Source organism: Magnolia sinica, chromosome 12 (assembly GCF_029962835.1).
Source record: "Magnolia sinica isolate HGM2019 chromosome 12, MsV1, whole genome shotgun sequence".
Lineage (NCBI taxonomy): Eukaryota > Viridiplantae > Streptophyta > Magnoliopsida > Magnoliales > Magnoliaceae > Magnolia > Magnolia sinica.
In genome coordinates, this window is record NC_080584.1 from 20,462,932 (window position 1) to 20,535,020 (window position 72,089).

Sequence of the window (72,089 nt, forward strand, 5' to 3'; positions counted from 1 at the left end):
TATCAGATGTCGAGGGTACAATGCAATATGTAAATCATGCTGAGTCCGTCTAGGCCATATAAGTACAAAAACATAACAAATCTCAAATTGTCATATGCGTGCGGATGTATGCAATATGCGATGCGAATGAAATGACCAAGCGGGAGTGTGACGTCGGGATGATAGTACGTAGTATCGCAGGCTAAGGAGTCCACCACAATGGACTTCTATCCAAACCAGTCCCATACCTAAATTTGGATAGTCAGACTTAATGTGGTAAACTCCTGATCTCAAGTTAGTCGCGTGCCCAACTGAAATTCTGGCCTTGCGAAGATACACAAAAAGTAGTTGCGCACCACCAACCCGAGTGGATAATGAATGAAATGAATAAATGAGCATGCAACTCCTACTCAGTAAGTCCACATATCAGTACGGTTCCTCTCTGGGAAATCACCGGGGTCTATTACACTCCAAACTAGATTGCCGTCCCATCGCGCGTAACAAGGTGAGTGAAAGAGACCTCACTATCCACCTGCTAATATCGGGCTCGGCTCGTTAATAGCGGACCCATTCCTCGAACTGGTCAGACTCAGCCTAGCATTGCCCCCTCCTCTTGAGCAGGTAAAGCCGTACCCCCTTCCAACCGACCACGACACAGTGGGAGACGCGACTTAACAGTATACGGCCCTCATGCGCTCATGCATCCACTCGGTCTAGACGTTGGAGCAACCTTTGGAACCAAGAGGGTTTAGGGACTTTCACCCAGGGATATCTATAACACCCCATGTAGAATAGATTTTCGGTGTCCCATCTGGTCATCCACGAAATACCTGTGGAGGCTACGACCCTGATGTCACTAGGGCGTACAATAATCACAACACACAATGTAAGATGCATAAGTCATACAATCCAGTCATGCATCAATCCTGCGCATACCGTGTACTCATGTGAGACAATCTCCGCCTATCCGGGAGTCTCATAACAACCTGCCCAATGTCATATGCAATGGTCAACCACATCTCATAACAAACATGCAGATGATGTGTATGGGTATGTATCGTGATGCTATGCTGTTACATACTCATAATCGGTATCAATAACATGCACCGACAATCGGCATCGACAATGTGGACATTTAACCAACATTACCCCCAAGGAATGGCCCACATAGAGCCTCACATATAGTGGACCCATGCCTCATAAAGGGCCTGATATACAACGCCATAGGCCTCACTCAAGAGCTTAATACACATCACAATTGGCCTTTCACATAGGCCTAACATACATCACAATGGGCTCCATTGCATGACCCTCAAATGCATCACAATGGGCCTCATCACATAGGTCTCGACGATCGGCCTCGGCAATCAAAATTGGCCTCGACAAACGAAATCGACACTCGAAATCGGCCTCGACACTCGATCTCAACAATCGAAATCGGCATATACAATCAGCCTCGACCAATCAAAATCGGCCTCTATACTCAGCCTTGATAAATTGGAATCGAGATGCTCATAATCGGTCTCGTCAATCGAAATCGGCAATAAATCGCGACAATCGAAATCAATCGATAATTGGAATCGACAAATCGGTCACACGATAATCAAATTGGCAAATTGGTCACGACAATGGAATCAATCGATAATCGAATTGACAAATCGATCACTTCATAATCAGAATCGGAAATTGGTCACGACAATCAGGATCGATCGATAATCAGGTAAATTGGTCACGACAATCGAATTGATTGATAATCAGAATCGGCAAATTGGTCACGACAATCGAAATTGATCGATAATCAGAGTCGAAATCGGTCACGACAATCGAGAATCGGCAAATCGGTCACGACAATGGATCGATCGATAATCAGAGTCAGCAAATCGGTCACGACAATCAGAATCGGCAATCGGTCACGACAATAGGGATCAATCGATAATCAGAATCGACAAATCGGTCATGTCTATCGGAATCGGCAATTCGATCACGATAATAGGAATCAATCGATAATCAGAATCGGCAAATCGGTTACGACAATCGGATCATTCGATAATCAGAATCGGTAAATCGGTCACGACAATCGGGATCGATCGATAGTCAGAGTCGGCAAATCGGTCACGACAATCGGAATCGGCAATCGGTCACGACAATATGGATCAATTGATAATCAGAATCGGCAAATCAGTCACATCAATCGGAATCGGCAAATCGGTCACAACAATAGGAATCAATGATAATCGAATCAAAAAATCGATCACGACAATCGAATCGGTCGATAATCAGAATCTGTAAATCGGTCACGACAATCGGGATCGATCGATAATCAGAATCGGTAAATCGGTCACGACAATCGGGATTGATCGATAATCAGAGTCGGCAAATCGGTCACGACAATCAGAATCGATCGATAATCAGAGTCGGCAAATCGGTCACGACAATCGGGATTAATCGATAATCAGGGTCGGCAAATCGGTCACGACAATCGGTATCGATAATCAGCAGATAAACAAAGCGGGGTCCATAGATGATCAGCCGATCAACCATAGTATAAGGATTGACACCTGACCATGGTTATATCAAATCCGATATCACGGAGTTATCCGTCTACGGTGAATGGAGCCCACTTATTTGGGTTAATCCATGAAGAGAATGGGCCTAACAAGGCCTAAGGAAAGGTCACAATGAGGACATCTAACCATCATTGCCCATCAATGTGGACGTCAAACCAACATTGCTCCCAAGGGGTGACCTACATATGGCTAAACATATAGTGGGCCCATGGCCTTACGTACAATCATGATGGGCCTCATTTACGTCATATAGGCCTCCTCATATGGACCAACATACATCTCATCGGGCCTCGAATACACAACAGGTGGGCCTCGCACCAGGGCCTCAAACATATCACAATGGGCCTCGCACCTGGGCCTCAAACATATCACAATGGGCCTCTTATTTCAAGCGGACCACATCACATAGGCCACACTATATGAGCCACACCAACGGGCTTCATTTACCTCAAATAGGCCGCACCGATGGGCCCATGTGTATCCAATCGGGCCCTCCCTTATGTATATTTGAGAGCCGACCTATTCACAAGTTAACATAGAGATGAAGTTGAAACATTATTGGGGTCTAAGGTGGCCCTTAGAAGTTTTGAACGGTGGATGTCACTGTCCACTATTTAAATGGTGGGGCCCACTTGAACATTAGATCAGACTCACTCAATTTCCCATGCTATAAAATGACCTCACAAATGGTTGGACGGCATGGATACAACACAGGCATCATGGTGGGCCCCACCGTCCACACAATAGATGGTGTGGATAAAGCACATACATCATGAGGGCCCACACCATGGGCATGAAGTACATACGTATGGAGTGAGTCCCACCATCAGATGGACGGGGTGGGATACAAAATATACATCAAATATGGCCTGTGGGCTGCTGACGTCCAGAGGGCAGCTGTATATCTACAGCACGTGCAGCATTGCCTAAAATAGAGGAGAGGTGGGTCCCACTGACCCCACCATAATGTAATATATAAGATATATATATATATATATATATATATATATATATATATATAATATTAAAGGCCAGCTGCTGCCATGCAGCTTTTCTGCATTTAAAAGAGAGGTGGGTCCCACAACAAGTATATAAAATATATATAATATATATATTGTATAATATAATATATAATATATATAATATAATATACTATAACATAACTAACGTCCAGGCCATGGCCTGGACGGTCACATACATCAAGGATGGGTCCCACACATGGGGTGTGCCCCACCGTCAGATGGACGGTGGACACAATACATGCATCACGGTGGGGCCATTTTAAACGGATGGACGACGTGGATGGGTCTCCGGATACAACCGTCAGTCTACACTTCCCTGTTAGCCACCGCACTAGGGATAGATGCTAAGACCTCAACGCGAAACGAGGTATCTTTCACTCGGTTTGCCAGTGAGCTATGGATGTGAGTATCTCACCGTTGAAACGATGTATCCCCACTCAGTCTGCCAGTGTGCTATGGATTTGGGGCGTGGAAGTGGGCCCCACACGGACATGGTCCACCATCCAGAACGGTGGACGGTATGGATAAAGCAATACATCATGATGTGGCCCATTTAGAAGGGTGGAGGGCGGGGGTGGTTCCCATGGACCCCAGCGTTAGCTGACACTCTGTCAGTACACTGCTGTTCACACTTTACTGTCACACACGTCCAGCGTCCCTGGACGCTGGACAGTATGGATATAACACAAGTCTCATGGTGGGTCCCACATGGACGTGGCCCACCTGCTTTTGGATCAAGCTGTTATGTGTTTTTCATCATCCAGGCCCACTGGATGGCCTGGATAAAATAGATGGATGGCGCCGATTAAAAGGGGCAAGATCAAGGTGGGTCACACCGTTTTGGATGGGTGGACGGGGTGGATGACAACATGCATCAAGGTGGGCCACAAGTCATCATACACAAGAGAGAGAGAGAGATCGGAAAGGGTGGAGGGGCCCCGCCACTATGGGCCTCTCTTTGATACAAAGCATACATCAAGGTTGGTCCCACGACAAGTGGGTCCTTAACTCACAAAACAAACTAAATAAGTGGAGATCCAAGATCACCCACCTCAAGATCTCCTCTTCCTTTTTCCGCGTATAGCTTCTAGAGCTCCAAGGGAACGTTTTTAACGGTTGAGATGGACTTTGGATGGTGGGATTGGGTGGTAGGAAAGTGGGCCACACCAAGCTCTCTCATGGAGATTGGAGGAGCTTGGACGTTGGGTTGCTTGGGAGATAGATTTGAGAAATGAGAGAGAGATGTGTGAGTGATGGGTGAGGGATGGGTGAAAGGTGATGGAGTGATAGGTGTACTTAACATGTAAGGTTGCTTTGACTTTGGGGTTGCTTGGGGATAAGTGTTGTACTTGACATGTAAGGTGATTGATGGGATTGATTGATGGGATGAGATGTGATTGATTTGAAAGATTGTCTTGGGTTTGCAAATGCGCGGCGTTTTCCTTGAACTGAACACGAGCCCACATCTCCTGGCCTGGGTATCACCTCGGCGTGTAATACGCGGCGTTGGAACCGCGGCGACGACGCGGTCGTAATGATACAAGTCTCGCGTCGAGCCAACTCTGGAATATGGGATACGACTCAGGATCGCGCGCAAATGCCAATTATATATCGCGGGTCACCGGAATTCGACTGTGAGGACTGTGAAAGCCTATGGAACGGTACGGTCAAGGATACGGGACTTATATCATCTATATCACTTAACCAAGGCACAAGTGGACTACACAATGGAGATTAAACTCTTACAGTTGAAAACTTCTTGGGAGCCACAGAAGTTTTGGATAGAGATGATATTTGGGTTTTCTCTTCATAGAGGTCTATGTAACTTTATGAATAGTTTGGATGGCAAATAAACATCACGGTGGGCCCTAGAAAAGTTTCGGCTATGAGAATCATTATCACCACTGCTTCCTGTGGGGTGGTCCACTTGAGCCTTGGATCTGCCTCATTTTTGGGCCTATAACCTAAAATGATACAAAAATTTGAATGGGCAGTGTGGATAAGACCCATGCATCATGGTGGCCACTCAAAGCTCCTATCCATTCCCAGTTGGAGACGGGCGGGGTAGGACACAAATTGATCCTTAATTGTGGGGCCCACCTTGATTTATGTACCCTATATCCATGTCGTCCTTCTGTTTTCACAACTCATTTTATGTTATGATCCAAAATTTAAGCAGATCTAGATCTCAAGTAAACCACACCACAGGAAATAGTGGGGATTAACCATTAAAAACTTCTTGATTTTCACAGAAAGTTTTGGATCAAGCTCATATGTCCAAGTCTTTGGGACCTTATTAATAGGTTGGATGTCAAATAAACATTATATGGCGCTAATAAGCTGTTGGACACCACTAAGTCAATGTTTCTTTCTTATGTGGTCCACGTAAGATTTGGATCTACTTCATTTTTAGGATCATGCCCTAAAATGAGCTCTCAAAATGGATGGATAGAGTGGATTTAGGTCACATACATCACAGTGGGCCTCACAGTCAGGGATCCACCTACCTTAGTGGATGATCCACTGAAGCTGCTTCCTCTTGTGGTTGGAAATTTTTTTACACCCTCCACTAAAGTTGTACGGTAAAGCTTTGAAAGGTCTCTCCATTTTGATGCATATCATTTAGTCCCCATACTTGCCTACATTCACCTCGCCCGGGCCACCTAATATCATTACACCTTTCATTTGGCTCATAATACACTAAGGAATAATTTCACTACCTCACTAGAGAATTATACGTTCATAACTCTTCCAAAGCACCTGATTTTTTCTTTTCTTTTCTTTTCTTTTCTTTTCTTTGTCTCAGTGACCAACAAATAGACGGTTGAATGTAAAGTTTCGTAAGTACATATAGCCCACATCTTTCCAAACATCTATTTCAACAATCCTCTCCCTAAAACTGCTCATATAAAAACTTACCTGGCAAGTTAAAGACCCGAAAACTTAGAATTTAGCTACCTTTAGATTGCTCGTGGTGATCTCTTGGAATCTATGTTTGATTAGTGGCCTATAAAAGACTTTTATGAAAAAGGAAAAGAGAGAGAGAGAGAGAGAGAGAGAGAGAGAGAGAGAGAGAGAGACAAAAATACAAATTCCATGGTGGGGTTGATCGCATGGATGGCCTGGACCCATTTATGGATTACATCGAAGTTCAAATCTTGTGTTGTGGCTGAGCTTTCAGCCATTATCACATGTATGCTTTGTGGGTTTAGGATAGCCTTAAGGATAGCTTATCACCAAGTGGTTGTCGATGCTTACATGGTGGCGTGGCCAATTGTGCGAGATCTGTGACATTTATTAGGTGGGCCCAAATTTGAGGTGGGTCCATTTATCATCAGGCCACATGTTTAAGAAATAGACATTTAGAATAAGAAGATTGGTAGCTTTTATTCTACGTTCACGCAAGGCCCACTTTAAAGTAAACCAACTTGATCTGTTATGTTAACCATGGGTCCTGGTTAGTGAGTTACCTAGATCTTACACACATCACATTCGCGCATGTCGGTGAAGTGTCTCTTCCAAGACATCACCTCAGTTATTGTGGTGCTCATAGAGACACAACTCCTAATATATGTTTTTTATCCACTTCATCTATCCATTTTGCCATTATCCACTTCATCCATCCATTTTTCTACCTCATTGTAGGGCATAATCTAAAAAATGAGGCAGAAACTGCACCGCATGAAACATGGTTATTGATGTCCTGCTTGAATGTTTATTTGCCATCCAACCTGTGTTAATTCAAGCATTATCAACATAATTGTTGAATTAGTGCACTTTTGTGAAAAGGTTCATGTCTCTTTGTTGAAGAGTCACATGTTCCTTAGTTGAAAAGGTTCATGTTTCTTTGTTGAAGAGTCATGTCCCTTAGTTTTTTTTTTTTTATGCTATAAATATGTGTATGGATTTCATTTTCATAAATGAAGAAGTACTACAACAAAAATCAGCATTCTCCAATTCCCTTCTAAGTTATTTTTGTTTTTTTCTAAGTAAAAAGGCTACAATATCCTACAAAGTGGTATCAGAGCCACGTTTCGGTTCTTGACAGGGTGTTAGAAACTTTTAAAGAAGTAGAATCAATGGCAATGAATGGTGCAACCATTTATCCCGCAATTCCCATTTTTGGAGGGGAGAACTTTGATCATTGGAGCATCAAAATGAAGACCTTGTTCCAATCTCAAGGGCTATGGGAGTATGTTGAAACTGGATATCCAACTACAACCGATCTCACATCTCTCTCAGCCATACAACAAGAACAATTGAAGGAGAATAAGAAGAAAGATGTGAAGGCCCTCTTCTTCATCCAACAAAGTGTCTCTGATTCTATCTTCTCTAGAATCATTCCATCTCAAGCTTCAAAGCAAGCTTGGGACACTTTACAAGAGTTCAAAGGTACATTTAAAGTGATTGCCATCAAGTTACAAACTCTACGGAGGGAGTATGAAAATCTGAAAATGAAAGACTTAGAAAAGTTGAAAGATTATCTTTCATGAGTGATTGAAGTAGTGAATCAAATTAGGATCTATGGAGATTCTATTTCTGATGAAAAGGTGGTTCAGAAGCTTTTAATAAGCCTCTCTGCAAAATTTGTTGATGTTGTTGCCACAATAGAGGAATCTAAGGACCTTTCAACCTTATCATTGCTTGAGTTTTTTTTCTCAAATAAAAATAAAAAATTATTATGAATATTGTTTTTTTTTCGCAAAAGACTTTTTTCATTTCAAAAAAATCATCACCTATACATCTGAGGAACCCCTTTACATAAAACAGGGGGCCATCCATGATATGCACGTATTAATTACAAAAAGTTATCTGCAAGGGGATCAGATTATCCTAATAGAACCTAATCCAACCTTATCAAGAAAGAGCTTCTAACCTACTGAGGAAGCTCCACTTGACGTTCGAACCAAATATAAGATTGAGTAGCACTCCCTAACCTGGCCAAAAAATCTGCTAGAGTGTTCCCTTCCCGCATAACATGCACAAATCTAATTCGGACTCTTCGCTGCAACTGATGAATCTTATGAAACCACATCTTCCATTTCCAACCCGACGTTGCTTCACCATTGAGCAAATCAACCACCAGATTTGAATCAGATTCTTAAATAATTTGGCTGTAACCCCTGTGAATTTCGAGAGTAAGTCCGTCATGTACTGCCCGCAATTATGCAACTGTGTTAGTGCTGACCCCATAACCTGCAGAAAATTGAAAAGAAAATTGACCGCCTCCCTCTGCATATTCCCCCACCACCTGCACTACTCGGATTGCCTCTAAACGAGCCATCTACATTGATTTTCACCCATCCTGGCGATGGCCACTCCCATCTAATCAGATCTGCATGACTGATTGCTCATGAGACAGGAGGCGAGACAACATTTATCCTTGAATTATCAGTCTGCCCTAGTCCAGGCACGCCACCGCCAATGTGAGGGCTGGATAGAAGAGCGACCCACCACCTAATTTTGGCCAGAACTCGATCCGAGGAAACCTGCACCCCGTCATACACCGTACCATTTCGTGCTTTCCAGATCTCATAAATTACGATGCATGAAATAAGCATTTGACATACCGATTTGTTACACTTAGAAGAGACCGCCACCCTCCACTGAAAGAACCGAGCTTCAATCGATAATGCTGCCGTAACATTAATTCCTAACCATCTGCCCATAGTTCGCCACACAGTCTGTGCCACACAGCTGTTGATAAATAGATGAAGCGGAGTCTCAATGTCGTAGGGCTTGGAATCATGACTGGAACAACAAACACACCTGGAGGCAATCTGTACACCTCTGGATTGCACCGCACTATCCACCAGTACCGCGTTTTGGAGAACCTTTTAGACAAGAAAGGAGATTTTTGGTGGCAGAGTAGCATGCCAAACCCATCTAGTCCAGCTCCGACCCGGCCCTGGGTCCCTGCTCAGAGACCACGCTGATTTAACTGAGAATTCCCCAGAAGACGTGAATAGCCAGAAAGGGGTGTCAGCACCCTCAGAGGTACAATACCCTACTTGAAATATATGCTCAATTACTCTCTGAGGAAGAATAAGGAACACTGCTGACGAGGGGAGAGGACCACTTGGGCCGATGACTTGACGCACCTGGATATCCTACAAGCCTTCTGGCACCTCTACTTCGGCCAACTACGTAAGAGGTCCCAGGCCTATCCAATTCGTCTACCAGAAATTGCAGTTGCCAGCGCCAATATGCCATTGAACTCGAGATTCCACCAGAGGAATGAGTTCCCTGACTCTCTTCCACAGAGGAGAAGACATCCGGCTTATTCGATCTATTACCCCTGGCGACAAATCCTGATGATACTTGGCCACCATGTAAGATTTCCACACATTATCCTCCTGTCCAAATTTGATAGACCAAGCCATTTTGATTCGAAAAGCTTTCATAATATCTGCAAGTTTTCTAAAACCAATGTCCCCCTTAGTCTTTGGCATTGTTAGCGAGTGCCAATTTTTCCAGTGACACTTTATTTTTCCTTCTGACCAGCCCTAGAAAAAATTTACAATATGCCTCTCTATTAATTTCAGCACCTGAGAAGGAATATGGACCGCCACCATAGAGTGAACTGGAATACTTGATAGGACATTCTTCACCAGAACCACTCTCCCTGCCTAGGATAAAATACGGGCTTTCCACCCATTAATACGACCCACAACTCTATCTACCAACGACTTAAATGAACTTGCTTTGATTCTTCTGTCTACCAATGGGACTCCCAGATAAGTTAGCGTAGATGATGAATTACCGAAACCGAGGATAGCCTCAATCGTTCTAATTCTTGCATCGGGAAGCTTTTTTGAATAGAAGAAGGAACTTTTCTTGAGATTTATACTTTGGCCCGAGGATGCTTGAAAGGAGTCAAGGAATTTCTTTAGCTGAAGCGGCATTGATTTGCTCCCATTAGTGAAAATTAACGTATCATCAGCATATAGCAGATGGGAGATCAATGGGCATCCTCTGGATACGGCAAACAACCGACAAATCTCACTATTAAACAGGCTTTTGAGCCCTCTGCTAAGAGCCTCAGCTGAAAGAATAAACAAGCTTGGAGAAATCGGGTCTCCCTGCCTAAGTCCTCTTGAAGATTTGAAAAAACCTGCCATCTCTCCATTTATAAGAACAGAAAACCAATTATTCGCCCAACATTTTTCTACCATCTCTATCCAACACCTGCTAAAACCAAACTGATTCAGAACCTGCTTCAAAAAGTCCCAGTTTACCCTGTCATAAGCTTTGTCCATATCTAATTTCAAGACAATGTTTCCCCCACGTACCGGTCTGTTTAATTCCCTAAACAGCTATTGAGATAATGCAATATTTTTTGCTATCGAACGCCCCTGAACGAAGGCCCCCTGTTTCGGCGATATCAATAGAGGCAGAATCTGGCTAAGCTTGGAAGCTACAATCTTGGAAAAAAATTTATACAGATAAGTACAAAAACTGATAGGATGATATTCCGAGAACCGCTTAGGCGCAGTTGATTTCAGAATTAAGCAGATAATAGTAGCCGAAACTGACCTTGGGATATTCCCTCCTTGAAAGAAAAAGGAGATCGCCCTATGAATGTCATGACCCACCACGTCCCAACAGGCTTGAAAAAAACTAGTTGAAAAGCCATCTGGCCCAACCGTGCTGTCCTTTGGGATGAAGAAGACTGCTATTCAGACCTCCAACATCGATGGGATCTGTATCAACTGGTCATTATGGGCCTACTCAACCAACTGAGGAATACATTATAACAGATCTTGGTTAATCTGACAAGAATTGGCACTAAAAATTTGCTGAAAATTATCCACCGCAGCTGCCTTTATGTCTGCCTGGCCTTCCACAATTTGCCCCGAACCCAATTCCACCCGACTAATAAAATCTCTCCTTTGTCGTTCCATCACCGATGCATGAAAAAACCTCGTGTTCCTGTCTCCCTCCGACAACCAGTCCACCCTCGATTTCTGTTTCCAAAAGATTTCCTGCATGATCTCCAAAGATGCTAACCTGGCAGTATTTGCATTGATTTGTTGTTGCAAGGTGACTGAATGATCATTTGAAGCTGATGAAGATTGAAGCTGATCTTCCAGCTTGACTGGCAATTGCTTCGCTAGCTTTATCTGCTGAAAAATGTTACCAAATACCTCAATGTTCCAAATTTTCAGATCTTGTTTTACCTGTTTGAGTTTAGATAGCACATTATAGACTAGATGAGAAGATTCTACTTTGTTCCACACTGTCCTGACCACTTGCAAAAAATTAGCATGATGGGTCCACATCGTTGAAATCAGAATGGTTTAGGACCACCATTCAGCAGCCGAGGGAAAGTGAGGAGAAGCGGAGCATGGTCCGAATTAATGAGAGGCAAATGGGAAATAGAGAATTGGGGGAATAACGTGGACCAGGTAGCATTGAAAAGAACCTGGTCTAGCCTCGCCCATACCCGAGCATTGTCGGACTGATTATTACTCCAAGTGAATTGATTCCTTGAAAAAACCTGCGTCAAGAAAACCCGCTGAGTTGATTGCATCAGTAAATTTAAAAGAAGAAATCGAATCCGCAGCCCTTCTACTTCTTCTTTCCAAATCAACTGCTACGGCATTGAAATCACCACAAACAGCCCATGGGCCCTGCATCGAGGATGACAGGAGAGCCAGGTCCGACTAGAGAGCTCTCCTCAGAATCCGAGCACACCTAGCATAAACGAAAGTAATATTTAGCTGAGCATCACAATTTTGCACGGAAGCCACTATCGAAAGACATTGATCCAATTTAAAGACAATCGAACAAGAAATTTGGGACTTATAGAACAACCAAATCTTTCCACCCTCCTCACAATTAGAGCAAGAGGAGTGAAAACCCAATGACAGCCCAGTTCGCCCTCGTTTTTCATCACCAAGCATTAGTTCCAAAAACGCCACAATCCACGGATCATGGTTCTTAAGCATCCTTCTAGCAGTCCGCAACGTTCTATTATTGCCTATTCCACGCACATTCCATACAATGATTTTATCCATCTGTTACACAACCAGTATTTACGGCCCTCCTCTTTAACCATTGCAGTCTAGATTCCCAGTTTCCTTTAGCATAAAGGATTCTATGTCTTGTTGTCTTCTTCGGGAGTTTATCGACCTCAAACTCCTCCTGTCCCTCCTGAATCCAATGGTCCATTTCCTGATTCCGTATATCCCATTCCAAAACTCCCCTCTGTTCCATCAACTGTCCCTGTTCGTACTCCTCAAACCGGCAGTCCACCAGCCCCCCCACAGTCACCATCCAGATTTCTGTTAGATCTGCTAATTGTTTTGTCTGCCACTGAAAAATATGGAGATAGATCAACCTCCAAATTCGCTTTGTCTATTACCTTTTTCCTCCTTTCATATGGAACTAATTGGGCTAAATTTGTACACCATCTAGGCTCCGATCTGCACTTTCCTACTGCGCCCACCTCTCCCCTGTTCTCTACACCCCTAGTTACCTCAGTCCTATTTGTCATCGAAGTTTGTCTAAGATCAAGTGGGTGGTTCTCCTTTCCACCATCATTCCTTCTCTCAAGAATCTGTTCCTGGTCTTGCTGGTGAAAGCCTGTTGCACCCTCTTCAACATTCATACCCCCAGTTACATTCATTTCCTTCCTGTTTTCTACAGAATCATACGTGCTTACTATTGAATGTGTCTCCTTTCCACCAGCGGGTATCTCCTCGAAAAGATGCTCCTGGTATTGTAAATAATTACCTCTATCCTGTGGAAACAATCCAACATTCCTATCCTGATGTGGCAATGTGTCTATTGCATATGGTTGCAATCCACACAACATATCATCTTCACCATTGTAACCAGATCCCTGGGTAATATCAAACACCTGTTGATGCAATTTGAAATAGGTTTGAGTGCCGATTTGCTGATTCTCCTCTAGCCGAATAGAAAGAATTTGAGGACTGTCATCTGCTCTGTCTAGCAGTAAAAGAGGTTCATTAGGGCCAGGTATAGATATTTGCAGCTCACCATCCTTTTCACCGAGATTTGGCTGTGTTGAATTCTGCTGTGGTTGTTTGGAATTAAAACTGACTAGAGCTCTGTTTTGGTAATTCTCCTCTAGCCGAGAAGAAAGTATTCCTAGAATGTCCTCAGGTATGCCTACCAGTAGAAGAGGATTAGGCGGGTTGGACATAGCATGCAAGTCACCAACTCTTCCACGAAGAATTGGCTGTTGATCGACCTCTCCATCAATATGAATTCCTTCATTAACCCTTCGACTACCATGAGATGGACTTAGATTAATACTACTGATCGTTTCACCCATAAATACATTAGCATTTCTGCCCAAATTCTTGTTGACACTATCCCCCAGATTGACATTTAAACAAATATCTGCCCGCTGTCCTGACTTACCTATCTGAGAAACTTCCACTGCTTCAGTAGCCTTTTCACAAACAGGTGCTAGGGGCCTTGCCTAACCATGAAATCTCTGAATAACCCATGCCTTAGTGCTCTCATTAGTTGCGTGGTGGATGGACGTAGAGCATCCATAGTTGAACAGTGGTTCCATCTCCGCAAAAATGAGATAGGCCTTCCCCAAAACCTTCAACTCCAAGACTTGATTGAAGCTAACACTCGGTCAAGGAATCACCCTAATATGAGCGAATGCTTGGAAATAGCTGAATCTGGAGTTTGAATCAATCTGAACGATCTTCCCGAAGAAACTTGCCAGATCCAGGATGACTGATTCAATCCAAGCCTGGGCTGGAATGCCAAAAAGCCTAATCCAGACGCCACCACTTCCTATTACCTATATTGGAGACCACCTGTCTACCATCTATAGCCCCATTTCATGGTGCAACTTTGAATTTGTTCTGAATGTTTCGAACTCTTCCTCTGATTTCAACATTACAAGGAATTTCTGTGCTGAAATTCGCACTATTCCACCTCTGAGGACTTCAGGGGCGAAGCCTTCAGAGCATCTAACAGACGATCAATTCAGACATTTGAGTCAATCGCAGTCCCCACCAAAGCCAGATTCAACTTTCACAACCTGTTCTCCACTGCCCTAGAATCTACAATGGTGGTGAATCCCGAGCTCCCTGCCAACTGAATATTAGCACCAACCTTTGGCGCTCTTACTGTTGCCGCAAACGACCTATCCAGAGCCTACATTGTCGTCTGCATTGTCGCCTGATATTGGGGTTTTGATGTTTCTGGCTCTATTGTTCCCCTTCGAGGTTGCCCTTTTGCCCAATCGATATGCACAACCCTACCATCAATCCTCCGCCCGTGCAAACATTAAATCGCATTGAACACTTCCTGATCATAGCGGAATCAAATGAATGGTAACCCACAGGAGCGATTTAGATGTCGATTTCGAGGACTGAAGACATCCCACAGTTTCCCATAACGACTGAAGATGTGAAGAAGATCATCCTCCGACGTATCAAACGTGAGGTTTGCCGCAAAGAGAGAGAAACTAGAAGGAGACGATCGAGATTTCCTAATAGGGGCTCTTTCCCATTGACTTGTCCGTTCTCGCTCTTCCATGTTCTTGATGGGCTCTTTAGAATCACATGAACAAAGATTGTTGAGGCGTGAAGAAAAATCAGTTGAAAGTGCATTTCAAACAAAACTTTCAATTGGTTCACAAAGTTCTTCTGAGAAGACACAAGCTGGTCCTGGAAAGAATCAAGGCAATTGCAAGAAAGGTGGAAAATAGATGTAAGGGAAATGGAAAAATCGAAACAAAGGTAAAAATTCAAATCTTACCTGCGACTTTTGCAAAAAGTCTGGCCATATTGAAAGTGAGTGCTGGAATCGAGGCAAACCTCAGTATTTTAACTGTAAAAAGTTTGGACACGTAAAGAAGGATTGTCGTTTCAAGGACAATCAGCATGCTACAAACTTCTCTGAAGAAAATGTTGATGAAAACATGTTTTTTTGCATGTCAGTTGTAAGACCCGTGTCCTAATCCGTACCATTCTGTTAGCTTCCGCGGTCCTTCCGGTCAAATTCCGGCAACCTTCGCACCGTATTTGGTGTTTGCGCACGATCTTAAGCCAGGTCCCGCACACCGACGTCGGCTCGATCCGAAACTTATGTCTTGGTGATCGCGTCGTCGCTGCGGTTCCAACGCCGTGACTTGCGTACCGAACCGATACCCAGGTAAGAAGATGCCGATCAGCGTTTATTCCGAAGAAACACCGCGCGTTGCGGATTTCGAGGGAATCTCTACACAATTAGTCCCACTAATTAACCATAAATGCAACCATACCTCAAAGTACCTCACCCATTCCCTCTTTTTCCAAAAGTCCACCATCTTTCCACCTCACCATTCCTCTTTTCTCATTTTCAACCTCAACCATCCCTCTTCTCCACCAATTTCAAACTAAACCATACCTCTCATCACTCCTTTCTTACAACCACCACTCCACCCATCCCTCCATCCATTATTTCTATCTCTCCCTCTCATTCTCTAGCAAATTTTCCAAATCCCATGAGAAATTTCACTCATCCAACACTCCCTCTCAACTTCAAGTGTGGCCCACCCTCTCATCTCCAATCTCAACCATTCATCCTTCATCAATCTCCATTAAAAGTGAAGGTAAGGAGCTAAGGAGTCCAAGGGAGCTAGGAGAAGGAAGATAAGGTGGGTGTTTTTCCATTAATTTAAATTTTAGGGCCCACTTGTTGGTGGGACCCATTTGGATGTATGTGATTTAATCTAGAGGGCCCATAGTGGCGGGGTTCCTCTATCTCACCGTGTATCTCTCTTTATCTCTCTCATTCTTTCTTTGTAATGGTGTGGATCCCACCAATAGGTTACATCTCCTCCGTCCATCTACATCAAACGGTGTGGCCCACTCTATTATAGGTGATGATCCGCACCCTCTATTGTTGGGATGGGTCCGATGCATCTTTTATAGGTATATATATATATATATATGTATGTTATATTTTATATACTTATGTATATGATATATAATATAATAAGTACTTATATATATATACAATATTAGATAAATATTAAATATATCTGTATATATATATATTGGTGGGCCACATTCACGTGGGACCCACCACATTTTTATGAATATATACAGACCGTCCAGCGTCCCTGGACGCTGGACGCTGCAACAACGGACCTTTTAAAAAAAAAAAAAAAAAAAAAAGGAAAGGGAGTGGTGGGCCACTCATGCAGGCCCCACTTTGATGTATATGTAAGATCCAAACCGTCCATATTGTTCCTCAACTCATTTTAGGCGTTGAGCCGAAAAATGAAGTTGATCCCATTTTCTGGCGGGCCGTACCATAGGAAACAGTGTTCCTACCTTCGGTTTACTCCCTAAGGCTCCTGCATATCAAAAATAGCCCGATATTGGACTCTATGGGCTTGTATCAAGCCATAGGGACCCATGGCTGGAGTGGATTTTGCGGATGTGGGCCCCGTCTATGAAAATCTGTAAGAAATCAAATTTTCAAAAAAAAAAAAAAACCAAAAGAGGTGACGGAAGGGCGACAGGGCTGGGGCTCAAGGTCCCAGCTATGGGCCCCACGTGATGCGTTTCAGACATCAACACCGTGCATTTGATGGGTCCCCATATTTCAGCCGTCCACCCCAAAATTCAACTGTATATGGAACTCCGGTGGGCCATATCATTGAAAATCATGTGAAGACATACTAAAACATATAAAATCATTTGGCAGGGCCTACCTGAGTTTTGGATGTCGTTGAAACTTGGTTTGTACGGTTATTTAGATGGGACCCACATAATGGATGGGCTGGATTGTGAATCACATCTCGGTGGGCCCCAAAATAAAAAAAAAAATAAAAAAAAAAAAAAAATTTTAAAAGCAGCAGCAGCGCTGCTGCTGCTGCATTGACGGGCGGCCACGAGGCAGGGACCCACGGCTCCATCCGTGGGCCCCACCATGATGTATATTTTGTATCCACACCGTCCATTTGGTGGGCCACCATTTGACATGGACCCCCCTCAAATATCAGGTCAATCCAACTCTACCATTGAAACCCTTTCTGGGTCCACGTGTTCGTTCGCACGTGTGTATGCATGTGGGTGTGTGTGCACGTGTGTGAGTGTGTGTGTGTGGGCATACATATCTATATATGTATATACATATATATGTGTATATATATAATATTGTATTATATTATTATTATATATAATATTGTATATGTCTACATATAATAATATTATATATAATATATATATATATATATATATATATATATATATATATTTGATGGTGGGCCTATATGGGCCCCACCATGATGCAAGTGTTACATCCAAGTTGTTCAACCATATGGCCGTTGTTGAGGCCCACCTGGATGTGTATTTGTGGCCATTATTGAGGCCCACCTTGATATATATATATAAGGCCCATGAGGTCAGGCCCATTCGACGTATTGGTGGCCCGATGATGAGGCCCACTCTGATATATATAAGGGCCATGTTACGAGACCCATTGTGATGTTTTCAAAGGCTCATGGAGTATGACCCATTGCAATGTACATAAGGCCCACTAATGCGGCCCACTTGATTTATATAAGGCCCATAGGAGATGGCCCATTTAATGTATCTGAGAACTATGGGTCGAGGCCCAATGAGATGTATATTAGTCCATTGCAATGTGTGATTTCCTATGGTTGTGTAATGGTACTTTATGGCGGGCTATGCCTTGGGAACAATGTTGGTTTGACGTCCACATTGTAAGGACAATGTTGGTTAAATGTCCGCATTGTCACACTCCTTAAGGCCACTGATAGGTTCATACTTATACTCTGCAGGCCGTCTAGGCCCATTTCTGTGATACGCAGAGCCCATCCCTATATGCATGTTTAGTATAGATCCATGGTTCATGATCATTCGCATCATATGTATGCCTGACGTGAGGAGTGACCGATCATAGCATATGCCTTTGGGCAGACGGAGTTGCCCCATATAAGTGCATGGTACACGCAGGACTGTTGCATGACTGGTAGTATGACTCATGCACTTGCATTTGTGTGATTATAGTTACTATATGCCCTAGCGACATCGGGGCCATGGCCTCCACGGACACCTCGTGGCTGGCTGGATTGGATACCAAATTTGATTTTAGCATACGGGCACCATAGATGTCCCCGGGTGAAAATCCCTAAACCCGATGGTACCAGGATGACTCAATGTCGAGACCGAGTGGATATATGAGCGCATGAGGGCCGAATACCGAGGCCGTGTCTCCCACCGTGTCATGGTTTGGAAAGGAGTGTGGCCTTACTCGCCCGAGGGTAGGGGGCAATACTAGGCTGAGTTTGACCAGCTCGTGAATGGGTCCGCTATCGACGTGCCGGATAGGTATTGGCAGACTATTGGTCAGGCGGATAGTGAGGTTTCTTACGCTCATTTGGACTGTGCGGCTAGGAGAGCGACAGTGCCATTTGGAGTGTATTGAACCCCGGTGATTATCCAGAATGAGAACTGTACTGATACATGTTGAGGATTGGCATGCTTGAGTTGCATCTTGCATCGCATGGCCGTGTTATGGCCGATAGCATTCATATCTTGCACCGCATAGCCTTGTACGGCTGATTGCATTCATGTGCTCATCACCATGATTCCGCATCACTCTGACCTTGCATTTTGAGTACGTTTATATTGCGCACACACTTACACCACCCTCTAAGCTTTCCATAAGCTTATGCACGATTGATGCGTGCAGGTGACGCCAGGACGCAGTCGCAGCCATAGTCTCGCTGTAGTTGGAGCATGCAGCTGAGCTTCTGGAGTTTGCTTCTTTTGTTACATTGTATTTTTCCCTTTTGTCGCATTGTACTAAAAAGTTTTTGATCATAGTGGTTTTTATGGTGGTGTTCTTGTGGTTATTAGTTGTGGGTTATGCTTGTGTTATGCTCATTATGAATCAGACTGATGATTTGAAATCCTCCTTGTAGTATCCCAGGATCGGAACCTGGTGAATGGGTGCCGGGATCCGAAAATGGGGTTCTACGGAGGCTGTCGGCGCCGGATTCGGCGATCGGGAATTTTGTGAGCCCGGTTTCCGAGTTCGGGGCGTGACATCAGTACTCACTCACTCAAACTGAAGACATATGGTACTTGGACAGTGGATGCAACAATCATATGACAGGTGATAATCGGATATTCACAAATATCGACTCATCTGTCAGATCTCAAGTCCGTATGGGAAATGGTGCTATTGTGGAAGCAAGTGGAAAGGGGACAATTGCCATTGAAACCAAGAAAGGGGTCAAGTATATAAAAGATGTTTTACTTGTTCTTGACTTAGATCAAAACTTGCTAAGTGTTGGGCAACTTGTTCAAAATGGGCTCTCTATATTCTTCGAAAATGATTCTTGCATTATCTATGACAAGAATGGCACAAATCAAGTGATTGCTAAGGTGAATGTGGAGAAAAATCGTAATTTTCCTATTAAGTTGCGATATTCGATCGATTGTGCACGGAAAGTCGAGACACTTGATGAATCTTGGCTTTGGCATAAAAGACTGGGGTATTTGAGCTTTCATGGATTGAAATTGATGGATCAGAAGAATCTGGTAGATGGTTTACCATCTATCAAAATTAAAAATGACATTTGCTCGGGTTGTGCATTGGGAAAGCATCATCGTGCACCTTTCTCAAGAAGCACGTGGAGAGCAAAGTCACCCTTGGAGTTGATCCACACTGATATTTGTAGAAAAATGCAAACTCCATCACTTAGTAGAAGCTCGTATTTTATCATCTTTGTTGATGATTATACAAGAATGATGTGGGTGTACTTCATAAAGCAAAAGTCAGAAGCTCTTTCAATCTTCAAGGGATTCAAATCACAAGTTGAGAGACAAAGTGGTCTCAAAATCAAGATGTTGAGAAGTGATCGTGGCGGCGAGTATGTCTCTAAGGAATTTGAGACATATTGTGAAGAAAAATGAATCGAGAGGCAACTGACTATTGCTTACACACCTCAGCAAAACGGCGTTGCAGAATGGAAGAATAGAACAATTGTCGAAATGGCTCGTTCTATGTTGAAGGACAAAGGCATCCCAAATACTTTTTGGGCTGAAGCTGTGTCTACAGCTGTTTACTTGCTTAATCGGAGTCTTACAAAAGATGTGGATGGCAAAACACCAATTGAAGTAGGGTCAGGTCACAAGCCTTCTGTAAAACATCTCAAAATTTTTGGTTGCATTTGTTATGTTCATATTCCATCTCAAAAGCATCAAAAACTTGATGAAAAATCTAAAATTTGTATTTTCATTGGTTATAGTACTTCGTCGAAAGGTTATCGAGTATATAACCTTGAGACAGGGAAGCTAATGATTAGTCGAGATATTTTGTTCAGTGAAAATACAGGATGGGATTGAAAAAAGAAAAATATACAAGAACAAGCCGTTCTTATACAAGAAGATGAACCAAAAAGCACTCAAGATGTGGAAGAAGGAACAGAAGCAAAAAATGATGAAGAAGATTATGGACCCACAACTCCATTCTCTTCACTAGAAGCTACTCCATCCGCATCATCAAGTTCTCCATCAACAACTTCAAGTATTTCATCTAAATCGCCCCCGAGAAAAATGAAGAGTCTGAGAGACATCTACGAGCGTTGCAATTTTTCAGTTGTAGAACCGGAAAGCTTTGAAGTTGCAGCTTGAGAAGACAATTCAGGGAAAGCTATGGACGAGGAAATTTGCATGATCGAGAAGAACTCTACTTGGGAGTTAGTTGATTATCCAAGCGGCAAAGATGTTGTTGGAGTAAAATGGGTTTAGTCTAAACTCAATTCAGATGGCTCAATCCAAAAATATAAGGCAAGGCTCGTTGCAAAAGGTTTTACACAACAACCAGGCATCGATTATATTGAAACCTTTGCACTAGTTGCTCGATTGGAGACTATACGAACCCTCATTGCACTTGCAGCTCAAAGGAAGTGGTCCATTTTTCAGCTTGATATTAAATCAGCCTTCTTGAATGGTGTCCTCGATGAAGAAATTTATGTTGCTCAACCACAAGGATTTGTAGTGGAGGGCAAAGAAGATAAAGTCTATCGATTGAAGAAAGCGATGTATGGACTAAAGTAAGCATCGCGTGGTTGGTATAGCCAAATCGATGGTTATTTTGCCAAGAATAAGTTTCATCAGAGCAAGTGTGAGCCTACCTTATATGTCAAGAATGAAGGTACATCTATTCTCATCGTATCATTGTATGTTGATGATTTGATACTCATGGGAAATGATCATAGTATGCTCCATCAGTTCAAACTCGATATGATGAAGACATATAAGATGAATGATCTTGGCATGATGCATTATTTTTTGGGAATAGAAGTTTCTCAAGACGAAAATGGAATCTTCATTTCTCAAAAAAGGTATGCTGAATCTATTCTTGCAAAATTCAACATGGAAGGATGCAACCCAGTTACTACTCCTGTTGTAGTAAATGAGAAGCTGATAAAAGATGATGGTTCAAAAAAAGTGGATGAATCATTATACAGAAGTATCATTGGAAGCCTGTTGTATCTCACTACTACAAGGCCTGATATTATGTTTGCTGCGAGTTTATTCTCGAGATTCATGAATTGTCCAAAGTAAACTCACTTAGGAGTTGCAAAGAGGGTGTTACGATACATCCAAGGATCGTTGGATTATGGAATCATGTATACTCCTATTCCAAACTCAAAATTGGTAGGATATACAGATAGTGATTGGGCAGGATCCATAGATGATATGAAAAGCACATCAGCATACACTTTCTCTCTTGGATCCGGGATAATTTCTTGGGTGTCAAATAAACAGAGTATCGTTGCTCAATCTACAGCAGAAGCAGAGTATGTGGCGGCATCTCTTGCAGTTTCTCAAGCAATATGGTTACGAAGAATTCTTAAAGATATTGGCGAAAAGAAAAATGAAGGAACTACTATATATTGCGACAACATGTCAACCATTTCAATTGCAAAAAATCTAGTATATCATAACAAGACAAAGCATATTGTGATCAAGCATCACTTCATCTGCGAAGTTATTGAGAGTGGCGAGATTGAGTTGAAGTATTGCAAGACGAAAGAACAAATGGCTGACATGTTCACCAAGGCTATCCCGAAAGAAAGTTTTTGTCATCTTCGAGAGATGTTGGGAGTAATTCAGAAAGTGCATTAAGGGGGAGTGTTGAATTAATGCACTTTTGTGAAAAGGTTCATGTCTCTTTGCTGAAGAGTCACATGTCCCTTAGTTGAAAAGGTTCATGCATGTCTCTTTGTTGAAGAATCACATGTCCCTTAGTTGAAAAGGTTCATGTCTCTTTGTTGAAGAGTCATGTCCCTTAGTTTTTTTTTTTTTTTTTTTTTTTTTAATGCTATAAATATGTGTATGGATTTCATTTTCATAAATGAAGAAGTACTACAACGAAAGTCAGCATTCTCCAATTCCCTTCTAAGTTATTTTTCTTTTTTCTAAGAAAAAAGGCTACAATATCCTACAATAATAAGACTAATATGTGACATTCCACGTTTAAACACCAGCATCATTATAAATCACTAATATATGAAATTCCACGTTCAAATACCAGAAACATTACAAATCAATATGCAATCCAACACAAATACAATTTTATTTATTTATTTATTTATTTTTTAATGCCACAACCACACACTCACCCACCCCACATGGGCACTCAATCCCACGATCTTAGTATTGAAAGGACCCAAAGACATACAAGTTGGTAGAAATGAATATTTTTACACACATATAATAGTTACTAATCTCAATTCAACATTAATTTAGAGGGATTAGTTCTTCATTAATGGAATAGGTTCTACCAGAAGTGACAAGATACGGTCCTTGCTCTCTCGATCTGGAACACCAAACCCATCTCCATGTAGGTACACACATTGCGACATCCGTGCAAGATCCACAGCAGCACTCTTAAATGGCTGAGGCAATGGAGAAAGTTTGACGTCCTTGTTCATCTTTTTCCATATGTCACTAATCAGAACTCTTATGTGTTCCCGTGCAACAACCTCTGAAGCACCATTTTCATGCATGTAACATTGGATAGATTTGGGCACATCTCCTCTCTCTAGCTCATCCTGTGTTGAGAAAAAAATATACATAAGGACATAAATGGTTGAAGAAGACATGATCATGCATGTTCAAGCAAATGAATGTGTAGGGTTTAAGAGTTCTATAAAGTGGGCTTAATAAATCAATGGTCTAGATCTACCTAAGGGTTACATATTGTGATCAAGCATATCGGTATGACACTAGAATTGTGATCAATCTCAAAAATATATAAGAGGTAGTTCGCTTGGGCTATGATACATGCGTAGTATTTTTATGGACTTGGAAGCTTTAAAACGTATGAAGCCTTGGATGAAGAAGAGTTTCAATTGCTTTTGAACTCCTCCATTCTACACAACTTAAATAGGATTGGTCTCCAAACCTGTACACATCTGAAGCTATCTCTCCCATCATGTTGCTTCTCTTAGGATGTAAGGTAGGGAAGATGCTGGCAATGCCATTCAACATGGCTTCCCAATTAAGTTTTTTTTTTTTAAGGAAAAAAATGTTTTTATTTCACAAAAAAGGGGGAGATTTACAGAGCCTTCCGATGGGCATCACAAAAAGGACGATGCCTCACCTATCGTATAGGGAGCATGAACTAAATCCCTCTCAAGTATCTTAATCCTACTTTATCCAAAAACAGAAGGCCTATAGCAATATCAGGGAGATCGGTCTCGGCGAAAAAAGTGGAATTTTCTTGAGAGGCACTACCTCTCCTAGCCAGGTGGTCGGCTACCACATTAGCCTCCCTTGGAGTGTGAGCAAAGGAAATGTCTAACCTGCCTCGCCAAGCCCTGACCCTCGCGCACCAATAACGCAAGGACCATGTTGGATTAGAGTTGGCTGATAGGATCTATATAGTGGATTTGGAGTCGCTCGCCACCTCGACTTTAGAAAAACCCAACTCAGCACATCTCATTAGACCCTCCCAGATGGCACACAACTCAGCTCAAGAGCTGGAGCCATTGTCATAACTAGACGAGAAGGAAAAAAATAAACATTCCTTCCCAATCTCTACCAAGGCCACCTCTGCCCGATGGCCGTGGGTTACCCAGGGCTGACCCGTCGATGTTGATCTTGATCCAGCCTCTTATGGGTCTTAGCCATTTAACCACACAAGGGGAGGAATCTTGGAAGAAGGAGTGGCAATTCACAACTGCATGAGGAGCGAGCTTGAGGGAGCTTTGAAGGGGAGAGATGGGCCGATCATCTCAATCCAGCGATGAACCCAAGAAATAACCAAATTTGAAGAGAAGACGGTGTTATCGAATTTTGTCCTAATCCTTTCTAGGCAAATCTCCCAGAAAATGAATAGAGAAAGGAGGACACAAAAGGGAAAAAGTCGATCAAGCAAGGAGGTGGGGGCCCACCACACGTTAGCTCTTCCCAATTAAGTATGATTTCAATTCAATTATTTAATCACCATATGCAATGCGTAGTTTGATCCTCTTCAATTCCACAATATCCAGTTTACATATGGCATAATATTTGTTGACCATTTACATTAGATGGATAGGAACATCTATAAGTGAAAAAAAATTAAGCCATGGACTTTACATTGAGTGTTCTAGAAGAATTACTCTACCACAATCAATAAATTATAGGGTAAATTAAAAGGGAAAAAAAAAACAAACAAACAAGTTCTAAAGAAAGCATAACATCCATACCGTTGAAGTTCCCAAATCATCACTAAGTCGAAGAATCATCGATGACCAACGCAGGATATTTGGATATCTCCCTATGCACTCTAATTCCTCCTTTGTTATCGTTGGTTTCGTAGAGACATAAACATGAACTAAAATGACTGGCCCTGATATTGAAACCCATGCATTGTTGAGATATTCATCAAGGGTCGGTGTATATCCACTATAGTACCATTTTGCTTCCACCAAGTATGATTTACATAAATCGGCCCACTACATTAAACGAAAATTATCTATATTATTAGAAAACTTATTAATAGTACAAAGTAGATATTAATGATTTATACAAAACCATAGAAAAAATAAACCATACCGATTTCTGCAAGTATGGAATGACATCCCAACCGTGTTCTTTTAGTACGTCATAAGCAATTTCATTCACAGAGTTGTAGAGGGCTAAAAAACATATCTTCATGTATTCTGGGAGCCCTTCTATGGCATTAATGTCCCACCTAAACAACAAAAAACATTCAAAGTCGGGTCAGATTTCACCTACACATGTTTACACAAAGACACTCAAATAAACAGAGAATGCTCCCTTTGTTTTACCTACCTGTCAACGGCCTCTGTAAATAGCTCCAGTTCATCTAGTGAACCATAGACATCATAAACATCATCAATAGTTGTTATAAATTGATTAACCTTTGTAAGAACTTCCCTGCATTGTTCAAACTGAGGATAAAAAATGTATCCAATAGTCCATACGAAGCACTCAACCAAACGGTCTCTAGCAAAACCCAACTTCGGTCCCAACCCTAGATCCTTCCACCACCTAAATTTTAATAGAAGAAGAATGTAAGTCTTTGATCTATCAAATATTCATATAAATACATTCTTCTTTTTTTTACAATATATGCTCATATATAAATGAAGCCATATGTCAGCTTACCGTAAGTGGGAGTGTCATGCCCCACAATTTAGATATAAAGTGTATACCCTTAGACCCGAGTTATTGATGCAGAGAAGGATGTTTGAGGTTGATCACCATCTTCCTCAAGGATAACTACTTCCAATCCACCAAGCTTATCTAGACTCCTCATGGAGACTTCTCGAATCCACGAGGAAAAAGCAAGAATATAGAAATAATATTCATGAAAATTCGTAAATTGATTGATGATTAAAATAAACAAGGCTACAACCCTTTAAATAGGGATACCAAGCCTTGGAAGAAGTTTCAAAATTAAACTACAACTAAAACTCCCTAAAATTCATAATTTACTATAAATAGTAAATTTACTATTTATAGTAAGTTTCCTATGTGGCTTAGCCACGTTATTCTCCTACTTTTTTAAAACACTTTCATGTTGGACACAACTCCTAAAGCTCAAAGGATGAAGAGTTACAATCAAACAAAAACTTACTATAAATATTAAAAACAAAAATAAAATGAATTTTCAACCATCGATCTGATGGAATCTCATAAATTTCAAATGGGTAACCTGGAAGTACTAGGTTAGTTGACTAAAGTAGCTTCTCCTACCCCAAAATCATATATGGTACGTTGAGTAACTCATTCCGATTTGTGAGATACGCCTATTGTAAGGTTCTAATGGTCTGGATCACCACCGCCTCTAATCAAGCCTTCTCTGGTTCATCTTGGACATGAAAGTGTCTGCAACCTGCTCTACATCGGTCCCCTCCATTTCAAAAGAACTCATCCTCGAGTTCTCATCCTACTTCAGTTCATGATACTCGATTAGGTGCGCCTCGTAACATTACCTGGATAAAATGTTATGGCCAATTTACGGTTCACCTTCTTTTGGTCCAACCATGCTAGGAGTGTATCGGTGACACGTCCCACATCAGACCCCTTCACTTGAAAAAAACTCATCCTTGAGTTATTCAATGGACTTTGCTCATAGTACTCAAATAATTTCTCGCGCCAATGTTTATCAGCCTCTTCCTTATACTTTACATTAGGCTATTGAGCTGAAAGAATACATGTACCCATACTCTCATTGACTTGACTCTTGCTCTCCTTGACTTGACTAGTATGGATCAATTCCTTCACTTGTGCTTGCAAGATTTGACATTCTTTCTTACTCATCCGACAGTGGGGGCGGTTAGAAAAGCTAGTCCAAAGGATAATTAGGCCTATGTGATGTTGGATGTCTCTCATGGGGGACAATCCATCAAGTAAATCTTCAGGCCAGACTTCTTTAAATTTGTTCAGGAATGGCCTTAAACTTGCAGGAATGTCTAAGGGCTTTAATTGCTCACCCTTTACCACCATGACATACACCTCATCGGTTTACTTGGATTCCTCCACGAAATCTTGAATGGTCAAGAGAGAGCTCAACTCCGCTTTAGAAGCTTCAAGGTATTTCTCTGGTGCCATAAGTGCAAGGACTATCTTTTGACTGTCTTTAACGAAGACGTAAAAATTGTCTCTTCCTCGGTGGGTTGCATCACAGTCTGATTGCCATGGTCGACCTAGTAACATATGGCATGCTTCCATGTTGACCATGTCACAACATATCTGATCCTTATAAGTTTTACCAATTGAAAACAATACAATGCCTTGTTCAGTTACCTTAGTCTCGTTCACCATTTTAATCCAGCCAATTAAGTAAGGGGAATGATGTTTTATCGTAGGTAGCTGTAACTTGTCCACCATCATTTTCGAGACGATGTTCTCACTACCACCACTGTCTATGACCACATCACCGACCTTGCCGTTGATGGTGCACCGTGTACAGAATATATTGTATTGGTGTAGATGTAACTCCTTCTATAGAGTTTACAGTAATCGCTTCATAACCAAAGATTCGTCACGATCCTCGGTCGTCCATTCTTTACCACCATTTCATTCCTCAGTGGTTTGTTTATCTTAATCAAAACCAAGGTCTTTTTCTATTCCTCAGTGGTTTTTTTATCTTAATCAAAACTAAGGTCTTCTTCTACGGCATCTCCTTCAGTGCCCCCTTTATTAATGGTCAAGTAGAGCTAACTGTCGAGTCGAGTTGGACTGAGTTAGGGTTAACCTAACTCAATCTAGTTTAGGCCTGACCTAAACTTGATCGGTACCGAGTCTAGCATGCCTAAACCAATCTGAATTAGGTTCTGGCCTTAAATAATCCGAACTGAGTCCGACCCGGTAAAAAGTATGACTTGGATCGAGTTGGCACCGATTTGGATTGAGAGATGATGGAGGGATGGAGTGGAGGACGGTGGTGAGATGGTGATGGTGGTGGGTGGTTGTCGGGCAGCTGTCGGGCTTGGAAGATGAGGAGGATGAGGGAGGAAGAGAGTGTTTGGGATCGGGTCGGGTGCGGTGTATCAGGTTAGAGATACTTAAAAATTAGGATATATATATATATATATATAACTGAATCTGAGTTGAGTCAGTTTTAGATCGAGTCGAGTCTAACCGGATTGAGTTTAGGGTCGAGTCGAGTCGAGTTACTTGGTAACTCGAACTTGACTCGATTCGAGTTCGGATTGGGTGAAGCCTACTCAGTTCAGACTGACTCACCCATTCAGTTCAGGTCGAGTCGGACAAGTCGAGTTAGGTGAGTCGAGTCAGTTCATGCCCAGCTCTATGGTCAAGTGGGTTGTGGGGCATTAAGGGCAAGTGTTTGATAAGTGACCCGGTTGGTCACAACGATAACAATTGTTCGGCCTTGGTCGACCGTAAGGATTTAGAATTCTACTCGTGCTCGCTATTGTTAGTGTTACATGTTAAGGCCTATATGGGCCACTCCCACTAGTTGCAGAAGGTTGATGATGTCATCCTACTCTTTCTTTTCCTCATGTCAGTACTGAATCCTACGTGGGACTCGTCAAGGGGGGTTGAGTTGAAGGGTAAGGCTGAATACGGAGTCTTGCAAGCCATATTTCTGCCCTACCTGCCAACTAAACAGCTTCATCTATGGTCTCAAATGGGTGCATCTGAACTCAGGCATGAATCATCGATTGTAATCTACTTATGAATCGTGCTACCTTCTGCGATTTGGTTTCTAATAGGTCATTCTGCATTGCCAACTACTGAAATTCTTCAGTATAATATGTGATGATTCGATTCCCCAGTCGACAATTTTGATATTGCTGGAACAATACCTGCTTATAATCACTAGGGAGGAATTGTGATAGAAGAAGGCATCTCATCTATGACAATGATGAGATTAGCGCCTTGTTCTGTTAGGCACGTGAGAGTTGTAATTGCTCCCACCATGTAGAAGCACCGGATTTTAATTTGAATGCTATTAATTTCACCTTTTTATGTTCCGGCACGTCCATGTAATCAAAATACCATTCTACTTCGTCTAGCCAGTCTAGGAAATCTTCTATATGTAATAAGCCATTAAAACTATGAAGTTCAGCCTTACCTCAATAATCTCTTTTAACACGATCTAAACAATCGCCTCCATGAATTGGTCATTGGGCAAAGCATCACTACTAAAAAACAAAGTAAAGGCTTCATAGGGCTTTAATCTGTAGCTAAAAAGAGGTAGCTGATTTTAGAAACTAGAGTCATACATAGAGTTTGACAGTCCACTAAAGGGGCTTCATAGGGCCTGTCATAATGTGTTTATTTTATCTAATCCGTCCATCCATTTTTACAGCTCATTTTAGGGCATAAACCTAAAAAAGAGGTAGATCAAAGGCTCAAGTGGGCCTTGTCACTAGAGCTCGAATCATCTGGTGTAGCCCTACGATTCATCACTAGTAGTGCTCTATGGAAAACGGGGTTGTGTCGTACAGCAATTACAGGCGGTTGAGTATCGCCATGGGCTCAGGGCGGAATCAGTGCATCCACAAGACGGTTGAGGGTTTCCCGCAGCCCTTGCATGGTCAACTAACTCTCTTAGTGGAAAGCTTCTATTTTTCCTGAAAGATAATGAATCCCTGAATCACCGTCCATAGGATTTTGGTCCATACCTTCGCTGTTTGTCATCGGCATGAGGGGAATCTTCACTCTTATACCAATTGAGGCAGGGAAGGAAGTGTCAAGGTCGATCACCATCTTCCTCGAGGATAACTACTTTGAATCCACAAAGCTTCTCTAGACTCCTCACAGAGACTTCTCAAATCCATGAGGAAAAAGTAAGAACATAGAAATAATATTCATGAAAATTCATAAAGTGATTGATGATTGAAATAAACAACTCAACAACCCTTTAAATAGGGACACCAAGCCTTGGAAGAAGTTTCGAAATTAAACTACAACTAAAACTCCCTATAATTCGTAATTATAAATAGTAAATTTACTATTTATAGTAAGTGTCCTATGTGGCTTAACCACGTTATTCTCCTAATTTTTCTAAACACTTTTCATGTTGGATACAACTCCTAAAGCTCAAAGGATGAAGAGTTATAATCAAGCTAAAACTTACTATAAATAGTAAAAACAGAAATAAAATGAATTCTCAACCGTTAATCTGATGAATTCTCGCAAATTCGGCAAGGGCTGGCTAAAGTAGCTTCTCCTACCCTAAAATCTTATATGGTACTTTGAGTAACTCATTCTGGTTTGTGAGATATGCCTATTATAAGGTTCTAACGGTCTGGATCACCTTCGCCTCCAATCGGGCCTTCTCTGTCCATCTTGGACATGAAAGTGTTTGTGACCCTCTCAACATCAGTTATAGTCCATGAATCATACATCAAGTGTACATAATTCCACTTTTCATACATTTGTTTGGAGAAATAATTTATCGTATTCTAAGTTCACACTGATTTAACATTCATATATTCACATAATTGCATACTCTTCCATTACTAAATCCGTCACATTTATAATTACATAATTAAATCTAAAATTCAAATATGCCCACCCATTTCTGATGTTTTTCATCTATAAAATCAAACATCGTTCAACAATATCATGTTCATAAATAATTTCAAACCAAATCAATACATTAGTGGCTATATTAATGGAAACTAAATCTCTTATCAGTCAATCATCCAATGCTACGAGTTCATCTTCCACCAAATAAGGGATTGTCAATCAATATAATCGATTGATCAAGCTAGCTCGAAGGCCCTCAATCGATCCTCCAATCAATTGACCACAAATCAAAAAAAAAAAAAAAAAAAAAGATTTAACCTCTTAAGTCCTTGGACACTTTTTGTCACCTTCGATTGACTGAACCTACCCATCGATTAATCAATAAAGGTCAATTTTAATTCAATTAACTCCTTGGGGAGTTTTTACTATTTTTTATTAGTACCCATGATCGATCGACATCACTCAACGAAACCCTCGATCAAATGAACCTGGACTTCGATCAATTGGCTCATATTATGAATTTCTATACCTAGTCATTGGAAAAAAAAAATCAACATGTTCAATCGATTGAAAGCTAACTTCGATCGATCAACCGACCAAAGTCGGCTGCGTTCTGTTACACAATTCGGTTTTTCAAAAACTTTAGGATTTTTCCTTTCTCTTGATTTTTATGGGTTCTATCAATTTAAGGGTTAGATCCAAATCATCCACTGATTTTCCCATTAACAAAATGTGAAGAAACAATGGATCACTCAGATCCGTATTATCAAGAATCTAAAATTATCTTCTATAACCTTTTTGAAATAGAGTCCATTATCATTAACATCATGCATGGATCGCTATGGGCAATCCAATAGTCATAACACTTCTAGAATTAAGGTCATGATATGGTTTGGTCTTAAGAAATCTTCGATTTAGGTTGATTTGGAGTGACACGACTAGATTTCCGAGACCGATCTCTGCGACACTAGCTCTTGCACAAAGCCTTCTTCCTTTTTTCTTTAGACCTCTCCATAGATCAAAACAATCGAGCTACATAAATTTTAAGAAGAAGCCTTCCCTTTTTCTCTCTCTTTTGGCTTTAGGATTTTCTACGTACAAGAATTTTCTGCAGTTTTATAATTTTTTGCAAAATTTAAATAATAATAACAACAAGAATCAATCCTTCGACCTTTCCTTCCATCAAGAGTACTCTACCAATTAGGCTACAATTTTTTTTTAAATAATTAAAATATTAAATTATTTAATCTAATTATTATGGGTTTTAATGGCCCGAAAATCGAGGTGGTTATGGCTTTTTTTATATTTTTATTTTTAAGGATGTGTTGGCGGCAAACGTCTGCTGATTATGTTCTTGGTTGTTGGTGTTGGTTCTTGATGTCAGATTGAAGGATTGAAACGATCCAACAGTTAGGATTTGAAAAAAAATAAATATCCGTCAATGGCTCTGGTACGATAAAAGGAATTATATATATATATATATGAATATGAAAATCAATCTAAATTAAACTTAAATTTTAAACAGTTACAGGCATCTTACCAACCATTGCGAGGTAGTTGCGGCAAATATGTGAATGGGTTGTTAACACTTGAGAGGTTGCGTGTGACGTTGGTGTCATGTGTTTGAGGGGCTGGCTGCTTCTCATGTGATTTCTATGGTTATTGCTGGCATGTGTTGGGCTGCTGCCTTGTGTTGGCGGCCGTAGTTGCTCAGATGAAGTGAGAGGTTGTTTTGTTCTTTTACTTGATGTAATTTGCTGGAATTATACAATAGGACGGCCAATGTTTTTTTTTGTGGGGCCCATCCAAATGATTATTGTACATTCTTTTTCAAATCAACAAAAATTAAAGTGACGTGCTCCCACTTTTCTATTAAAATATAGTTAGTTTAAGAATTTTCATCAAATATCTAAGATGAAATTATAATATTCACCTAAAAGTGATGGGCTACTAATCCCAATCTCGGATGACCATCTGGCAGTAAAACTTTTGGCTAGTAATTATGAGAATTAATATATTTCCAGCCATTACCTGGACATCTTTCTTACTTGTCCTTGATATAAAGCTTGCACCATGTTGAAATCCAGCTTAGCCAGTTCAAGTAGAAGAGGATTCATATTCTCCATTCTCTCATATATGTTAATGTACCACCTAGCCTCTAACCTTAGCATCCTCCAATGCAAGGGAAGCTCCAATGCATGCTCTACTAGACTTTTAAGGTTTGAATCTGTGATCCCTTTGATATCCTTGAGATGTCCATACGTGAAAGCCTTGGCCTCATCCAGGATGGTTTCACCTTCTAAAGCAAGGAACGAAGCTTCATACAAGCTCAGCATCCCTTTCACATCATTGCAAAGGCTTACCTTGAATCTACTTGAATCATCCATGAACCTATTAAAAACACCTGAAAATTAAAAAGAAACTGTTATCATGATAAATATCGATTTACTGTTATGGTTTCATGTATTAAAATTTACCATTGATGGTTTGACAAATGAAATCGCATGATACCCATGTATATAAGGAAATTTAGAGAATAGCAAGAGATCAGATAACTGCTCACACAATCTTATGAAAGTGTTCACACAAAAATCACGACCCTCTTGCTCAATGAATTTATTTATAAAACTTGATAATAAGAAGTAGAGTCAAAGTAGAAGGAAAGAAAGTAGAGGAGAAGTAGGAGACTAGGAAGTGTCTCATGGGGAATTGAAGTCTTCCTTTATCAATATACCTTGTGAGATTTCATATCCATGTTGCCTAAGCAGCCTAAAGCATAAGGCTGTAGCATAAAGATCCCCCTCCATCAGACCTACATTGTTCTGCTCTGTCGACATCGTTGTTAGAATTTCCTTAATTTCCTTATCAAAATGATACCCCACTCCAAGGCGTTGGATGCAATCAACCAACTCAAGTTGATTCAACATCCCAACTTCTTGCAAAGTACGCCTCATTTCTTCCTTTAGCTTCTCTACTTGTTCCAAGTATGTGTAACCCTGCACATAATACCTGTGAACTCTATAAAGTGTACAAAAATCAAATGCTAACAAACATTTTTATGTATTTTAGTCACCTTATAATCACTCCTTAACGACTGCACGAAATCATCATCCCAAATGCTTGGAAGGTAATTACCCGAACGTCGAGCAGTCAATGGCTCCATGACTTGAGTAGTACTCACCCGGCATGCTAAGCTTCTACTGGCTTTGGCAGCATTTGGATATCTTAGTGGCCCAAGACCTGAGTGCAAGGGTGCGAGTGAGCAAGCTGAGCATGGGAAGAAGAGATTAAGAGCCATCTTAGTTATGCTATGATTAATGAATCTTGTTCTGTGAGATTCATCGCATTTCTACTGGTTTATATAGATACTACCCACAATATGAAACATGTGTTACGGTTACATGCTTTCCACGAATCCCCATTATAAAATAATAATAATAATAATAATAATAATAATAAATAAATAAATAAATAAGCACTTCGCAAGTCATTGCTAATCCTACGTATGCTGAGGTAATAAGGTGGGGCCCACCATTATGTTTGCGACAATTCCAATCCATCCATTAGCTTTTCCATATTAATTTAGTTCATGCACGCAAAAATGGGGCTGATTCAGAGCTCAGGTGGGCCAAATGAACAGAAAAGGTGAGGATTGGACGCCTACTATTGAAACATTTGTGGGGTCACAGATTGTTTATGACAAATCTACCATGTCCATTTGTACTTCCAGATCATTTTAGAGCATGGCCAAAAATGACGTAAATACAAAGCTTAAATAGCCCACACGATAGGAAACAGTGGGATTGAACACCCACCGCTGAAACATATTGGGGCCATTTAGGGGCCACTTTGAACTATGGATGTGGCTCATTTTTCTGTCCATGCCTTAAAATGAGCTAGAAAAATAAATGGACGGGGTGGATTTCTAACAAACATCAAGGTGGGATCCATGTATGGTCGAGGTTAGGTTCGCATGACAATCGTCAATCAATGTGCCGGTTAAGAGGAAATTCAAGTCAAGAGACTTGGTAGGGCCCACCATGATGTTTGCGATAAATCCATTCTGTCCACTAGATTTTTCATCTCATTTTTTTAGGAATGGGCCCAAAAATAAGGCTGATCCAAAGCTCAGGTGGGATAACAAACATGAAATAACGGGGATTGAATGCCCACCATTGAAACATTTGGGGGCATGGAATGTTTATAACAAATCCACCCTGTCCATCTATTTCTCCATCTCATTTTATGCCATGGACCCAAAAATGAGGCTGAAATCAATAGTTGATTTGTCACAAACATCAAGATGGGCTCCATGTGTGATCGGATTTAGGTTGGCACGTCATCGTGTATTGAGGAGGGGATTAGATTTGGGCATTAAGTCGAGTTGGACCAAGTTAGGGCTGACCCGACTCAATCCGGTTTTCAAATAGGCCTGACCTGAACTTGACTCAACTTGATACGGAGTCTAACATGCTTGAACTGATCCGAATCCAGGTCTTGCCTGGACTAATCCGGACTGAGTCTGATCCAGTCAAAAGTATTGAGTCAGTTCGAGTTGGAACCGATTCAAATCGAGAAATGAGGGAGGGAGGTAGTGGAGAGGAGAGAGGTGAGGAGGGTGGTGATGGTGGTGGGGGGCTCTCGGGCTTAAAAGAGGAGGGAGGGAGGGAGTGAAGAGGAGAAAAGGAGAGAAGGAGGGTAGTGATGGTGTTGGGTGGCAGCCGGGCTTGTAAGAAGAGTAAGGAGGGAGAGAATGGAGAGGAGAGAGAGAGAGGAGAAGGGTGGTGATGGTAGTGGGTGGTTGCCAGGCTTGTAAGAGGAGGAGGATGAGGGAGTGAGAGAGAAGATTTGGAATCGGGTTGGGGTCGGGTGCGGCGTATAGGGTTAGATATACTTAAAAACTCGGGTGCGACGTATAAGGTTAGATATACTTAAAAACTTTGGTGTGGCGTATAGTGTTAGATATACTTAAAAACTATATTTTTTTTATTATACATATACTCAAATCCGAGTCGAGTCAGTTTCGGATCAAGTCGAGTATGACCGGATCAAGTTTTGGGTCGAGTTACTAGGTAACTCGAACTCGACTTAGTTTGAATTCGGATTGGGCGAAGCCTACTCGGTTTGGACTGACTCACCCATTCGATTCAGGTCGAGTAGTCCTCCTATGCCCAACTCTAGAGGGGATATTTCCAAGTGCGACAATAGGAGGACAATTTTGTTAATATGAAACTATAAAAATCTATTCGTATATGTAACTGACAGTGGGCAATGTAATTCCTAACGGTGAAATTTACGGATGGATTCAGGGAAATAGTTGTTCATAGCCCAAAAGGCAGGCCTACATATGGAAAAATCCCTTTACAAAAGTAATTTTCAGTCGGTTTTATTGGGGGATTGCGGAAGCACACAGAGAAGAATATAGGATAGTAATCCAATAACACCAAGCAAACACAAAGAGATTACATCGATTTGACGTAGAAAAACCCTTTCAGGAAAAAGCCACAGCATAAAGCGATAGATGATCACTATGAAAGCAGAAATTATAAAGAGAGAGCTTACCCGATTCGAAAAACCTCGAATCTCACCATTGCTACACCCTTTGAAACCCTAGGACAATTTAGAAACCCATAGAATACCTCCCAATCCCATTTACACCCACATATATAGCCTTGGAAAGAATCCCAAACGAAATTCGAAACAAATCCCACAATTTCGCAGTTTTGTGAAAAATCTGTCGATGCTATCGAAGCCCTGTCGATGGCATTGAATTATTCCTATTGATGGCATCGACCTAATACCTCAACTGTCTAGAGACAAAACATGATTTTCCAGAAATTTTTGATGGCATCGACTACTTATCGATGACATCGAAAAAGTGCCCAGTTAGTCCAGCGACCAACTGAAGAAAATCCTGAAAACATCGATGGGATTGAGAACTTTTTGATGCCATCGAAGGTGACATCGAACAGACTGTCGATTGCATCGACAGACCTAGAAACAACCTTGATTTAAGACATATATTGCAACAATCTCCACTATGTCTTTAATATTCAAATGTGTAGCTTCTTGTCATCTTCTCTTATATCTGCCTTGCATCATAGCTCCATCAACACTTGTCATGCACAATCCGTCTTCCTTTTACGCCGTTGCCAATCCTAGAAAATTTGCATAAAACTTGAACTTCTTTGTAGTGTGAATCTTCTCCAGAGTCACGCCTCCTTCAAGCACCTATCGAATAAAGTGGTGACAAACATCAATGTGTTTTGTATGTGAGTGATAAATTTTTTTACCCAAATTGATAGCTCTTTTCCTATCACAGTTAACCTATAAGGCCTCCTGCTGAAGTCTTAACTGATTTATCATACTCTCAGCCAAACACCTTGCTTAAATTCTTCTGTCACTGCCATGTACTCTGCTTTGGTCGTGGAAAGAGCTACCACGGGCTGAAGCTTCGACATCCACTAATTGCTCCACCCACTAGTACAAACGAGTAACCTGAAATCGACTTTCTGGAATCTATACTTCATGCGTAGTTTGAATCCACATACCCAACCAACTTTGCTATTGTTTTCTCAAAAGTTAAGACGTAGTCTTTTGTACATCGAATGTATTGAATTAGCCATTTCACCGCTTCTAAATATTGTTTGCCGAGGTTTGAAATATATCTGCTCACAACACCGACTACCTGTGAAATATCCAGTCTAGTACAGACCATGGAAAACATCAAACTGTCAACCGCGTTCGAATACGGTACATGAAACATATCTTGCTTTTCCTTATTAGATTTAGGACATTGTTCAGAGGAAAGCTTAAAGTGAGCCACGTGGGGAACGCTGACCAGGTTCACCTTGTCTATTACATACTTAATCATTACCTTCTCAAGGTATTCAAATTAAGATATCCAAAGCCTGCTTCTCTTCCTGTTTCTGTGTATATTAATGTCGAGAACCCTCTTTATAACCTCCAGATCATTCATCTTGAATGTCCTATTTAACTAAGTATTCAGTACATTGATTTCAGACATGTCATGACTGGCGATCAACATATCATCAACGTACAATACCAAAATGATGAACTTGCCATCACTCAGTGTCTTGTAATAGACACAGTAATCGTATTCACTCCTGATAAATTTCTGAGTCAACATTGAAGAATCGAATTTTTATATCATTGCTTAAGCGACTGTGTCAGGCCGTATAACAACCTCATCAATCTACAAACTTTGTTCTCTACCCCTTTAACTTCGTAACCCTCTAGTTATTTTATGTAGATCTCCTCTTCTAACTCATCGTGTAAGAATGAAGTCTTGACATCCATCTGTTCCAGCTCGAGATCATTTTGGGCAACCAGCGCCAACATGAATCTAATAGACACTTGCTTAACCACCAGCGCGAATATCTCTGTGAAGTCGATTCCTTCTCTTTGAGAATAACCTTTCACTACTAGCCTCGCTTTATATCTATCTTATTTCCATTTGAATAACTACTTGCATCCGATTGCTTTTCGGCCTACTGGAAGCTCTACTAGCTCCCATGTGTTGTTTTTGTGCAACGAGTCCATCTCATCGTCTATAACTGCCTTTCACTTTTCTACATCAGGTTCATCAAGAGCTTCCTGAATAGTAGACGGGTTCCCCTCGTCAGTAACGAGGGTATATGCGATATTAGAGTTGTTCCTGTACCTTGCCGGTAACTGCGATCACATGGTGGGTTTTTTCTCACAAATGGTTGCTTCACCTGCTCCTCTATCTTTGCCCGTGCAACTGTCTTAGCCTTTATGCCTTGCTCGCTCATGTGACCCTGATGTGCATGCTATATACGTGCAGAGGTGGATTCCTCTACAACTACTACAACTCCACCTGTAGAAGTTCTCTCATTCAACCTGTAAAGGTTTTTGAGTCTCCGCGTTTTCATGATTACCAGTGTCGCCTTAGATACTTTAAGGGCACCATCAAATCCTGTGAACTTGCATCTTATTGCCTCAAGTGCACCAAGAGAAATCAGACTCTTCTTCATATTGAGAACATGCCTCACCTCAATCAGGGTATGCTCTATCCTATCAAACATCTTGATGCACACCATACCAATAGTCACAACATTACAGGCAATGTCATTGCCCATAAACACTTGTCTACCATCGCACTCTTTATAGCTGATGAAGTAACTCTGATGAGGATTCATGTGATAAGATGCTCCTATGTTTAGAATCCACTTGTCCCTACGATCATCGTATAAGTGTCCGATCGTAGACACAGACAAGACATCGCCTTCACATCCACTCGAATATTCTTTAGACATGACAACGTTGGCCTCCCTGTACGAAGCATCTCAGTCTTCTCTCTTAGATTTAGGATTTTTATCATCCTTCTTCATGAGTCTTCCCATCCCACAATTTCAACACTTTAACTTTTTTTTGCCCTTGCCCATGGACTTAGATCTTAACCTTGAATATCCTATACCTCGCTCAGAATTCCTGCCCCTCGTAATCAATGCATCCGAAGAGCCTCTTATGGTATCATTCATTGCACTCATGGCCTTACCCTGAAGGGATGACATAATGGTGGCCACACTTAGGGACGAATTCTCGGTGCACAATGAGTTCCTGAATTGCTCATATGAGGTCGGCAGAGAGTTCAACAAAATACATGCCTAGTCTTCATCTTTAATCACCTCCTCCATGTCCAACAACTTGCAAATTAACTTGTTAAAAATTACTGATGTGGGCCTCCACATCTCCACCTTCTATCATCCTGAAGTTGAACAACTACAGCTTCAAGTGCAGGCAATTTTCAAGAGACTTTTTGGCGTATACATCCTCTAACTTCACCCACAAACTTACTGTGGAACATTGTAGAGAACTTCATCCGTGAGTCATAGATGGATGAAGGATAAGGCCTTCTTATCCAGGGTATTCCAATCATCATCACTCATAGATGGTTTCTGCTCCTCAAGAGCACTATCTTCACCTTACTTAGTTAAAGAATTGACCATCTTGATCTTCCATAACTCAAAGTTGTTTTTACCTGAGTACTTCTTGATGTTGTACCTTGAACTTCCTGCCATTATTAGATCTCCTTCCAGATTCAAGCTTATGCCCCAACGTTAGCTCTAATACCACTTGTTAGGGGATCGTGGAAGCACATAGAGAAGAATCTAGGATGCTAATCCAATAGCACCAAGCAAACACAAAGAGACCACAATGATTTAATGTAGAAAAATCCTTTTGTGAAAAAACCATGGTACAAAGAGACAAATAATCAATATGAAAGCAAAAATTACAAAGAGAAAGAGCTTACCCGATTCGAACAACCTTGACTCTCACTCTTATTACACCCTTTGAAACCTTGAGAAAATTTTAAAACTCTTATAATACCTCCCAATCCCGTATACAACCCCAAATATATAGCCTTGGAAAGAATCCCAAATAAAATCGGAAACAAATCTCGCAATTTCGCAGTTTTGTGAAAATTTTGTGAAGAATCTGTCGATGCCATCGAAGATGTCTGTTGATGGCATCGAAACCCTGTCGATGCCATCGAACTAACACCTCAACTGTCCAAAGAAAAAACATGATTTTCTAGAAATTCTTGATGGCATCAAACACTCATCGATGGCATCGAAAAAGTGCCCGGTTAGTCCAGCGACCAACTGAAGAAAATCTAGAAAACATCAATGGATCGAGCACTGTTCGATGCCATCGAAGGTGACATCAAACAGACTCGATTTAAGACATTTATTACAACAGGCTTTTGGGCTATATACCAATTGAGGCTTGGTGGATCCTCAGATCCCCTAACTAGTTGGGATCCCTAACCATGGTGCCCGCTTTGATTTATATCCGTGCCATCCATCCTTTTTGAAAACTCATTTTAAGGCATGATCCCAATAATATTGAAGTAGATACAAATCTTAGGTGGATCATAATATTGAAATCAATGGTAATCGATCATTATAAACTTTTCATAGGCTGCAAAAGTTTTGGATCAAGATGATATTTCTGTAGTCTCTTCATCCTAGTATTTTTGACCTTATCAACAAGCTGGATGGCAAATAAATATTAATTTCGATGGATCCCGTGAAGTTTTTAATGGTGAGGATTCAATCACCATTATTTCATGTGGTATAGGTCACCTAAGATTTGGATACGTTTCATTTTTGGGATCATTCCCTAAAATGAGCTTTTAAAGTGGATGCACGGTGGATATAAGGCACATACTTAATGAGCCCTAGAGTTAGCTATCCACCCTAACTATGCCCCACAAGGATTCCCGCATCTGGTCTAGAATAGAGCTGATGTTGCTCGGTTGGCCCCAGCATGATATGTCTGTTTCGTCCATGCCTTCCATCCATTTTGAATAATTATTTTAGGGCCTGATCTAAAATGAGGCAAATACAAGCCTCAGGTGGACCACACAACATGGAAATAGTGATCATTTGAATGCCCACCATTAAAAGATTTCTATAGCTATGTATTTGTAATCCAACCTGATAAGGTAACACAGACCTGTGCCAAGGGAAAACACATGATATCAGCTTAATTCAAAACATCTTATGGTTTCTATATTTTTGAATTGAAGAAACTGCTCGCACTTCACCGCACTGGCAATATCAAGCTTGGATTCGTTGCAGTGAAAACCTAACCCCACAACCTTACCCCTGTTTATATGGGGTCGTCATGATGTTTGTGACAAATCCACTTCAGTAATTCATTTCATCAGGGGCATGCCCTGAAATGAGCTGGAAAATGAGTTGCAGCTTCATATCATCTTTGTTTTTTGGGCCATGTTCTAAAATGAGCTGGGAAACAAATGAACCTGGTGGATTTATTACAACCAATCTATCTCCATGAAGGTTTTAATTGTGGGCCTTCAACTCCCAATCTATAGTCCAATTGAGATTTGAAATATCTTCATTTTTTTTTGGCCCATTTCCTAAAATGAGATGGTAAATCTGATGGATGAAGTGGATTTGTCACAAATATCATGGTGGGATCCACTTATTGTTAACAGTTCTTGCCCTATGTAGGTAAATGTCTGATGTAGATCGGGTCACGGACACTTTCATGTCCAAGATGGACCAGAGAACGCCCGATCAAAGTTGAAAGTGAACCAGACTGTCAGAATCTTAAAACAGGCATATCTGACAAACCGAAATGAGTTATTCAATCATACCATATATGATTTTAAGGTAGAAGAAGCTTCTTTAGCCAACCAACCTGGCATATCCCACCTCGAATTTCTGAGATTCCATAAGATCGACGGTGAGCTTTAGGAATTGTGTCCAACGCGGAAATTACTGCTTAGAAAAGTTAGGAGATCGAATAATGTGTTAAGCTGACACTTGCTATAAATAGTAGAGTTTGAGTTAAAGTTAAACTTATACCAAGGTTTGATATGAGTTGTAAATTCATTTTTATTATCTATCAATGAAATTTCTAATTTTATTATCTATCAATGGAATTTCTTTAGGTGGATCATTACATATTTCAAGTTGCATAAGTGTGGCCTTTAAGGAGCTGCATTAGGCATGCGTGTGCCAGCATTGAGTCTCACGGAATTCTTCACACGTCTGCTTATTTTCCCCAGTGAAACAAGTAGACCAGCCAATTGCCAGACAAAATGAAAGGGCCAACCTACCTTTGAACTTTGTCCTTTAATATTAACCATGTGATCATGGTTTTTTGGACGGCTTTACTTCTTCCGTAATATGGTAAAATATTCCATGGAAAGGACTAGTTGGTAGCACATGTGATGCACATGAGAGCACGGGTAGTGCGTTGAAGGAACGTGAAATTTCAGTGTTGTAGCTTCTAATTTGTCACATCATCCTTGATGACTCCCGCTGACAAGATAAGCCGGATTTCTCTCCAAATAGAATGCGTGCTGCACAACGGTACTTTTAACATATGGAACTTTATTGGCCTACAATGATTTATGTTTTAGATCCACACCATCCATCAATTTTTACAGATCATTCTAGAGTATGGATCCAAAAATAAGGCACATTCAAAACTCAAGTGGACCACATCACAAAAAGCAGTGGAGATTGAAGACTATTGTTAAAACTTCCCTAAGGTCCAATGTGAGGTTTATTTGTCATTTAACTGCTTAATGAAGAGACACATACCTGGATTAAGGGCAAAACACAAATATCAATTTGATCAGAGCCTTCTGTGGTCTCTATAAGTTTTCAACAGTAGACATTCAATTCCCACAGTTTCTGTAATGTGGCACATTTGAACTTCAGATCTGCTCTTTTTTTTTTCTCTCTTTTTTTTTTATTCCCGAAAATGGTATAGGAAAATGGATGGACTCGTCATGGATATGATACATATATCATGATGGGCTCATGAAAGTTTTATATGTGTTTTATATGTCAACACATCTGATTTTCTTCTCTTGACCCGGATTACGCCGCACCTCGGGAGTAGATTAGGTGAGACCCTGACTCACCTGAGACCGTGCGGGGCTTACCATGGTACCCAGCTTGATACGTGTATTCTGTATCCATTCCGCCGTCAGTTTTTTAAGATCATTTTAAGGCATTATCAAAAAAGTGAAAAAGATTCAATTATTAGGTGAAGCATATCATCGGAAATAGTGGTATTGATCATTAAAGAGCCACATAAGTTTTGGATCAAATTGATATTTGGTTTTCCCTTCATCGATGCTTATGTGAGCTTATCAACAGATTGGATAACAAATAAAAACTAGGGAAACATCACGGTGTGGCCTAAGATGTTTTTAATGGCAGGGTGTTCAATCACCACAATTTCCTACAGTATGGCCCACTTGATAATTGGATCTTCTTAAATTTTAGGACCATGTTCTAAAATGGTCTGAAATAATGGATGAACAGAGTGGATGCAGAATACACACTTCAGAGTGGGCCTATGGTAAAGGCCACACCTTCTTGGGTGAGGCCGGTCTCATCTAATCCGCTGCCTGCACCAAACAGCTAATAACAGAATTTCTTGACTTGTGAAATTTATGATGTATTTCTTAGATCTATACTGTCCATTTTTTTTTTTCAGATTATTCTAAGACGAGCCAAAAAGAATACAAATCCAAAGCTAAAGTGGACCACACCGCTGAAAACAGCAGAAATTCGTGTAACCATTAAAAAACTTCTTAGGGCCACCTAAGGTTCTGATCAAGTTGATATTTGTATTTAACTTCATCTAGGTATGTGTGATCTTATGAATATGTCAGATGAAAAATAAACCTCTTGGCTGGCCTCACGGAAGTTTCAACAGTAATTTGCTGAATCGTTGCTGGATGTACCTCTTTGCACTCATGCTATAGAATTATCTAAATAAAAAATTAATCTACGGTGTGGATTAAAATAAAAAATGATAGGACTCAAAAAAATTTGCACATATTAAAAGTTGTGTGATCTAGCTAGCAATTTATTTGGAAGGGATAAATCCACATCATCTTGTTAGCTAGGTGGCTAACAAGATTGAGGTGACAACTTTTATATATATATATATATATATATATATATATATATATATAGAGAGAGAGAGAGAGAGAGAGAGAGAGAGAGAGAGAGAGAGAGAGAGAGAGAGAGTGTGGTGGTCTCCTGTGTACCATCCCGCAGGAGACTTTCATATGCACCAAGGCAAGCTTGCTTACACGCTAAGCTGGGGTCAGGTCCCGTTGTGATGTGTTCATGAAATTCATTCTGATGATTAAGTTTGTAATGAAAGATTATCCAAAAAAGTTGATAAACTATGCAGGTTCATGATTTAAGTGGGCCACACCGAGGAAAAGTAGGAGAGGATGCATATCATTGGATTTTTACATGGCCTACCTGAGAATTGGATCTTACTCAAGTTTGGTCTGATTCCCTTAATTGATATCGAAAAGTGGATGGACAATCTAGATCATGCATGTATCATGGTGGGCCCACATTGTAGTTTCAACACCGTCTAATATAGGTTGCCACTTGCAAGAATCACGGCAACATGCATGAGACGGGTGGGAAAACGAGGTGGGAGGGTTGGAGATAGCCCAATCGTGATGTGTATGTGAAATCAACTCCAATCATATGGTGCATGAGGAAAACATAGCCATAGGGATCAAACATAAGACATTCATAATTTATGCTGGACCACATATGCACACACAATGCAAGGGATGCCCACCATCCAAACTGTTTAACTTGGTGTAGCTCACATAAATCACTTATGGGCATAAAATTTGGTCCCCATACATGAATTTTCATAAGGTAAATAATGTTTGGAGTGAATTCTAGATAAACATCACAGTGGACCCTGTACAAAGTCAATAGTAGCCGTCCCCCTCCGCCACTGTTTCCCTTTGTGTAGCCCTCATGAATCAAGTATCAACTTGATGTTGGAGTCTCACAGCTTAATTTCTCTCACAGACCTAATGGTCGGGGTGGATTTCACGAATACATCACAATGGGCCCACCCTAGTCCATCTAGCTAAGAAAGCCTACCTTGTGCATACTAAAGTCTCCTGCGGACGGTGCGCAGGTGACCACTACTCTCTCTCTCTCTCTCTCTCTCTCTCTCTCTCTCTCTCTCTCTCTATGTGTGTGTGTGTGTGTGTATAGACACATACACACACACTGTCTATCTATTTTTCTAGATCATTACAAAGCAAGAGCAAAAAGATGAAGGTGATGCAAATCTTGAGTCAACCACCCCATGGGAAAATAATGGCAAGTGAGTGCTCACCATTAAAAACTTCATAGGGCTTACTATAATATTTATTTATCATCCAACCAGTTGGTTAGTTAGGTCTGCACACCCGGATAAAGAGAAAACATAAATATCAGCTTAATTCAAAACTTCTATGGCCCTTAACAAGTTTTTCCTGATGAGTGCTCAATCACTACTCTTTCCCGTGATGTGGTCCATATAAGATTTGGATATGCCTCATTTTTTGGCCCATGCTATAAAATAATCTAAAAAAAATGGATGGAAGGTGTGGATAGGATACATACATCACAAGGGGACCCACATATCAATGTTAGTAGCCACCTTGCTGTTGAGGCTGACAGTGATCTATGGATCCGCATTATATATGTATTTTATCAAAGCCTTTTCATCTATTTTTTCTAAATCACTGTAGAGCAAGAGCTAAAAATTAAGGGAGATCCAAATGTTGAATCAACTACACCATGAGGAAACAATGTCTACTGGAATGCTGACCGTTGAAAACTTCATATGGCTCACTGTAATATTTATTTATCATTGAACTTTTTAATAGGTCATGCATGCCTAAATGAAGAGGAAATATAAATATCCCTTAATAAGATTTTAATGGTGAGTGTTCAGTCAGTATTCTTTCCCGTGGTGTGGTCCATATAAGATTTGGATATGACTCATTTTTGGGTCCATGCTATAAAATAGTCTGAAAAAATGGATAGAAGGTGTGGATAGGATATATACATCACGATGGGGCCCATGGAACGATTGTGTACTGACAATGTCAGTAACAAGGTGGCTACTTACAATGATACATGGGCCGGCATGATATATGTGTTTTATCAAAATTGTCTATTTGTCTAAATCATTATAGAGAAAGAGCCCAAAAATGAGAGAGATCCAAATCTTGAGTCAACCACATCACATGAAAATAGTGGTGACTGAATGCTCACCATTAAAAACTTCATAGGGCTCATAGTAATGTTTATTTATCATCCAACTTATTGATCAGGTCACGCACACCTAGATGAAGAGAAAACATAAACATCAACTAAATCCAAAACTTTTATGGCCCTTCAGAAGTTTTTAATTGTGAGTGCTCAATCACCAATCTTTCATGTCGGTGTGGTCCATAGATATGCCTCATTTTTGAGCCCATGCTATAAACTAGTCCGGAAAATTGGATCAAAGGTGTGGATAGGATACATACATATAAGATTTGGGTATGCCTCATTTTTGAGCCCATGCTATAAACTAGTCCGGAAAATTGGATCAAAGGTGTAGATAGGATACATACATCATGATGGGGGCCATATATCACTGTCAGTAGCCACTATGCTACTGACATTGCAGATTGCATACTGACAGCATTAGTAGCGAGGTGGCTACTAACAGTGATTTGTGGGCCTGTATGCTATATGTGTTTTATGGAAGCTATGTATCTATTTTTCTAAATTATTATAGAACAGGTGCCCAAAAATGAAAGATCCAAATCTTGAATGGACCACACTACAAGAAAATAGTGAGCTATCCAAATACTAATGTAAACCATTCATTTTGAAGCGTGTGTGATATACTTATAATTTAAGTGTTAGTTTTCGTATGGGAAGCACATGCATAACTCGAGCCATTGAACATATGAAAGTTATTGAAACTCATCTTAGCCACCGTGGAGAGATCACGTATCAATATTGTGGTCATTGGAAATGGCTTATTAAATGACAGGCAAGGGTTAAATCTTAACCATTAAAGTGTATGTTTTACTTTGTAAGTGAAAGAGAGAATTAAAGGTTGAAGGAACCGCAGACATCTCCGTGCATGGAGAGAAATAATTTAAAGTAATAAAAAATATAAATATTATAAAAACTAATAAAAGAAAGCAGCAAGGAACGTGACTAAGGAGAGAGTGTAGAGAAGTGTTTATAGTGGGGCACACTACATCGTGTACACGTGTATGGATTAGCCCCCACACACACATACCCTACAACTAGTCCAGTCCCACTTAAATCTAGACCATCCAACCCAACAAACTGGACCGTCCACCCACTCTTGAATTTGATTTGTCCTAAACCGTTCCTACCGGCATTGCATAAATACATCATATCCATCAAATGGACCATCTGAAGAAAATTTTAACGGCTTAGTATATAATACACTAATTTTCCATCCAATGTATCAGGTTAACATATATGTGGGCCACGCATGCACCACACAAGACCCATGGAGATGAAGTGACATACTTTGCTAAATTGTAGGAGATGAAACGTATATATATATACTTTTGTAAAGTTAGGAGAGAAAAAATAAGGGGGATTGGTACCCTCTCAACCGTTTATTCCATTTGGCAATTAGGGGTGCAGTGACCTTTCGATAATTGAGGTAGTTCATTAGAATCACCATGTAGCGTTCAACAACTCAAATAGATCAGCCCTCCAACTACTCATATGTGGTGTCCATTGGTAAGACCACCTAAATGTCTCATGTGTGGTGTTCAACACCTTTCCCCGGCCCATCTCACTTGTGAAAAGTTAGCCCAAAATAGCACTCAGCCCATCCATTTTCAACCATCCAAGAAGCAACTACGTCCTTAACTAGATAGGACAGTTGCCATTTTCATTGCTTTTTCTATCTTTTTTCTTTTTCCTTTTATAGTAGTGGCATACACGGCTTATGAAACCCCTGGCGATGGTAATTTATGTATAAAAAAATGCAAGCGAAGTTGACATCTAGGTGTGTACAGCGTCCCTTGGAAGACGTTGGATTTCTGGCGTGAGGTTGCTTGTGAGGTTGGGATTTTGAAAACTTCTTCGAGTAATCTCAATTTAGTTTCAAATTCGTGACTCTTTTTTTTTTTTTTTTTTAAATTATGATTTAGCTATTGATTATGGTAAATTTTGTAATCAATTAATGAATTTAATCAAATTAACCTAAATTAAATTAAATATTAATTCAGTTTTTTAGACTTTAAGATCCATTCAAAATTGTTTAGTATCTTTTAGTTTTCAAGTTCCTTACGTTACATTCTTAGGCTTTTATGAAGATTTGAATTTTTGGCCAATTATGATTTAAAATTTATAAATTTAAGGCTAATTATTTGTGAAATTATTATGTAGTAATAAATAATTTTTAAGTATCATACTTCTTTAAATTAAAAAATATTCTGATTCATCTCTGTCACACCTCGACAATCGACACCCAAGTATAGAGACTTTGATCCCAATTTTTCGGGTGTGAACCTAGCGAAAATGGACGTGGGCGAGTTCCCACATGCCCGTGCAGTCTAGTTAACATTCACGTATGATCGAAATTATAATAGCTTTAGATCAGTGACATCAAAAGTTAAGTAAATATAACTAAACTCGTAAATATATAATTGATATTTAAAATGCGCAATTCTAAAAGTGGTATCTACCCAAATGAGAATTATTCAAACCACAAAGAATATACAACAAAATCAATACACAGACCACCCCTAGGTGGGAACTCTAATAGAAACATGCACAAAATTTTAAAATAAATGTAAAGTTTCTAATTTCGCCTGACACTCCTAAGATTTCAAAGCAAAAGTGCAAGTTGGTCCAATCCTACCCACCGGAAGTCTTGATAGCACATGCATCAACAATATTGTCTGGTTGATGTTTTAAAACATCTTCTCAGGTGGGAGTAAGTAGCAAACTTAGTGGTTCCATTAGTTCTAAGTTACATATATTAGCGACTTAATTAGAACAGGTAATGAAAAATAAGAAATCAAGTACTTCCTAATTTGTAACACCCTAAATTTCGAGGGGCAAGCAAAACTCTACTCCCGAGATTCAAAACATTACTTATGCAACATGGATGATGATGTTCAGATTTCATGATCGAAATTATAATAGCTTTAGATCAGTGACATCAAAAGTTAAGTAAATATAACTAAACTCGTAAATATATAATTGATATTTAAAATGCGCAATTCTAAAAGTGGTATCTACCCAAATGAGAATTATTCAAACCACAAAGAATATACAACAAAATCAATACACAGACCACCCCTAGGTGGGAACTCTAATAGAAACATGCACAAAATTTTAAAATAAATGTAAAGTTTTTAATTTCGCCTGACACTCCTAAGATTTCAAAGCAAAAGTGCAAGTTGGTCCAATCCTACCCACCGGAAGTCTTGATAGCACATGCATCAACAATATTGTCTGGTTGATGTTTTAAAACATCTTCTCAGGTGGGAGTAAGTAGCAAACTTAGTGGTTCCATTAGTTCTAAGTTACATATATTAGCGACTTAATTAGAACAGGTAATGAAAAATAAGAAATCAAGTACTTCCTAATTTGTAACACCCTAAATTTCGAGGGGCAAGCAAAACTCTACTCCCGAGATTCAGTCTGAAACATATCTATTTAAGCATGTGGGTGTTTCACAAACCTCCAGAGTATGAGTATGTAACCAGGTTTAATATATACATGTATTATCTCAAAATCAACAAAATATGAAAATGTAAAGTGTCCAACTAAGCCAAATATCCCAGTGGTCCTTGTGCGTCGGCACGAGGTCTACATCGACCCGCCCGAGAGCTGAAAGTAGGAGAATTCCTCCTCCTCATTCATAACGTCCTGCTCCATTACATAGACTTCATCAACACCTGCACCTAAATCAGAGTTTGGTTGGTGTTTTAAAACACCGTCCCAGAGTGGGAGTGAGTGATCAACTCAGTAGTTCTATAAGATAGGCAAGTTGTAGGGTCATCACTCCTAATGAAAAGCATTCGATAAGAAAGTTCAAGAATTTATAGTCACGGTCACTACGGGAGGCTCGTCATCTCATCGTAGGCCGATAGCACGAACACGGTGTCCCATACCACCATGCTCGGTTCACGAGTTTAAGTTGTTCACTGGTCACTACGGGGAGGCTCGTCACCCCAGCATAGGCTGATAGCTCGATCACGGTGTCCCATACCACCATGTCCGGCTCATGAGTCTTAGCGAATCATGATACCATGGTTAAAATGGGCCTTTACATTAGTGAGGGGTACCTTAAATTCAAGCAGTAGTGTCCATACATGGTAAACACACAATAGGCCAATCGGTTTATTAGGCAAGCTCGATTGGTACAGGCACACGCTGACTTACCCGATATGGAGTGCATAAGCACCCCTCATGACCTAACCACTGTCGACAATCGTCATGCGACCCAGATTCATCGAGTATACCCAATCGTCGTGTGACCCTCGCAAAGTTGTAGGTAGACTTCACCAGGACCGGCCCTACTCAATTTGTCCTAAAATTCAAATCCAGGGAGGAGATGGCTACGTTTGTGGCGGAATAGGTCTTTCGGGAGTCGCGACCTAATCGCCAAACTTGACTGGTCTCAAGCAAGGCATTTAGATCCATTTATTTGGCATTCCCCCACATGCTTGGTACCCAGAAGTAATCGAAAACTTAGCCAAAAGTTACGGGGAAGTGCAGGAAATTGATAGCGTCGCTTCCCTAGGTATATTCCAAGTGTTTGCTAGAATTCAGATCAAGCTATCCTCCAAGCCTCACATTCAAGACACTAGAAATCTGATGGTAAATGGCACTTCCTACCCCATTGTTGGTGTCCGTGAAGATCAGATATTCTTAGTCAGCAAAGGTGCTCCCCACCAAGCAGCATCAGCCCCTGTATCAACTAAAGAATGGTTCTTACAAACCTTTCCCTCACCCAGAAACCACAATCCTCCTTGGTCACCACCTATTCGAGAAAATGCCTCCTTGAACCTTACTCCCTCCAACCGGACTGCTGTAATCCCGTCCTACCATGCATCTACCTATCCCAACACAGATGATCCTTCTAACCCTTTATCCCCTCTCTATGTCCAACCTATCCTATCCACCCCACAACTGGCATAACCCCTGTGCTGACACCTACACCCCCTATTCATGAGACTCTCCCCAGGCCCACCCTTCTATTAGAATACCCTGTACCTAGCCCCCTCCTATCTTCTGTTGGACCCCCTACTCCAATCAAGGACTCCCTTACTAAATTGCCTCAGCCCAAGCCTTCTCCGTTAATCTGAAGCAATTGGTTGTTGGAGGTAGCTGCCAACCTTTCAAGCTTCCTCGTGGCAACCCAATCATCTCACATCTGTTATACGCAGATGATATGTTAGTCTTTCTTAATGGTGTCTGATCTTCTCTCGGAGCAGTCAAAAGTTTTCTGCAGCTATTTCAATCAGTGACGGGATAAAAGATTAACAACAGGAAAAGCTATTTTCTGTGTTCAAAACACATTCGGACGAGCAGAATCAGATCCTCAAAATGCATTTTGGGCTTTAGCAGAGCAAGAAACAGCATTCAGTACCTAGGGGCCCCTCTTACTAAAGCTAAGATTAAAGTTGTTGACTTTCAGTTTATCATTGACAAGGTGAACAGGAAAGTTAACGGCTGGTCAACTAGACAGGTATCCCAAGCTGGCAGAGCAACACTTATTCGCCACATTTTGGGAAGTTTCCCAATTCATGTCATGGTAGCAATGCACATTCCTCATCAGGTGCTAGATTGTCTAGAAAGCCGCTTCACCAGTTTTTTTTTTTTTTTTTGGTGCTGGGCTGATGGAAAATGAAAACTACATTGGATAGCATGGAAAAAAATTGTGAGGCCGGTTGATGGAGGGCTGGGAATTAGAAGTTTGAAGGAGGTTATGGCCGCCCTGCGTCTGACGTTGACATGGGCTGTAAAATTTGCAGATAACATTGGGTCGTGGGCATCCCTCATGAGGGCCAAACATCACAAGGATCTCACAGCGGAGGCCCCTGTTTCGGTGCAGCAAAATGCATCACCTTTCTGGAAAAAAATCAGAGATTTTCTCCCAATTTTGACAGAAAATGTCCAGTGGTAGGTCGGTCGAGGTAAGCTTAATCTTTAGGCACATAATTGGACGGGAATGGGCCCCCTCCAGCAACTCGTAGATAGGCCAATCCCTGAGGCCCTAAGAGATCTCCAAGTGCGGGATTTCCTGGGTAATGATGGGCCACTCCCTCCATCAGTAGTGTATGCATTCCTCCCCCCAAGAAATTATTAACAAAATATTCTAGCGTGGCTTTGCTATTTCGGATGGGAAGGACGAATGTTTCTTGCCTCACGATCCTGCCGGTGTTTTCACCGTTAAATCAGCTTGGAAGTTACATAGAGGATCCCACCCAACTGTGCAGTGAGCTAACTAGCTTTAGGATAGCACCCTTCCCCCCCAAAATCTCAGTTTTCACGTGGCAATTATTGCAGGGAGCAACCCTTGTCGATGAAAAAATTCAGGCTAAGGGAGTGGCGTTAGCTTCCAAATGCCATTACTGTGATGGAGAGGGCCAATCAAGTCAGCAAACAGAGTCCATTAACCACCTCTTCCTCGATGGGCATCAGGTGGTTTCCATATGGAACCACTTCGGCATCCTTTTCGGCATGTCCTCGCCTCTGCAGCAAATGGTAGGCAACAGACTCCTCTAATGGCGAAGTGCTTCAGCTCCGGGTTGTGCTCCAGCCCCTGTTAGAGCTAAGCTTCCAATTCTGATCCTCTGGGAGCTTTGGCGAGATAGGAATTTATCCAAGTACGAGAATAAACTGATGCACGTCAGGGCGTCCATCGCCTGGATCAAATGGTGGGCTATCCAAGTGATTGGAGAAGATAGTGCCTTCAACTCAAACATCAGTATTCAGAGATTAAGCCCCAAGCCAAGAGTCGTTGACAATCATAAATGCAGAGCTATTGTTGTCAAATGGAAGAGGGCCCCCCTTGGTTGGGTCAAATTAAATGTCGACGGCTCTGCGAGAGGAAACCCCGGAAATTCGGGTGGTGGCGGTATTTGTAGAAAGGATGATGGAGCTTTCATGTTCGCATTTGCCACTAGATACGGAGTGGGATCCAATAACCTCGCGGAACTGCGAGCAATTTATGATGGGATGGTGATATGCCTAAAAAGAGGACTGACCAAAGTGATAGTTGAATCAGATTCTAGAGTGGTGATTGACCTTCTCATGGGAAAGTCAGGCACCCCATGGAGATGGAAACCTTGGGCTGCCAGGATAAACGCCTTGAAGCAGTTGGGCAGCTTTACCTTCAATTACATTCTTCAAGAAGGAAATGGCCCGATTGACAGTATGGCTTGGGAACGGAGTGGGAATCAGGCGACAACTCTGTATATTCATATGGCTTCTCTACCGGAGCAGGTGCGAGGTCAGATTTTCCTAGATAAAGTCAGTCTAGGGGCTGTCAGGACTGAATCGTCTAACTCTTAGGCAGCTTGTTTTTCAGTTTTCTGGGTAATTTTTGTAAATAGGCGGTCGTATTGTGACCCCTTATGATAGGCCCCCCATGACTTTTTTGTAGCTGGGGCTGCCCAAATGGTCTCCTTGCATTGTACGTTGTATAGCCATTTTTGGTTGATATAAATGAATCTTCCTTTTTTGCAAACAAAAAAAAAACAAAAAAACAAAAAAAGGTATCATACCAGTCATCTTTCTTATATAGTATTTATCCCTACATGCGTGGCTCCTTCATGTGTAGACAAATTGCCATGCTACTTATACATGTAAATCATTGATTTTTTAATTAATTTTTTATGAATAATGATATTTTAATTTTCTATTAATTATTTTAGTTTATTTGAATTAAATATAATGATTTTATTGTCATTTAATTAAAATTAATAATTTCTTTATAATATAAAACATTTCCAAAATGGATATAGGGGCAAATGTGCCAAATTAACATATTTTAGACATTCCAGATGTTTGTTAACAAACAAGTTGTTTCAAATTTAGTACTTAATTAATTGCCAGATTTCAACCATAGTTACTAAACAAGTTTTTTGACTTCAGATACAGATTCAGGCTTCAGATGTCAGATTCAGGCTTTAGACTTCAAATTTAACGAAAAGGGCTAATTTGTATTCCTACAGAAATCTTAAGCAATATATAATTCTTTTATAAAATTACAAGCATGGTGTATGGCCAATGCTCACATGGGTACCGATGAGCTTAGTCTATCCATACGGACCCATGATCTAGTGACACAAACATGGACCCAAGGCCCACCTTTAATGGATGATACACCGTGAATCTTGAACTTAATGAAAACCGAGCACCTGCAAGCTACAGCACTAACGCTGCCAGGTAGGCACACTCCGTGCCATGCAAAGGATAAGCCTCGCCAGTGTGGTACGCGGATTTCTTGCCAAAGCCTTTTGTACCAAGTTCCTAAACTAAAAACTTTGGTAGGGCTCAGCTGAGAAATCCACCCAGGCCATCCTTTTTTTTTTTTTAGCTCATTTTAAGACATGGACCAAAAAGGATCCGGATTCAACACTCAAGTGGGCCAAAAATGTGAGGATTGAACGTCAATAGTTGAAATATTCATGGGGCCACAGAAGTCGTGAATTAGTCTAATATTTGCTTCTTATTTTTTTTAAGTTCATCCTAGTAGAAATGAAGTTATGAACAGTATGGATGGCATGTAAATATTACTCTCGACTCTAGGGAGGTTTCAATGGTAGGAATTTCCCCACTGATCTTTTCCTTTAGTGCAACTTGCTCAAGTCTTGGATCCTACTCAATTTTGGTTGTAGGTCCTAAAATGAGCTCACAAACCTGATGGACAATAGATTTCTCACAAACATCACAGTGGGCCCCACCTAGGTTTCAAACGTAGGAACTTCCTTCAAAATGCTTTCCCAGGAATTCTGCTTCCCACAATGTGGGCTAAAAAATAGGACATTTAGCCATCACACCAGCTATACTGGTCAAATCAATGGACAACCACTAGGATAACTTGGTAATCTTTTCTCGATGTGAATTGCCAATAATAAAAGTTATAGGAATAAGAACTCATTTCATATGCTAATAATGACATGCGAACTTGTTCACTCCCCAAGTATAGGGTTGTAATGTAGTAATAAACTCGATGAGACCGAGGTCGAATCCCAAGGGACTGATATCTGTACGTGATCTAAAACTAAGTAGAAATAAAACTCGAATAAGATGAAATCTAAATCGAATAAATTTGATGAATAATTGTGAAATAAATTAATTAAAAACTAATAAAAATAAAGGTGAGAGCTAGGGTATCAAGGATCCACTTGTAGCAATTGGGAAGCTACCTTGCATAATTCAAGGACACAGCTGGAATCAAAGTCCTATCTTATCTAGCTGGTAAGAAGAGATTTGTCAGATCTCTGAACTTCTTATGGATCTAATCATCAACGGATAAGATTGGTGAAGATTTAGAAGTGATCCCATCACCTAACCATGCCCAGGAGACAATGGCAAACAACAGCGATTTACTAATCTCACGGCCAATCATAAGAGAATTATGAAAGTTAGGAAGGGTTCCGTCACCCTACCATGCCCATGGGACGACGGTGAACAACGGGTCTTACTAATTTCACAATCTCAATAATGCAAAATATACTTAATGCTATCGCAGATCCATTATAATTTAACTCACAATAAACCATTAAAAACTAAAAGTATACCTTCATAATCAAACTAAAATCCAAGAGAATTCATAAAATGTGAATTAAAGCAAAACAACCATCCTAATCATGCTACAAGCTTCACCTCTTAGCCCTAGCTAAGAGGTTCAGCCAACCACAGACATGATCAACTAAAGTCTCTTAAAATATCAAAAGAAGGAAAGAAATTAAAGAGGAAAAGGAAAAGGAAAAGGGAAACTCCACGCTGATGGCCGTCCACCCTCTCTCTCTCTCTCTCTATCTCTCTCTCTCTCTTTCTTCCCACGTCCAAGCTCGCAAGGTGCTTCCACGGCTGCCCTAGATCATCTCTCTCCCTCTCTCATGTTTACAACCTCCTTTTATAGCTGCTGGAAGGCTGGAGTCGGTGGCAGAGTCGCCGCAGGAAATGGAGTGCAACTTTTCGTAGCCAAGTTTCAGTGTCTCAAAACTCACCACTTTTCTCGCTCAATTTTCAAAGAAACACCGTCCCTTAGGACATTTTTGAGTGCTCTATATGATGGACGGTTCAGATTTACCATATGATGAAAGATGGTGGGCCACAACCGCCTGGAAATTCTAATTTTTGCGGATGTGCGAAAGCTTCCACACCTCTTCGCTGTCGTGATCGGTGGGTTCCACAGAGGTACTTTCAGGAAAATCCACCCCGTCCATTGGATTCAGGATGAAATTTCAGTTAAGAATGGGTGGTTTTGAACGTCTATTGACGCGACCCAGAGAAGAAATCAAGCCAAAAATCGTTTTGAACGTCACAGGACCGCCTGTTTGTGGCCTCTGTATCGCGCACATGTGCATGCATGGGTATAAAATTTCAGTAAGGTTTTGTAGTATTCAAGGTCGTCTACACGATGAACGGATCAGATTGGTCGGACAGGCCATGGGTGGGGCCCACAAACTTCCGCAAAACGGACTCTCGCCAGTTGCGAAATAGGGACGCAGAAGCTTCCGCTGTGACGTTGGTAGGGCCCACTTTAGTGTTATTTTGACAAATCCAAGCTGCTCATTGAACTCCCCTCGAAAAACCAGTCAGGAAAGAGTATTTTTGGCTATACTTTGATGCGGCCCACGTAATCTTTAAAGCCACCATCCGTTTTGTGTTTGAATGGTTATAATCTCATCCTCTTTGTTTCATCAAATATTGTCACGTAGGCCTTGGTAACATAGGCCTTGGAAATATAATGGACGGTTTGGATTGTCCATTGGGGCAATGTATGGGCCCCACAACAACAAAAAAAATGGATTTCGCGTGAAGAGTCGGTCAACACCGACTTTAACCAAGTCAGTCGGTCTGGTGCACAGCAAATAAGTGTGCACTGTACACACACGTGCACATACAGGGCCCCCTGTGATGTTTCTTAGAAATCCAATCCATCCATTCATTTTGTTGCCCCATTTAAGGCGTTGAATCCAAAGTTGAGGTAGTTCCAGATATCAGGTGAGCCCCAAAATGAGATTTTATGGGCTGATCCATCCATTGGGCCACTTCCACAATGATCCATTAGTTGAAATTTTACATGTACGGTTAATTTATGGTCCTCAGGCCATGTATAAAGTTTCGAGCCGAATGGATGGTGGGAACCCCGTGATCTTGCATTCTGAATGATTTTCGAGCCACTTGAGATTCAGTTTCCCGATTTTCTCGGATCTCTGGCATGTAATTCCATCGATCTTGGTCCCCTGGAGTTCGTCCCTTGCCTTTGGTGTTATCAAAGCGTTAAATCCATGGTTTAAGCACCCTTTTTCAGTTCATGCTCATAAATACACTCTGCATCACAAACACGATTAAATCAGGCCATTAAACGGTATCATGCTTGTAAATCCAGGCAATAATTGGGTTTGATATGCAATATTTGACCCTCAACAGAACTATATGAGTAGGTTATAGTGGAAAAAAGAAAATTTTCAATACTATAATATTGTTATTTTGAATATAAGTACAACATTTAACAAGTACACATGACATGTTATTATTAACTTATAAATTATTATAGCTATTAGTACTCAATGTTGTTTTTTATTTTATAGATGTATGGATGGAGCTCTTTTATGAGAGAGCCCTTTTATGCTCTCCACCAAAGTTGTATAGGAGAGCTTCCCATGGTTTTTTTTTTTTTAGTTGTCACTGGCAAGGGAGTGGATTAGGTGTGGCCTCAACCCCCCACAATCTTACGGTAGTTGTCACATTGATGAATTATGTTGGACCTCATCAGCCAAGCACAATTAGATTGTGTTAATTGCCTTCTTATCTAGTTCATTCAACTCTTCATCGTTCATGGTTTCAGGATGCTTCACTTTCCCAATAAGTACCTTTGTAACTTCTGCTGAATTAGGAGGGCTTTGATCTTCACCCTCCATTGTTCAAAATTATTTTTTCTAGTAAACTTCTCCGTCTCGAACTTAACATTCATCCCATTCGATGTCATGTCTTCAGATTCAATCTGAAATCCCAACCTGATAACCTGATGGATCTGATACTACCTGTTGGGTGTAGAAGCGACACCCAAACATGAATCAACGAAATTTGAGCATGCATAATGAACACAATGATTTACGTGGAAAAACCCTTGTAAGAAAAATCACGGCACAAAGCGATAAGCAATCCACTATGAAAACGAATTTACAAGAAATAAATAATTTACAAAATTGAAACCCTCGCTTTTGAAGAGAATTCCCCTCCTAGAAAACCCTATTTCTCTCTAAAACAACCGTGTGTTAACCCTAATACTGCAATAACAAGGTTTATATATCACAATTTCATAATTAGAAACAAAATTGCATACTTAAAGGGAAATTATGCCTACCATAGATGGAGCCTTTGATCGATGCCACATGTTCGATTCGATCGAACATGTTTAAAAGTGTCCAAAGAGCAAATTCGATATTTTGGATTTATCTAAAACTGGCATCAATCGATCAAAATACCATATTTCAACATATATTGAAGGCACTAATTTCAACAGTATATAACTATTGATGGCACAAATTGTTGATTTAGCTGAGTTCATCTTAATGGTATTGATCCCGTGTTACAGGTTGTTGATGTGATGATTAGAATCATCCCATCGGGGTGATTTTGCTTGGCAGACCACCAAATGCAAGGTGGACCTGATGGACAGTCTAAACTGATCGATGAGATTATTCAACCATCTAAAGATGTAACAAAATAAATGGATTAAATTGCTGATTAGGCCGTTTTTCTATATTTTAAATGATCAGAACCATTCATTTTATAGTCTATTAATGTAACGCCCTGAAAATCGGGGGTCGAACATAGACTCAACTCGCGAGTTCCAACGTATCACTTATGCAACATAGATAATAATGATTAAATGTTGTCTGTATTAGTGCCTTAAACATGAATGAGATTATACCAAAACAGCATATCATACTCCAGAGGCATTTAAAGTATGCTAGCGGAAGACTGTGATATGTATATAAACTGTACAAAAGTAATAGCAAGCCCTCAGAGTATGAATGTCACTGGGTTAAATAATTACAATTTTAATTCAAAATATACAAAATCAGAATGTATAATGTTCTCTATCCAAAACCCTGTAGCCCCGTCTACGCAACTCCAGGTCTACATAGACCCACCAGAGAGTTGCATATAGGAGAACTCCTCCTCGTCATCGTAATAGTCCGGCTCTGCCTCATAAGCATCGTCATCACTTGCAGCTAAGAAAGAGTCTGGTTGGTGTTTAAAACACCGTCCCAGAACGTGGGAGTGAGCTATTAACTCAGTGGAGCCATAAAGCAAAGGTTAACATGTTATCAATTCAGTCAAATAATAATGATAAAGTAGTACAACACTCATGTCGTAAAGACTCTTGTTCATGCAAGGATGATATGCGATAATGATGTATGCCCTCGCCTGCACTCCCTCTTGCGACAACATCTCACGATCGTGGCATGCAACACTCCCGCTGTGCTCAACTCCAACACCAAAGGCACATGCAATGCGGTGCATGTGCGTGTTTAACCAAGTTCTTAATTAGACATATTCATGCAGCAGGATTGGGAATCTAAGACACCCCCCTTTATATCATAACCCAAACATTAGTCCATCTAGGGTCGTCAATCCTAGTAGTCACATATGATAGATGGTTTCCAAGTCGCTACAGAGAGGCTCGTCACCATTAGCGTAGGCCTGGTTTATACTCTAGTTTACTACGGAAAGGCTCACCATTAGTGTATGCTCGAGGTCACTATGGGCTCATCACCTGATCGTAGGCCGACAATTCGAATACAGTGTCCATACCACCATATTCGGCTCACGAGTCTGGGTTGCTCACTAGACACTACGGGGAGGCTCGTCACCCCAGCGTAGGCCGACAGCATGACCACGGTGTCCCATACCACCATGCCCAGCTTATGAGTCTTAGCGAATCGAGGTACAAAGGTTAAACGGGCTTTACACTGGTAAGTTGGTACCTTAGATTCAAACAGTAGCGTCCATAAATGGTGAACATACATCGGGTCAGCTGGGTTACTTGACAAGCTCGACTGGTACGAGCATATGTCTAGCCGATCGACATGGAGCGTGTAAGCATTCCGCGTGGCCTAACCACTGTCGACAAGCAGCGTACGACTCGGATTCATCGGGCGTCTGTCGTGGTCAAGCAGTTTAACCACCGTTCACAGACAATTACTGATTACCTGAACTACATCATAGACCCAGTCACATTCCAAACAGTAGCATTCACATATAGTAATCCAAAACAGCATGTGACAACAGAAATCAGATATAAATCTTACTTGAGCAATTTAACAAACACATACTACACATATTATCATGCATAGGCATTTCATCCATACAGCACATAGTAGTGAGATAAGTTATATAAAGGATACTATAACCATAGTTAAGGGAATTGAGAATCATATCTCAACACCCTCATTATATGCATTTAAAACAAACATTTTTACATTCAAGCATTTTATCAAACACTTAGGCTACACATATCATGTACATGTAGTAAGGTAGTTATAACAGGTATTATAGCAAATCCCCTTACAAAGGATTCACCATACGTACAACAATCATGAATTCTCGGTCAATAAAAATGGCAAGTATACATCGCAATTCCATACTCATTCACACATTTCAATAAACACATGGAATGCACTATAAATCAACATAGTTTATATATATATATATATAATACGTGGAAACCCTCGTAGCTAAGCATATGTGATAATAGTCAAGCCAGTCATAAATCATTACTGACATTGAAAGCCTTGAAAACCATAACCTAAACATTTATAGTCCGCACCTTTCGCCGATAAACGAGTATCGAACTCAGTTTGTATGATAAGTCTTTGTCTATGGCACGACAGCCACTTATAGCATGAAATAGGTTACACTATTTGAAACCCTAAAACAGATTAGGGTTAGGTTTTCTTACCTAAGAGCGGAATCAGAATCGCCGGAATAGCGATATAGAAGTGGTAGTTATGCACATGGAGTGATGGGATTGAATTACAAGAACAAACGCCAATTCTCTCTCACTTTCTCTCTCTTTTCTCTCTTCTCTCTCTTAGGGTTTTCCAAATTCGCATGGAATGAGAGAGAGAGGGTTTAAGGGACTTATATAGGCCCAAAACTGAACTCAATGGCCCCAGGGCCATGGTATACTTAGGTTATAACCAAATAGTGGCCGTTTTGGTCCAACAGAGTTGTTTTGGAGGCCCCTTTTCTACACACGGTTGGACTTAAGCTCCCCGATATTGGATCTAGGTCAGACTAAATTTTCAGTCCGATCGGATTAGTGGATCGACCGCGGGGGACCAGTTTCAGTTCAACGGCCACCAGTACTTGATTAGGGTCACAAATACACTGACTTGTATTGAAAATTTTTCCTGATCTGATGGTGTAATTGGGTCAGATTTCGACGGTCTGTATCCTTAGATTTAGCATGCAAGCAAACAACTCAATTCACTTAAATTTCAATTCATTACCTAAAGATATTCGCATTTCTCACACACTTCGCTCTAGGCTCAAGTAATGCGTTTCTAGGTACTATTGGGACTTGATTTTCGAGGTGGTTGTCAAGTCCAGTAACGCGATCATAACCGTATAGATTTAGGGAAATCGGACTTTCGACGCGGGTCCAGGTCCGATACGGAGTTTCGATGCGCTTCCAAGAGCAACTGGGTTTTGAGATGGATCCTAAGTTTTTAGGCAAAGTAGCATTAGTGATCCTGCAGATTTTGGGTCATACAGATCGTATTTAAAGTGATTAGTACTAATTTCACCAATAATCTAATTTATCACCTAATTAATCTACATCTAATTTTTAAAGGGATTTGGTCCTTATTGATTTCTGCCTGAGGTAGTACTCGGGTCTTTGTACGAATTTTTTCCGAGATGTTACAATTGATTTCATGGTTAGAATCATGGTCGGCCTAATTTGTTGCGCGTAGACCATGAAACGGACTTTCCAAATCAGTTAATTGGATCGTCCAAGTACCCAAATGAACTAAGAGCCTATAGCAATCATTAGCACTATCACAATCATTCCTCCTATTTGACATTATTAGGGGTGAACTCCTACTCCGTGACACATCTTTCTCACATGTGAACTATCCAGACCATATCCAAAATGTGGGTCCCATTGTGGATGAAGCATATCTCTAAAATCACATTGATCAATGAATAGGATCCATCCAATTAATGCCTCTGAAATGGATGCTTAAGAGTAAAATAGTGTGTGGTCCCAATTCCAAGAGAAAAATCAGATAAATATTATATTCGCAGTTCCATTTTTAGGTTATGCTTCATCTGTGGTTGTATCCAGGGCTTGGACAGTCTGGATTGCTATACAATTAAGTCATACGTACAGTTGAAGAGGCCCCATTGCTTAAGTGGTGCAAAACTAGCATCCGAGCTGCCCCATAAATCATTGGAACTGAAGAGCAAGCACCTGTAATTTTTATAAGAGGATTATATGAAACGTGATTATATGAAACGTAGAGGATTGATCGTTATCCTCTCAAAGTATAAATGGCTTTCAATTTTCACAAGGGTCAGTGGTTTGGTGATCAAGACCATTAATTTGTTGTTTCTCAAATGTGGATCTAAGATGTCTAAAAAATATTCCGATCGTGACAATATTACCCTTTTCAATTTTGTAGATAGACGGATGGTTAGGAATAGAAATACAATAGTGGTCCGTGTTACTCTTCAAAAGGTCAAAATAATGGTGTCTTATCTTCCAATCAGAAGTTTTCATGTTCTATCAACGTCAGTACACATGACATTAATGGTTTGGATTACCTAGAAACGGGCCCACATGTCAAAATTGATAACGCATGTATACTATGTGAAGATGCATACCACGTGTCATACCGTCATCGTTTTTATATAGTCCTGCGTGGCTCCTTCACGTGTAGAAAAATTGATATCCTACTTATAAGTGCAAATAGTTGATTTTTTAATCATTTTTTAATGAATAATGATATTTTAATTTTCTATTAAGTACTTTACTTTATTTGAATTAAATATAATGATTTTATTGTCATTTAATAAAAATAATAATTTCTTTATGATTTAAAACATTTCCAAACATGATATAGGGGCAAATGTGCCAAATTAACATATTTCAGACATTTCAGATGTTTGTTAACAAACAAGTTGTTACAAATTTAATACTTAATTTTCAGACTTCAAATGGCTAGGAAGTTTTTAATGGTAGGGCATTCAATCACCATTGTTTCCCATGACATGGTCCCCTAAGAATTGGATATGCTTCAGTTTTGGGTTCATGCCTTACAGTGATATGGATGAATCCATTGATGCCATGGATATATAATACAAACATCAAGGTGGGCCTCACTGTAAGGTTTGCACTATCATGGGTGTGACTTTGTGGTAGGCAAGATCTACTAACATGGGTGGATCCCTAACTATGGGCCCACCTTGATGTATGTATTCTATATCCATGACATCCATCAATTCATATATATATCACTTAACCAAGGCTCAAGTGGACTACACAAAGGAGGTTAAACTCTTACAATTGAAAACCTCTTAGGGCCACAGAAGTTTTGGATAGAGCGTTGATATTTGGGTTCTCTCTTCATCGAGGTCCACGTATTATGAATAATTTGGATGTCAAATAAACATCATAGTGGGCCCTAGAAAAGTTTCAACAGTGAGAATCATTATCACCACTGCTTCCTGTGGTATGGTCCACTTGAGCCTTGCATCTGCCTCATTTTTGGGCCTTAACGCTAAAATGATACGAAAATATGGATGGACAGTGTGGATAAGACCCATGCATCACGGTGGCCACTCAAAGCTCCTTCCTATTCCCAATTGGAGGCGTCCCTGGCATGGGTGGATCCCTAATTGTGGGGCCCACCTTGATTTATGTACCTTATATCCATGTCGTCCTTCTATTTTGACAACTCATTTTATGGCATGACCTAAAAATTAAGCTGATCTAGATCTCAAGTAGACCACACCATAGAAAATAGTGGGGGTTCACTATGGTAAAATCGTGAATTTGCGACGTATTTTTGTGACGGACAAAATCGCTTTGTTTCACGATGGATTTAATCCGTTGCTAATGGAAAAAGTCCATCGCTAAGTTGTCTCTCTCTAAAATCCGTAGTCCAGATGTCGCGGATTTTTGTAACAGACCAAAATCCGTCACTAATATCTGATTTACGACGAATTTTGGTCTGTCATAAATTGGCGACGGACTAAATCCGTTGCAAATTTTGATTTTGTGATGAAATATGTTTCAGTTGCAAATTCCCACCCAAAATACCAGTTGGCGACGGTTTTCAGTTGCTTTTGCGATGGATCATGGTCCGTTGTAAAAGGACTCTTGCCCTAAGCATTAATTTTTTTTCGTTTTTTTTAGAATATGGTGGAAATCTGTTTTTTTGTACTGTAATAATTGTTTTAAGTAGAATTTCAGTGGTTTAATTGTATATATTTGTATATAAGATTATTTTTTAACAATTGATCGATTGAATGCAAAAAATATATATTTTTTTTGTTTTTATAACAAATGAGTGAAAATTATTATTTAAAAAAAAATTAAACTAATATTTGAATGATTTGTAATATCACATGAAAAAGAATATTGAGAAGTTTAAAAATTTTAACAATGTTAGAGAAAAAAAAAATGAGAGTTTGAAAAAATAAAAATTGTGATTTAATAAAAATCTATTTTGTGAGGAAAAAAAAAAGAATATTGAATAAGGTTGATAAATTTGAAAAGAGAGAGAGAGAGAGAGAGAGAGAGAGAGAGAGAGAGAGAGAATTTGATTTTGAGAAAAAAATAATATCCTGAAAAAGAAAATTAAAAATATTTTAAAAATTGTGAAAATTTTCACAAATGTTGAAAAATAAAAATATTTTGTAAAAGAAAATGAGAGTTTGTATTTTGAAAAATAAAATAAAATTGAGAAGTTCGATAAAAATTGACAAGTTCGAATAAAATGCTTTTTTTTTTTAAATGGAGAAGTTAGAAAGAATTGAAAATTTTAAAATAAAATGATATTAAAAAATTGATACTTTATCAAAAAACAAACATTTTGAAACGAAAAATAAAGAAGTTGAAAAAATTTGTGATTTTGAAAAATAATTGAAAATGTTTAAAATTTGAATTTAAAAGAAAATTTTATTTATAAAAACGTATATATCATTTTTAAAAAGAAAATTGAAAAGTTGAAAACAAAATGATGCTTTTGAAGAAAAAAAATCGTCATTTTGGAATTTTTGGGAAAAAATAAAATAAAATTTGTGAAAATTTTAGAGATTTTGAAAATAAAAATTCAGAATTTGTATTTTAATTTATTTTTTGAAATATTTTATAATAAAAATGATATTTTGTTAAAAGTTTTCAAAGAAAAATTAAGAGAAAAATATCCATTTTGAAAAAAATGTTATTTTTAAATGGAAATTGAAATTTATCTCTAAAAAAATAAAATATTTTTTAATAAATTATTAGGCAAATCCACCGATTGAACATTTAACCGTTTTTGGACAATCGAATTAGTCCAGATTGAAGAGTAAATAACTTCAGATGTTTAAATCAAATTTCACTCAAATTGTTGATCAATCTTGTATGCCCAATATCTTTCTCATATGTAGCTAGCCTGATTGGGGCAGGTAACTAGTCAAATTGAGGGTATTGATGAGTAAAATAGAGTGAATGGACCAGACATATAAAATGGGCCAAATATTATTGTCAAATTGTGACCCAACTTATTGACCTTGCGGGAACCTAAGAATTCATGTTAGTAAGTTTTGTGGGCCCCATCATGATGTGTGTCGAACATCAACACTGTGTATTTGATGTGTCCCCTTTAGGTTATGAGATATCTCAAAAATCATCTATATACGAAACTTAGGTGGGCCATACCATCTAAAACTATATGAAGACATCCTAAAAATATAAAAGCACTTGGTGGGGCCCACATAAGTTTTAGATGTGGCTAAAACTTGGTCTAACCCCTCATCCAAGTGGGACACACATAATGAGTGGGTTGGATATGTGAATCACATTTAGGCAGGCCCAATATATGATTATGAATGTTTTAAGGAAATCCATCTCCACTACATTTAGGTGAGTTACTCATTACCCTTACGAGAGTAAACTCTGTGGGGTTTACCATTATTTATTTATTTTATCCACTCCATTCATCCATGTTAATAGATAATTTGAGGTCTAAAGAACAAAAATGAAGCATATCAAAAACTCAAGTGGACCACACCACAGGAAATAGTGTGATTGAACCTCTACCATTGAAAAATTCTTCGAAGCCATAGAAGTTTTGGATTAAGTTGATGTTTGTGTTTTCTCTTCATTCATATCTTTTTGATATTATGAATAACCTTTAATCATTTTTGGACAATCTAATCAGTCCAGATTGAAGAGCAAGTAACTTCAAATGTTTAAATTAAATTTCGCTTAAATGGTTGATCAATCTTTTATGCCAAATATATTTCTCATACGTAGTATAATCGGGGCGAGTAACTAGTCAAATCGAGGTTATTGATCAGTAAAATAGAGTGAATGGACCAGACATGTAAAATGGGCCAAATATTCTGGTCAAAATTGTGACCCAACTTATTAACCTCATGAGAACCTACGAATTAATGTTAGTAAGTTTTGTGGGGCCCACCATGATGTGTATTAAACATCAACACCGTGCATTTGATGTGTCCCCTTTAGGTTATGAGATATTTCAAAAATCATCCGTATATGAAACTCAGGTGGGCCATACCATCTAAAACTATATGAAGACATAGTAAAATATATAAAAGCACTTGGTGGGGCCCATATGAGTTTTGGATGCAGTTGAAACTTGGTTTGAACCCTCATCCAAGTGGGACACACATAATGAATGGGCTGGATATATGAATTACATCTTGATGGGCCTAATATATGATTATGAATGAGACAGGTCCAAGGCTTAAGTGGAGCACAAAGTGGCCCATTACAGGAAAAAAAAAAAAAAAAAGCCGTAAGAAATACGAATGGCTAAAATCCGTAGTTGAAGTATAATTCATAGCTAAAAGTTAGATTATAACGTCCCGTCCAACTAGAATAATGTCCTGGGGCGTCCACGTGGGATTTACTGCAAGACCGTTCGATTAAACTACTCATGGTGAGGTACCACAAATAAAATTAATCCAGGATTAGCCCAATTGAGTGGACCAGATGGGCCATGACAGGACCAAGTGCGGGCCGTCAAGCCAGATGGTCGTTTACACTTAGCAACAATTCGTGCGGGCTATACCGCGACGCGGGAAGGGCGGAAAAATCTAAAAATTTAGGGAGCTGAAGATCTCACTAGGCTTGTGGTCCATCGCGGACCACGGACCCAGTGGACACCCAGAAATAAATTATGCGTGCCGTTCCAGCGGCACTTGCCAAACGCAACCCACCAAGGCCCGAATTGGAATCTGGCACTTGTAAATAAAACTAAAATGTAAGACATTTCAGCCATCGGATTTCTTTAAAATTACGGTGAAGGTCTAATGTATTTTCCTACGCCCGTCCACAAAATCTGGGACCCGATCGGGGCACGATGACCATTGATCGCAAATGAGACCCATACGACCAAATCCCATATCCGATCGTTTTCAAATTTTGCATGGCCCTTCATCGGGCCATGAAGAACCTACCCTATGAGTTTCAGGGCCAGAGAGCCACCAGAACCACTCCAATCACCGGAATGGACCCCGCAGGGCCATTTAAAGATCGAAACTATATGATTAAGCCCCATATTCGTTTATCCATTTGCTCTCAAACTTTGCATGACCCCTCATCGGGCCATGAGACACTTACACACCAAATTTGGTGGCCAAGGGGGTGCTAGGGTGGCCTCAACACCAATAGGGAGTCCTAGAAGGCTATTTTGAAAAATTGTTGCAACTTAAGGCCAAAGGGCCCAAGTCTAAGAGATAAACCCTAACTCTCTCATAACTCGCTCATTTACCACAACTACCAAGGAGTAAAGGGGGAGCAAGAGAGTAAAGGAGAAGAAGGAGAGTGTGAAGGTGAGCAAGGTGGACCCTAGATCGGGGTGGGGCCCAAGAAAATCAAACCCCACAACTCCCTACCTCTTCTCCAAGAGGAAACCCTCCTCCGCAACTGCCCACTCATTCCGTTGATCATCTAGGTGAGATCCATCACCCCTTTTTCTTGAAACCCTTGGGATGAGAAGGGATTTACATGGAATTTTAACACACAAATGTGTGTTTTAGGAATTCTGGTCGTTCGACCCCAAAACTCCACATTCCTAGGTCGTCTTCCAAGCCCTCAATGACCCGAAGGTGTGGACTATTATCCTTAGGTGGCCTAACACAAATTATAATAGGAGTTTAATGATTTTGTTTGTTTGGGATGTTATATTGAAGAATCTAGAGGAAACCTAAGAAAGGTATATTATTGGAATTGTATGGATTTGTATGTTTAGTTCTCATTTGATGTTGATCTTACCTCTCACATGATTTGGTATATGAATGATTACATGCTCATGTTTGTTTGATTCTTCTCATATGTGTTGCTTCCTAGTGTGTATGATTTATTACTCTTGTGTATTTGATCTCGTGAGGTGTAGGAAGTGCTTAACTTCCTCCCTAATCCACACCACTCACATACACCTTGTTCATGATGTTGTAGCTTGTTTGTTAGGAGTATTTGACCCATATGTTGAGATGTATGTGAACATGATACTGTTACACTAGTTGATCACCTTGATGGTTGGCATGTTATGAATCATTCTCAAACTTTTGGGTTGGTCAGGAAACACGAAGAGAGACGGTAGTTCCGTTGGTAGGGCTACCCTGAGGCTAAACCCATGGATTTGGGCGGGTGCACGTGGGCGGCAGTAGTTCGATTACATGGGCCTCTTACGCTCGATATCGTTCGTCACATGCTCGCCTGACTCGTGCGGTCCAGCCTACTTACTGACCAACCTTGTTCGTTAACCCTGTATGCTCACATATGTATGGAACCTGGAACACCCTACAACCGTTGTAGCCCATCGATAATCAAATTGAAAACTGGTCCACTGCCTCGTGAGCCGAGCATGGTGGAATGGGATGCTGTGTCCGAACTATCGGCCTACGCTGGGGTGCCGTGCCTCCCCGTAGTGACCGCGACCGATCCCTTTCTCTCGGCACTCCCCATGTGCTTGAAGTCGAGGATGAGGAACCCAACGAGATAAAGGACCCTGGGGCCTCGGCCTCACATATTGGGGGGGTCTCGGCCTTTTAACTAGTTCAGGGCATTTAATATGTGGGGTGTAGTAGAATCTCTAACCTGCTGGGTGAATGGACTTAACTAAGAACTGGGCTAACACCATCGCATTACATCGCACTAGCTAGGGTAGCGACTCGGCAATCGAGGTCGCTCTGAGAGAGTGTCGTTCATATGCGATCATTAGATGGAGTTGCTCGAGAGAGTGTTGTGGTAAGGGCATGCATCATATCATCCATCATGCATATGCATTAATAAGAGTAGTTAGTTGTTTATGAATGAATGTTTTTCATTAAATTCATGTTATAATTGATACTTGTTACAACTTAAGACTAATAGCACCCACTGAGTTGATCACTCCCTCCTACTCTGGGACGGTGTTTTAAAATACCAACCAGACTCCACTGTAGCTGTAGGTGACGAGGAGCCTATCGACGCGAGCTTAGACAAAGAGGACGAGCTGTCCTACTTTCAGTTGATGGGTGGCTCTCCATCGGCTTGAGAGTGGAATTTAGATCGCTGAGTTGTGGACTCAGTCTTTCTTTTTTTATTTGACATAACATTCTTTTGTGATTTTGTTGAGCAACACCTGGTGGACTTGTATATATGTGGTTTATCTCTCTCATTTCAGTAGACTTGTGTGGTTGTGCTTCATGTTCAGGAAATTCTAGGTTGCGCAATTAAACCCGATTAAACACAAACTAATAAAAATCGGTTATAAGTGACCCCGGGAACTCGGGAGCCGAGTGTATGCACAGCCCCCAAATTCCCGGGAACTCGAAATCGTTGTTAAAATTTCCTTAATTTCCCTATCAAAATGATACCCCACTCCAAGGCGTTGGATGCGATCAACCAACTCAAGTTGATTCAACATCCCAACTTCTTGCAAAGTACGCCTCATTTCTTCCTTTAGCTTCTCTACTCGTTCCAAGTATGTGTAACCCTACACAAAATACTTGTGAACTCTATAAAGTGTACAAAAATCAAATGCTAACAAACATTTTTAAGTATTTTAGTCACCTTATAATCACTCCTTAACGACTGCACGAAATCGTCATCCCAAATGCTTGGAAGGTAATTACCCGAACGTCGAGTAGTCAATTGCTCCATGACTTGAGTAGTACTCACACGGCATGCTAGGCTTCTACTGGCTTTGGCAACATTTGGATATCTTAGTGGCCCAAGACTTGAGTGCAAGGGTGCCAGTGAGCAAGCTGAGCATGGGAAGAAGAGATTAAGAGCCATCTTAGTTATGTTATGATTAATGAGTCTTGCTCCGTAAGATTCATCTCATTTCTATGGTTTATATAGACACTACCCACACCCACAGTATGAAACATGTGTTACGTACGTTTCTATACTTTCCACCAACCCCCCGTTATATATATATTTGCGCTCGACCTCACCATAAGCTCCCGTGAGGTTGAGCTGTGTGGGCCCCACCGTGATGCGTGTCAACCATCAACACCGTGCATTTGATGGATCCCCTTTAAATTATGGGATATCCCAAAAATCAGCCATATACGGAACTCAGGTGGGCCATACCATCTAAAATCATGTGAAGACACCGTTAAAACATATAAAAGCACTTGGTGGGGCCCACCTGAAATTTTCTTGCATCTGAAACTTGGTATGAACCCTCATCCAAGTGGGACACACATAATGGATGGGCTGGATTTGCAAACCACCTCTCGGTGGGCCCAAAAAATGGTAATGTTTTAATGGTGCACAGCCCCTCTCCACTTCTGTATGTGGTGTGGCCCACACAAGTCACGGATTGACTTGATTTTTGAGACCTAGGCCTACGATGGAATGGTGCATCTGATTGATGGGGTAGATGTTCGAAACGCATCACGGTGGGGCCCACACAGCTCGACCTCATGGGACAGACTCGTGTATAAGGTACTATGCGCTCGACCTCACGATAAGCTCCCGTGAGGTTGAGTTGTGTGGGCTCCACCGTGATGCGTGTCGACCATCAACACCGTGCATTTGATGGGTCCCCTTTAAATTATGGGATATCCCAAAAATCAGCCGTATACGAAACTCAGGTGGGCTATACCATCTAAAATCACGTATGCTGACGTAACCAGGTTTTAGCTATGAGATTGAGAGAGCACGGGAATTAT

The 72,089-nt window shown here is 40.4% G+C and overlaps 2 protein-coding genes across 2 annotated transcripts; both read right to left on the reverse strand.

Moving 5' to 3' along the window:
- Positions 1-23,196: 23,196 nt before the first annotated feature.
- LOC131221079 (alpha-terpineol synthase, chloroplastic-like) lies at positions 23,197-34,455 on the reverse strand. Its single transcript, XM_058216189.1, has 7 exons — positions 34,136-34,455; positions 33,797-34,058; positions 33,094-33,466; positions 25,885-26,103; positions 25,645-25,783; positions 25,296-25,544; positions 23,197-23,654 (listed from the first exon to the last, which is right to left on the reverse strand). Exons 1-7 carry the CDS (start codon positions 34,358-34,360, stop codon positions 23,355-23,357), a joined length of 1,767 nt encoding a protein of 588 aa, XP_058072172.1. The 5' UTR covers positions 34,361-34,455; the 3' UTR covers positions 23,197-23,354.
- Positions 34,456-70,675: 36,220 nt separating this feature from the next.
- On the reverse strand, positions 70,676-71,218 carry LOC131219976 (alpha-terpineol synthase, chloroplastic-like). The gene is made up of 2 exons (XM_058214957.1): positions 70,981-71,218; positions 70,676-70,903 (listed from the first exon to the last, which is right to left on the reverse strand). The coding sequence occupies exons 1-2, from the start codon at positions 71,203-71,205 to the stop codon at positions 70,676-70,678; spliced, it is 453 nt and encodes a 150-aa protein (XP_058070940.1). The 5' UTR covers positions 71,206-71,218.
- Positions 71,219-72,089: the final 871 nt, after the last annotated feature.

What these genes read in the sequence shown, in the direction of transcription:
- LOC131219976 (XM_058214957.1), bottom strand. Translation starts at nt 71,205, where the DNA reads ATGGCTCTTAATCTCTTCTTCCCATGCTCAGCTTGCTCACTGGCACCC. An exon ending in CGTTAAGGAGTGATTATAAG is followed by an intron (nt 70,904 to 70,980) that starts GTGACTAAAATA and finishes TATTTTGTGTAG; the next exon opens with GGTTACACATACTTGGAACG.
- LOC131221079 (XM_058216189.1), bottom strand. Translation starts at nt 34,360, where the DNA reads ATGGCTCTTAATCTCTTCTTCCCATGCTCAGCTTGCTCACTCGCACCC. An exon ending in TGGATATGAAATCTCACAAG is followed by an intron (nt 33,467 to 33,796) that starts GTATATTGATAA and finishes TTTAATTTTCAG; the next exon opens with GTGTTTTTAATAGGTTCATG. An exon ending in ATGATTTGGGAACTTCAACG is followed by an intron (nt 23,655 to 25,295) that starts GTATGGATGTTA and finishes TTCTCAACACAG; the next exon opens with GATGAGCTAGAGAGAGGAGA.